This window comes from Brachyhypopomus gauderio, unplaced genomic scaffold (genome assembly GCF_052324685.1).
Source record: "Brachyhypopomus gauderio isolate BG-103 unplaced genomic scaffold, BGAUD_0.2 sc106, whole genome shotgun sequence".
Taxonomy (NCBI): Eukaryota; Metazoa; Chordata; class Actinopteri; order Gymnotiformes; family Hypopomidae; genus Brachyhypopomus; species Brachyhypopomus gauderio.
In genome coordinates, this window is record NW_027506927.1 from 613,091 (window position 1) to 685,179 (window position 72,089).

Consider the following 72,089-nt stretch of genomic DNA (forward strand, 5'->3'; position numbering starts at 1 on the left):
GGACAGGTAGCTGCAGGATCAGCATGACAGCCGTACGTCAACACACACGGCAGGAGAGTAAAGACACTAAAAGAAGAGACAGTCTTCAGTTTTCAGTCCCTGCCACTCAATGTCTTCCTGTGTCTCCCTGAAGATCATGCGAAGACACACTGGCTGATAGGAATTGTCAACAATGGCAATAATGATAATAATAATAAAAAACAGGTTGACTTTAACAGAGCTGACATTAATTCTCTCTGTTCTGTCTGAAGTTGAGCACTTTTAGATCCGTTCCAACTGACACTGGAACGTGTTCGTGGGGGATTAGTGTCAGGAGAACGAGACTGGTGTGCAAAACGTGCTCGGAGAATGTGTTCCATGTTTGCACAAGGTCGAAAATAATGTATAGGATGTTTTCTTAGTGCACTCAGCCAGTGGAACAGGAAAGATTCACTCGGCAAAGGCAGAGTTCCATTGCAATATAAACGCACAGAGATTTCTGAGAGAAGTCTGTTTGCTGCTTATACAAAGTTTATTTGAAAAGAAAAGGTGGAAACTTGTGTCAGAATATTACGTCTTCCTTGTGGGAATGGCTCACGTAAGATTTGCAGGGTTCTGCCTCAACGAAGCACATTAGAAACAGCCTGTCAGCTAATATGTAACTGCGCAGTGATTTCCAAATGCAGTTGATCCTACGTTAGGCATAGCTTGGCCAAACTGAAGCTCTCTCATGGGCGTTTCTTTGCCTCGGAATGCTGCTGCTGACTGTGAAATGAGGAGGGTGAGTTTCGTGATTAAACGAAGTGCGTTTGAGACACTTAATCATTACAGGAAGACCACCATAGAGTACTAGCAAGAGGGAGAGGTGCCCGAGCACTGGGATAGACGTGCAGGGCCTCCACTAAGTCAATCGTGTGTGTGCTCGCGCGTGCAGCTGGGCTCCCTGGAAAAAAAGATCCAACATAAAAGGCTTTATGGGTTTGTTTCAGGTCTGGCGGGAGATTTCGGTGGCGCTGAGGGGAAAATGTAGAACGAAAGGCCTGAACTAGTACACACTGTAGACTCTCTCTCTCTCCCTCTCTCTCTCTCTCTCTCTCTCTCTCTCTCTCTCCTCCCTCTCTCTCTCTCTCTCTCTCTCTCTCTCTCTCTCTGGGGTCTGGCTGCAGCTGTGTTCGACAATGACTTATCACTTCAGCATTTGTGTGACGGTAAGCACTGCAGATTCTGCCTCTCTTCCTTCCAGAGCTCTCCATCAGAGTGTCTCCATCAGAACATCTCCATCAGAGTGTCTCCATCAGAGTGTCTCCATCAGAGTGTCTCCATCAGAACATCTCCATCAGAACATCTCCATCAGAACATCTCCATCAGAGCATCTCCATCAGCATGTCTCCATCAGAACATCTCCATCAGAGCATCTCCATCAGCATGTCTCCATCAGCCCGGTGGGTGCAGTCGCTCCACGTCCAGACACTTTCACCCAGTCCTTCAATCAGTGTGAGAAGCTGCAGCCCACTGCACTGACCCTACTGGTATATGCAGTTACAAATGCATTTGCAGGGATGAGTGCGTGGGGTGTGTGGTGGGGTGTGTGGTGGTGTGTGTGGTGGGGTGTGCAGTGGGGTGAGTGGTGGGGTGTGTGGTGGTGTGTGTGGTGGGGTGTGCAGTGAGGTGTGTGGTGGGGTGTGCAGTGGGGTGTGCGGTGGGGTGTGTGGTGGTGTGTGTGGTGGGGTGTGCAGTGGGGTGTGTGGTGGGGTGTGCGGTGGGGTGTGTGGTGGTGTGTGTGGTGGGGTGTGTGGTCATGTGTGTGGTGGTGTGTGCGGTGGTGTGTGTGGTGGGGTGTGTGGTGGTGTGTGTGGTGGTGTGTGCGGTGGTATGTGTGGTGGGGTGTGCGGTGGGGTGTGTGGTGGTGTGTGTGGTGGGGTGTGCGGTGGTATGCGTGGTGGGGTGTGTGGTGGGGTGTGTGGTTGTGTGTGTGGTGGGGTGTGCAGTGAGGTGTGTGGTGGGGTGTGCAGTGGGGTGTGCGGTGGGGTGTGTGGTGGGGTGTGTGGTGGGGTGTACAGTGGGGTGTGCGGTGGGGTGTGTGGTGGTGTGTGTGGTGGGGTGTGCAGTGGGGTGTGCGGTGGGGTGTGTGGTGGTGTGTGTGGTGGGGTGTACAGTGGGGTGTGCGGTGGGGTGTGTGGTGGTGTGTGTGGTGGGGTGTGCAGTGGGGTGTGTGGTGGTGTGTGTGGTGGGGTGTACAGTGGGGTGTGCGGTGGGGTGTGTGGTGGTGTGTGTGGTGGGGTGTGCAGTGGGGTGTGCGGTGGGGTGTGTGGTGGTGTGTGCAGTGGCTGTGAGGTGCAGGGAGGCCAGCTGGAGGTCATGGCTGGCTTGGCCAGACCCCAGACGGGGGCAAACCAGCTGCTCTTTCTGACCTCACAAACTCCAAAGCTACCAGAGACTTCCTCAGGGTTTCCTATGAAATCATTCAAACACAGAAATGAATTTATGACACAACGGAGCCTATGAGAGAGAGAGAGAGAGAGAGAGAGAGAGAGAGAGAGAGTGTATGTGTGTGTGTGTGTGTGTATGTGTGCGTGTGTGCGTGTGCGTGTGTGTGTGTGTGTGTGTGTGTGTGTGTGTGTGTGTGTGGAGGCAGACGCCTGACAGCATGTTGACCTGTATATGAACAATTGAAAGCAGGCAGGGGCGGCTGATGGAGGGCTAATCGCTTCTTTAAATACATTAACTAAAGCTCTGAAACCCAGCCAGCCGCTGTCTGAGTACAAGAGCTTCATACTGCTGTTCCTGAGGTGTTGGTGGAAGAAGACCGATTACTGCCCAAGCTGCTGATTGGTTAATGATCGGAAGGGATTCAAAGACAATCAAATTGATTGGGCCTCCCCCACAGATGATGTCAAACTGAATTTATTTTGGTGCCATAGCTTCAAAGCTGAGTGGTAATCTTGCCATTTGTAGAGAGGAACTAAATGGATATTTAGGACTGAAAAAACAAAGACATCGTTAATGGTTTAATTTCATGAAACAGACACTGTGTGCTGTAGGACATGGAATATTTGGCAAGAAATCATAAAGCGAGAAATATTAATTCTTATATTTGACCTGTTCCTTTGAAACACAATATGTCGCAATATGTTGAAGAGATTCTATTGGAAATGCAAAAAGTTTTTTTTAATTATTTAAAAATTTATTTTATGTAACTTTGTGTTTGTGCAATTGGAAACTTCCAAATTCTGAGCATACTTCCAGGCAAGTTTTTCCCTATCGGACCGCAGCTGGTTAAGGTGCACGGACATCGTTTAAGTTCATGTTTATTGTAAGGACAGGTTTCCACCCTCGGCAGGGAAGGACAAACGTGTCATTGTTTGTGCAATTTAGGGGAGGATCCTCTCCTCTGGCAAAGCTGTGGGTTTTACATGGTGGTATGAAGCACTTCTCCTGTCATAACAGAGATACAGGGCGAAGCACGGACGAGCCAGTTTGTCTTTCCCCCCGCTGAGCAGGAAACCGCTGGCGAGCGAATTAAGCTGACAGGGGAAGGCGTGCGATGGATGGAGGGTTTGGGGCTCGGGGCGGGCGGAGGCAGGAGATTGACGTTACAGCGCCCGGCCTGACCCCGGCCTGACCCTGGTGGGGTTGAAAGAAAATTACAGCCTTTTCAATTAGGGCTGCTCTACCTGCAGGCATTTTCCATTATCCATCCTCACCTCGCCACACAACAATTACCCAGAATGCCACAGGCCTGCTGTGACCTGCCACGCCAAAACACACTCGTAAGGCCCCTCTTGCTATTTCCGTGTTTGTTTCTCTGCTGGGCGTCACATATGCGCTGATCAGACACGGTGTCTTTGGAGCCCAAGTATTGAATCCAGCGGTCTCAAGGCTGATGCAGAGTGTGCGATAGCGTGACCCACACCAGACAGGAAGGTTGGCCCATCAGGCGGAATGAACATAGCTTTGTTGTTGTGTTTTGATCACAAACAATATTAGTTTCGTTCTCCTGTTGACATTATATATATAAAAAGCCAACCATCCTTTGTAGCAAGAGGCACATAGACTATGCACACGTGGACCGCGCACACGTGGACCGCGCACACGTGGAACGCGCAAACGTGACCCTGAATGTTGACAATGATGCTTTTGACACTGCATTGGAGGAGCAAAGCTTCGTTGTTTCCTGGCTTGCCTGCTGTTTAAGGAATGTCGAAGGAAAGAGACTGAAACTGGACAAGGTTGCAGAATTCTGAAGACTGCCCTACACTGCAGCAGCGTGCTGGTTAACCTAGAAGTTCTGAGCACTCTCCTCTGCATACCAGCCTCCCGATGACAGCAATGAGGACATGAAGGCGTGAACAACGCTGAAAGTCCTGGATGAAATGTTCCTGTCTCTTCGTGGTGGTGAGCACGTAAATGTTGCTAGGACACAGGCATGCTGGGAAGTCGAAGGTTCAGTCTCCGAGCCCCGCAGATCAAACCGAAGCCAAAAGAAACACCGCTGCCCACAGCCTGTTAAGGTTGTCAATCGTCACTGTGTCAACCATGTCAGTGTTGGTAATGTCACCTGCAGCGTACGTGCCCTGTTGTTTTACTGGAGTACCTGAGCGGTTCTGGAATGTCAAGTCAACGGCCGTGATCTTTTTGAACAGGGTTTGTTGTTGAACAGAAAACAATCTGCCCAGGCTGTTTTCTTGTACTCTGAAGTGCTAAAAATCGTTGATCAAACATTGCAACGATCAGGAGGTTTTAAATGCGTTCATTCATGACTGATGGATCAGTTATTTAGTGATGGATCAGTTCATTGGTGATGGATCAGTTCATTAGTGATGGATAAGTTCATCGGTGATGGATCAGTTCATTGGTGATGGATCAGTTCATTAGTGATGGATAAGTTCATCGGTGATGGATCAGTTAATTAGTGATGGATCAGTTCATGAATGCAATGAATGCTCTCCAGTGCTACAACCGAGCATTTTGTTTTTAATGGCATTTAAACAAAGCCCAGTGAAGGCCCAGTGAAGACCCAGTGAAGGCCCAGTGAATACCCAGTGAAGGCCCAGTGAAGACCTAGTGAAGGCAATCCCACTGAGAACAGAAACTGAGCCTAAATAGCAACCTCTTTTCATGTCAGGCTTTATTTATTACGTCCTGCACAGTTTCCGCTCTTTGCATTTTGGGTGACCTCAACTCCATCCGCTCGCCTCTGGCCTGGTTTCACCCTGACCCTCACCTTTACCCCTGACACACACACACACACACACCACCTGCATGTAGCTCACAAATGCAGTCATGCACACAATATGTATATGAACACAGATACATGCAACTGTGTATACACACGGTAATGGTTTCCTTTATATTACAAAACTGCTGAAGTTTCATATCACACACATACACACACACACACACTACAACATGTGGAGGTTGAAATCATGCCCTGTATGATTGTGTAGGGAGAAGAAACAATGAATCTGCGTCACTGCTAATTTAGACTCAAGTGATCATACAAGAACGCTATCAGCAGTGCAGGACAGGTCAGGAGGTCACGGCAAGTTAAACGAGCCACCTGCCAGTCAAGGCAGCATGAGTCTGTGTGTTACATGAACCGTCTCAGAGAAGCCGTTTGCGTGAAAGCACGCGCAGCGTTAGCACGTGTGGACTGGCCGTTGCCATGACGCAGCGAGAAAGCCAGAGCACTGACGACCAGGTGTTTAATGAGGGAAGAATGTCGATGCTGAAATGCAAGATAGTGTCTTCAATGTCCAGGGAATATGGTGCAAAGTTTTTCCGTGACCGGAAACTTTGGCCGAAACTTCAGGGCTTTAAACCAGATGCCCTCTGTTGTCTCTGCAACACATACGCCATACGTCATCTCGAGCTGGGAGGCAAGATGAGGTTCCGCATTCAGAGTGACTCATGACCACTGTGCATGTGTATCATCTTTATTAAATGCCATTAAATATGAAAACACGCGCACACACACTGAACTAAAAAAATGACAAAAATTGGGTGGGGAAAATGGAGAATCTTTAGAAAAATCAAAAATAGAATACGTCAGTGGCTCACCAAAAATACCGTATGTGCATCAGATTTAATGCGAATATGTATTTATATCAATCAGGTTTCATATGCATTTTCTTTTCAAGCAACTAAAGAAACACAACAGCTTTACACATAGATATGGAGAGGACTGTCTGGTCAGAGAGGTGCGCGTGTCTCTGGGTGTGTCTCTGTCCCAGTCCGCAGCATCTCCATGAAGCTTCTCCTCACATGTATCGCCATCGACAAGGCTTTCCTGTAGATCCCAGTGCGACTGGCGGATTCTCAGGCTTCCCGTACCACGTTAAAGTCAGCCCGCCTGTAGGGCGTTAAAGCCAGCCTGCCTGTAGGGAGTTATAGCCAGTCGGCTAGAAGGACGTTAAAACAAGCCCGCCTGTAGGGCGTTAAAGCCAGCCCACCTGGTCTGCCTGTGTTAGCTAATCAACAATTCAGACGGAGAACTGTGTTCATGCCCAGACATAAAAAAAATACTTTACATATAAGATATGACAATAGCTTTTTTTGCCTTATGGAATAACTCACCATGCAAGGGTTTAAAAGGTTTTAAATTAAGCTTGACAATACACCAGCAGGTACAGGCCGGTACAGACTTGGATACTCAGATATGATGATTATGGAAGGTTGTCACACACAGAACAGAAACGAGACATTTTCTACAATCCATAAAAAAAATGACAGACAACAACAGGCATATTAGCTCCACTATACAGAAAATGTAGAAAGTTTACAAAATAGCTGCTTTTACCCAATTTTCCATTTAAGTCCTAAATAAAGCTCTTTTGTTTGCCCACGATTAGAGAGCTTGCTTTAAAAAGTCATATTTCCACATATATAAAACTAAAAGGCTGTACATGTACACCTGGGTTGAATCTGTCTCATGTTTGGCAATTGGGGAAAGCGTTTAGAGAAGAGAAGGCACTCTAAGGCAGTTTAGTGTTTCAGACACATTATCTTTGGCAAAGAGTGATGCTGCAGTGCACATACGGACCACCATCGACAGAGGCACAAGCCGTTATGCTGCAGGAGTGGAAATCATTCAGGCAGAAAAAAACACACACTTACTGTTTCCGCGTTTGGAACACGACGCACTTTGTGTTAGTGTGCAACTGCCTAAGTGATGCAATTTTGTGCGTTGGGCTGTACCCTGCTGATCATAAAATACTGATTTCAATGTCAGGTAGGCAGCTGAAGCATGTCAAGCAGAGTTAACTGACAGCATTTCGTCCAATCGGCTCAGAGGGGGCGTCGGCCTCACCCCAATCGTGTCTTTGGTGCTTCGCTGATCAGAGGCACTAAATTCTTTTGTACCCACTCAGTCCTACGTGGAGTGACGAGCGCTAAGCGCGTTTAGCTCGCCGTCACAGCGTCTGGTGTTAACTGCACGACCCGGTCCCGGCCCGGGGCCTCCGGGGACAGGGCGAGAAGAGGCTCGTTCGGCCCGCCACTGGTGCTCAGGTCCTGGGGCTGTGATGGGAAGGCTTCCCTTTGGGTCTGGATCTGCACTTGGGTCTCTGCCTGCACCTCCACATGCTGCCTCTCCTCTACAGCAAGCTGAGCCAGTCTCCGCTCCTCTGCCTCGATCTCCTCCGTGGTGGGGATGGAGTTCTTCTTTGGCCGCCCTTTGGGTTTGGTGGGGGCCTCATGCCCTCCTTTTAGCACCTAGAGGATCACACACACACACACACACACACACACACACACACAAATGCACATATACACACACATACGCACACACAACCATGCACACAAAAACCTCTCGTTAAATGGGCCAAGGTCAAAGGTGAATGTGGTTATTGCAGCGTTTAGGGGGTGTGTGAGGCACTGAGGGATTGGTCATTATCCTTAGGAGAAACATGCTACACAGCTTTGGTTCCTTGATCAGGCTGACAGTCCTGACACGGACCTTCACTGCCCTTTAAATCATCACTAATGTCTGTCTCTCTCTCACACCCACCCCAAACACACACACACACACACACACACACACACACACACACACACACACACACACACACAACACACACACACACACACACACACACACACACACACACACACACACACACACAGTGCCCTTTGGCTATAGCTTGACATTATGCTGTATTTGGAGCAGTCTGGAGAGAGCAGGTTAAAAACCGTGTAATGGATTTTTAATGACACGGCCCAGGTTCTCTGCTGTTAGGTGGTCCATTTTGTGGTGAAACCAGAGAAACTTAGTGTGTCACAAAATGTGAGGGGAAATAATGATAATAATTTATAGCACCAGAAACTCAAAGACTCAAACTCATGTTTTCAGTCCATGTGAGGAACTGGGGTTCATAATGTTAATGCTAAAGGCGTCAAGTAAGGACAGAGTACTTCACTCTCACCGCACTGTTAGAAACAAACTAGTATTACTCTGCCTTTAGGTTTGAAATTATTTGACATGTCAAAATATAAAATAATTATTCTTCAATAATAAAATGACCCTCACCCTGCAATTAGTTGAGTGAAGAATTATCAAAAAGCTTTTTGCATTATATTACTGTATTATGTGTTATTTATTTATTGCATTGTTATTGCATTATTTCCTTATTGATTAAAGATTTAACAGTTTATCTCAGCAGTTTGAAGATTAATTTGGGCTGACGTGACTTGAAGAAACAGATATTACAGGGGGAAAAGTCACCAATAATTATGACAGGGTTTCACTTTCGCTACATCTTACAATTCCTACATGCTACAATTCCTTTATCACTCTTCTAGTATACTATGCACTTTAATGTTTCACTTTGGACTTACCAGTTTCTTCCATTTCATTCGTCTGTTCTGATACCAGGTCTTGACTTGGAGCTGAGTGAGTCCCAGAGACTGTGCCAAATCCAGTCTGCACACACACACACACACACACACACACACACACACACACACACACACACAGAGAAAGCATGAAATTTGCCCCAAAACACACAGTGCAAACACATATGCCACTACAGCGAATCACAGAGGTCCCCGACAGCAGGGGGGCAGGTATGGCAGTCACTACACGGCTCTCAGACGCGGCCAGTGACACGCTGCTCGGGTAAACGACACCTCTGAGAGACGTGCCCCAGACTGGCCCTGCTTCTCCTTTAGGAATAAAACCACACGAGCTGTCCCAGAGTCACCTGTCGCCCGACACTTAACGGCGGTGGGTGGCCGTCCACGGTCCAGACATCCGTCTAATCTTTGCGGATTCACTGAAACTGACTCGGCCATGAAAAGCGGGGGGAGGGGGTGGGGGGTTTATGGACTCGTCTCCGTTAGCAACGCTCTTCCCAGACTGACTGTGACTGCAGACCTCCCATTGTATCCTGTCTGTTTCAGCAGGAAAAGTTGGTCCCATCTTGCAGCCTCCCGGCCCTGCCGAGGCTCCCTCGGACAATCCAGAGTGCTTTTCCATGACTAATGCGGCAATTGGTTGGATGGTAATGCGATATCCGCAGCAGGGCATATGGATGGGGGCATGGGGAGGGGGGTGTGAAACGCGGCAGGCTATCAAACGGCCGGCTGGAGATCCGTGCCCATGTCTGCCTTCAAAGTGTCTTCTGACTGGCCAGGAGGATTAGCTGCCACAACGCGGCAGCCAATCACAGTCAGGCACAGAAGCGATCTGTCATTTCAAGTGTGGTACAGAGATCTTCTGGGAATGAGTAGATTATCACTCTCTCTCTTTTTTTGTCTGTCTCTCTAAGTTTCTCTGTCTTTCTGTGTCAATCTTTTTGTTCCACTTAAAATGTAAGCTGATACAGTCTAAAATTTCAATTTGTCAGCAAACAAAACTGCATTTACAAGGGTGAAAACCTTTGACTGAACCGCACTGTAATCGCGTGCTGCTGTCTGTCAAGAGCACATGTGTTAGTGCAGGCTGAAGATAACCTACATCTGAGAGCACCCCATAATAACACCCCATAATAACACCCTATTATAACACCCCATAATAACAACCCAGAATAATACTCTTTAATAACGCCCTGTAGTAACAACCCATAATAACACCATATTATAACACTCCTATTATAACATGCTGTAATAACAACCTATAATAACACCTCATAATAACACCCTATTATAACACCCCATAATAAAACCCTATTATAACACCCTGTAGTAACAACCCATAATAACACCCTATTATAACACCCAATAATAATACCCTATTATAACATGCTGTAATAACAACCCATAATAACACCTCATAATAACACCCTATTATAACACCATGTAATAACACCCTGTAATAATACCCCATCATACCCTGTAATAACATGATTTTATATCACCCTGTAATAACACCCTGTAAAAACATGATGTTATAACACCCTGTAATAACACTCTGCTATAACACCCTGTAAAAACACCCCATCATGACACTCTGTAATAACACCCTGTAATAACACACTGCAAAAACACCCTGTAATAACACCCTGTTATAACACCCTGTAATAACACCCTGTTATAACACCCTGTAAAAACAGCCCATATCCATGTACATCATGTGAGGGTGGTCCTGCTTCTCTGACTTATTGCTCAACATTAATGTTCAGAGAGGAAACACATGCACACACACCCACAAACTCACACAGGCACAAACACACACAGATTCATTTACACGCACACATACATAGTCACACAAACACACTCACCCACAGCACTTTATGGCTTTAAGGGATTTTGTTCATGTTATCAAAGTTATTTTTGAGTCTTTACTCTTGAGTCTTGATGATTATAATAATTTCTGCTTCATAAAACAATTATGACAAAACGATATAAATCATTATGATCTGTCGGGGCATGTGGTTAGATTGTCAAACGGCTTACACACGCTCAGCTGTGAGGCTGACGAATTCTGCAGTATAAAACAAATAACCACACTGTCTTGAAAAAAATGGTAACAAGAAACAGATGAAGAATGAGTATGAGAATGAGAGAGAGAGTGAGAGAGAGAGAAAGAAAGAGAAAGATAGAATAAAGTAGATAGAAGGAGGAAGAGAAAGAGGAAGGAACATGAAGGAGGGTGAGGGAGAGGAAGAGTGTGAGAGGAAGATTGTGAGAGTAATAGTGTGTGGAAGGGTGAGGAAGAGGAATAGTGTGAGGGAGGGTATGAGGGAAGGTGAGGGGAAGGAAGAGTGTGAGGGAGGGTGTAAGAGAAGGTGAAGGAGAGGAAAAGTGTGAGGGGAGGATATGAGAGGAAGGTGAGGGGAAGGAAGAGTGTGAGGGAGGGTGTAATAGAAGGTGAAGGAGAGGAAAAGTGTGAGGGGGAGGATATGAGAGGAAGAGTGTGTAGGAGGGTGAGGGAAGAGTGTGAGGGGAAGGGTGTGTGGGGTAATGGTGGCAGGCGGACCTCAGTCAGACCTGCGGCAGTGTGGTGATCCCCTCATTCCTTGGCCCTGTCAGTGGAGTGGGAATTCCCCTAGTTTGGGTTTCTCATTCAGCTGGGACTTTAATTAGCTCTAAGTAGTAGTAAAACCCAACAGCAGATGTAAACCTATATCTGATGTGTCCATTTGTGTGTCTATGTGTGTGTGTGTGTGTGTGTGTGTGTGTGATGGTGGGTGGGCCAAGCCCCTCCCATCATCCCCTCTCACCTGCCACATTTCTCTTTGAGGCGTTTGCCTGATCTCAGATCAGTATTGACAGTATTTTTCTCAGGTACGAATGAGCACATTTCTGCCTTGGCTGAGCAGAATTCAGCACTTTACTATCTGATTCAGACACATTGGTAGGTGGGACAGTGGAGGGATTATTGGGACCTCTATCTACAGGTTCGACCATAAAACACAAACCCCAAATTAAAACGTAAAACCCGTTAAGATGGAGAAGGGGCAATGGAAGACATATAGATTACCTCATCTCATTGTACAAACCACTAAAGTGTTTTATATACACCTGCGTGTGTATTAAATGATTGGCATGAAATCAGTGTAATACATTTGTGTTTGCTGTTGTTGGCGTAGGTCCCTGTTCTTCTGAATGGGAATAGTGTTTCTCTTAGAGGGTTTTCACTGCTATTCAATTGGAGGGTTTAAATATTGCTCTTGTCTAGAGTACAGCGTTAAAGTACGTAATCCTTTGGCTCACGCTACTTAACCTTGCGCGAGACGTTCCCAAAAACATTAATCAAAGTGTCAGAATGATAATCAGTGCCATTGAGTGGCCAACATCTGCTCAGTGTTCTGTCTTTTGCTCTGAGTATGGAAATCCATTACCTTTACATGATATAGAAAATTCTGGTTCCTGCATGCTTTAAACTCTTGCTCTGTAAGCCCACATGACTGATGACTGTTCAGATATGCATGATTTATCAACACTAAAAACTTTCCAATACTTTGCCAAAACGTTTGTCGTAATGGACTTGAACCAGCAGGCCTTGCGCGGTCGTATATACGGCAGTTACCTGTTCCACAGATACAGTCATCAGGTTGTTATCAGTCTGGGGCTCACAGCTACTATTGACCTTTTATGGTTTCCTGCTGTTTTATTGTAAACCTGGAACCCATTAATGCCTTATAACTGCCTTCCCATGCATACATACATTGTAAATAAATTCATTAATTGTTACCTTAAATTAGAAAGTCAAATTGGTGCAGTAACGAAGTCTAGCTTCCTTCACCTAAGAAAACTGGCAAAGGTAAAATCTTTTCTTTCTAGGAAGCACTTTGAGACAGTGATACATGCTTTTGTTAAGTCTCAGCTAGACTACTGTAACTCACTCTACCTTGGAGTCAGTCAGTCCTGTCTTACACGTCTCCAGCTAGTTCAAAACGCTGCTGCACGTCTCTTGACTGGGACGCACAAAAGAGAGCACATTACTCCTGTCTTGGCTTCACTCCACTGGCCACCTGTGTATTTTAGAATTCATTTTAAGGTTCTTTTATTTGTTTTCAAATCCTTAAATGGCCTGGCTACACATTATCTCACGGAAATGCTCTGTCCATATTCTCCTGTCCGGGATCTCAGGTCATCTAACCAGATGCTCCTCCAGACAAAGAAAGCTAAGCGGAAGCTCAGAGGGGACAGAGCATTTTCCATTGTTGCTCCAACACTATGGAACTCACTGCCATTACATGTCCAGGGGTACTCAAATAGAAATGATGACGGCCCACATTTTATTTTTTCAATCACTGAAGGGGCCGGTTACGGGGGGGGCTGGGGTGGCGAACGTAAACTGTAAACGGGGGGTGGGTGGCGAACGCATTTGGGCGTCTACTACCTGTTTGTTGTTGCTATAAAGGCAATCCCCGGCATCGTCTTGAGATCGCGGTGCGCGATTTCAAAATAAGAGCGGATAGCCCGATTGAAAAAAAAGATTCATAAAAACAATTTTCAAAACATCTCGCGGGCCAGAAATAGATAGCCCGCGGGCCGCATGTGGCCCGCAGGCCGCTATTTGAGTATGGGGGTGTTAGACAGTCGCCAACATTGTCTATTTTTAAATCTAATCTTAAAACACTTTTTTATTCCCTGGCTTTTAACCAAGCATGAGACATTGATTTGCTTGTTTTACTGTGTTGGTTGTTTTTGTATTGTACTTAGTTTGTACCCAGGATCTTAATTATCTTAATTGTCTTCTGTCTTTTTATTATGTCTTTGCATATTTTACCTATCTAGTGTACAGCACTTTGTATCTGTTGCAGTTCTTGTAAAGTGCTTTATAAATGGTATGGTATGGTATGGTACACAATTTCTAAGACATAAAAGTGAAGAGAAAGTTGCCGAAGGAGGTATCTGTCATTACCCTGTCCAGGTTGTGCCTGAGTGGAGATGTGGGGTGTGTTCGCGGGTGCTGACCTGTCTGGGATGGACAGAGAGGTGATGTGGGGGGATGTGGGTGTATTCGCGGGTGCTGACCTGTCTGAGGTGGACAGAGTGGTGATGTGGGGGGATGTGGGTGTATTCGCGGGTGCTGACCTGTCTGAGGTGGACAGAGTGGTGATATGGGGGGATGTGGGTGTGTTCGCGGGTGCTGACCTGTCTGAGGTGGACAGAGTGGTGATGTGGGGAGATATGGGGTGTGTTCTTGGGTGCTGACCTGTCTGCGGTGGACAGAGAGGTGATGTGGTGAGATGTGGGTGTATTCGCGGGTGCTGACCTATCTGGGGTGGACAGAGAGGTGATGTGGGGAGATATGGGTGTATTCGCGGGTGCTGACCTGTCTGGGGTGGACAGAGAGGTGATGTGGGGTGTGTTCATGGGTGCTGACCTGTCTGGGGTGGACAGAGAGGTGATGTGGGGTGTGTTCATGGGTGCTGACCTGTCTGGGGTGGACAGAGAGGTGATGTGGGGTGTGTTCATGGGTGCTGACCTATCTGGGGTGGACAGAGAGGTGATGTGGGGTGTGTTCATGGGTGCTGACCTATCTGGGGTGGACAGAGAGGTGATGTGGGGTGTGTTCATGGGTGCTGACCTATCTGGGGTGGACAGAGAGGTGATGTGGGGTGTGTTCATGGGTGCTGACCTATCTGGGGTGGACAGAGAGGTGATGTGGGGTGTGTTCATGGGTGCTGACCTATCTGGGGTGGACAGAGAGGTGATGTGTGGTGTGTTCATGGGTGCTGACCTGTCTGGGGTGGACAGAGAGGTGATGTGGGGTGTGTTCATGGGTGCTGACCTATCTGGGGTGGACAGAGAGGTGATGTGGGGTGTGTTCATGGGTGCTGACCTATCTGGGGTGGACAGAGAGGTGATGTGGGGTGTGTTCATGGGTGCTGACCTATCTGGGGTGGACAGAGAGGTGATGTGGGGTGTGTTCATGGGTGCTGACCTATCTGGGGTGGACAGAGAGGTGATGTGGGGTGTGTTCATGGGTGCTGACCTGTCTGGGGTGGACAGAGAGGTGATGTGGGGTGTGTTCATGGGTGCTGACCTATCTGGGGTGGACAGAGAGGTGATGTGGGGTGTGTTCATGGGTGCTGACCTATCTGGGGTGGACAGAGAGGTGATGTGGGGTGTGTTCATGGGTGCTGACCTATCTGGGGTGGACAGAGAGGTGATGTGGGGTGTGTTCATGGGTGCTGACCTATCTGGGGTGGACAGAGAGGTGATGTGGGGTGTGTTCATGGGTGCTGACCTGTCTGGGGTGGACAGAGAGGTGATGTGGGGTGTGTTCATGGGTGCTGACCTATCTGGGGTGGACAGAGAGGTGATGTGGGGTGTGTTCATGGGTGCTGACCTATCTGGGGTGGACAGAGAGGTGATGTGGGGTGTGTTCATGGGTGCTGACCTATCTGGGGTGGACAGAGAGGTGATGTGGGGTGTGTTCATGGGTGCTGACCTATCTGGGGTGGACAGAGAGGTGATGTGGGGTGTGTTCATGGGTGCTGACCTATCTGGGGTGGACAGAGAGGTGATGTGGGGTGTGTTCATGGGTGCTGACCTATCTGGGGTGGACAGAGAGGTGATGTGGGGTGTGTTCATGGGTGCTGACCTATCTGGGGTGGACAGAGAGGTGATGTGGGGTGTGTTCATGGGTGCTGACCTATCTGGGGTGGACAGAGAGGTGATGTGGGGTGTGTTCATGGGTGCTGACCTATCTGGGGTGGACAGAGAGGTGATGTGGGGTGTGTTCATGGGTGCTGACCTATCTGGGGTGGACAGAGAGGTGATGTGGGGTGTGTTCATGGGTGCTGACCTATCTGGGGTGGACAGAGAGGTGATGTGGGGTGTGTTCATGGGTGCTGACCTATCTGGGGTGGACAGAGAGGTGATGTGGGGTGTGTTCATGGGTGCTGACCTATCTGGGGTGTGTTCATGGGTGCTGACCTATCTGGGGTGGACAGAGTGGTGATGTGGGGTGTGTTCATGGGTGCTGACCTATCTGGGGTGGACAGAGAGGTGATGTGGGGTGTGTTCATGGGTGCTGACCTATCTGGGGTGGACAGAGAGGTGATGTGGGGTGTGTTCATGGGTGCTGACCTATCTGGGGTGGACAGAGAGGTGATGTGGGGTGTGTTCATGGGTGCTGACCTATCTGGGGTGGACAGAGAGGTGATGTGGGGTGTGTTCATGGGTGCTGACCTATCTGGGGTGGACAGAGAGGTGATGTGGGGTGTGTTCATGGGTGCTGACCTATCTGGGGTGGACAGAGAGGTGATGTGGGGTGTGTTCATGGGTGCTGACCTATCTGGGGTGGACAGAGAGGTGATGTGGGGTGTGTTCATGGGTGCTGACCTATCTGGGGTGGACAGAGAGGTGATGTGGGGTGTGTTCATGGGTGCTGACCTATCTGGGGTGTGTTCATGGGTGCTGACCTATCTGGGGTGGACAGAGTGGTGATGTGGGGTGTGTTCATGGGTGCTGACCTATCTGGGGTGGACAGAGAGGTGATGTGGGGTGTGTTCATGGGTGCTGACCTATCTGGGGTGGACAGAGAGGTGATGTGGGGTGTGTTCATGGGTGCTGACCTATCTGGGGTGGACAGAGAGGTGATGTGGGGTGTGTTCATGGGTGCTGACCTATCTGGGGTGGACAGAGTGGTGATGTGGGGTGTGTTCATGGGTGCTGACCTATCTGGGGTGGACAGAGTGGTGATGTGGGGTGTGTTCATGGGTGCTGACCTATCTGGGGTGGACAGAGAGGTGATGTGGGGTGTGTTCATGGGTGCTGACCTGTCTGGGGTGGACAGAGTGGTGATGTGGGGTGTGTTCATGGGTGCTGACCTATCTGGGGTGGACAGAGAGGTGATGTGGGGTGTGTTCATGGGTGCTGACCTATCTGGGGTGGACAGAGAGGTGATGTGGGGTGTGTTCATGGGTGCTGACCTATCTGGGGTGGACAGAGAGGTGATGTGGGGTGTGTTCATGGGTGCTGACCTATCTGGGGTGGACAGAGAGGTGATGTGGGGTGTGTTCATGGGTGCTGACCTATCTGGGGTGGACAGAGTGGTGATGTGGGGTGTGTTCATGGGTGCTGACCTATCTGGGGTGGACAGAGAGGTGATGTGAGGTGTGTTCATGGGTGCTGACCTATCTGGGGTGGACAGAGAGGTGATGTGGGGTGTGTTCATGGGTGCTGACCTATCTGGGGTGGACAGGTACTTCTGCTTTTGGAACTTCTTCTCCAGACCCATGAGTTGTAGCTCGGTGAAGATGGTGCGGCTGCGGCGAGGCTTCTTTGGGCGGGGCCCGCTAAGCTCCGCCTCCGACTCGCTGCTGATGCTGACGGGGGTCTCGCTGGGCGGCGGCTCACTGGATCCGGGCCGCTGGGGTGACAGCAGGGGCAGGTGGGTGACTCGACCAGGGGGTGGGACCTCGGTGAGCTGGGACAGGCTGCCCGGAGGCTGGTGGGTGATGACGGACAGGAGGGGATACGTCCTGAGTGATGAGGGGCCTGGAGAGACAGGGAAACGGGGGCAGTAGGGAAGACAGGGGCAGACAGGGCAGAAGAGGAGGCAGGGAAGGAAGGTAACAAACAAATAGCAACAATCAAAACACATTCTCAATTGTCATAATAGGTACCAGGGAGTTTAGAAGTATGGCTCTCCACGAGTCTCTCAGTCTGTGCACAGAACTTAAGACTAAAAAAGGGTAACACCCAACTCAAAAAGGGTTTTGAGGGTAACACCCAACTGACACTGCAACTCTGTCCAGCAGTGCACATTATCTATGTTCAGGACACTGACCCTAAATTGCACCATGAGACCTATTGTGCTGCTTTCATTGTGGGGCTGTATATAGTTGTTGCATGGCCAATTTAAGCAGCCATTATGTCCAAATGAAATAAATCCACCCTAATGGCTGGTCCCCCGTCACTTTAATGGTGGAGAGGAAAGCTAAGAGGTCTGACCCCCCTGATGTAGGTGACTGAACCATAGCGCTGTGATGATGACGTAACAGGTGTTTTACACACCACCTCTGAACCCTTGTAAGGTAATGACTCTATTGCAATAGATCGCAGTCACAGTGCACTCTGGGTAATAAATTCATGAGGGGACTCTGTGTTTTTGTCCCTAGGAGTGATCCCAAACCTTAATCTCCTTCTCTCTCTATCTCTCTCTCTCTCTCTCTCTCTCTCTCTCTCTCTCTCTCTCAGACAGAAATAAGACGCCAGAGTCCATAAAATGCTGACTTGGGTTGAACTAATCTGAGAGTAATAACAGCTTTACAGAAGGTCATGTCAGAAACACAATTATCCTTGTGTTACTGACTCGTTAGAGCAGAAGAGACAAAGAATGAAAGACGTGAGAGACAGAACACTGTATTTATGTTACGTGACCCAGACCAACCCACCCAATGCCCAGACCAACCCACCCAACACCCAGACCAACCGACCCAACACCCACACCAACAACCCCCACTGCCCAGACCAACCCACCCAACACCCAGACCAACCGACCCAACACCCAGACCAATATCCCCCACTGCCCAGACCAACCCACCCAACACCCAGACCAACCGACCCAACACCCAGACCAATATCCCCCACTGCCCAGACCAACCCACCCAACACCCAGACCAACCGACCCAACACCCAGACCAATATCCCCCACTGCCCAGACCAACCCACCCAACACCCAGACCAACCGACCCAACACCCAGACCAATATCCCCCACTGCCCAGACCAACCGACCCAACACCCAGACCAACCGACCCAACACCCAGACCAACCGACCCAACTCCCAGTGTATCCCTCAGTGTTTCACAGTTCACATTTCAAAATAAGCCTTGAATGGTGCCTGTTTGTGATTGTAGTGCCATTGTAGAATGTACCATGTTGAAGAAGCTGTACAGGGCCAAGCTGACAGATGGAAAGATACTGGCAACTGTCCGCCTCACACCCTGCACACTGCTGTGATGTATATACTCGTGCACGTACGCGCATGCACATGTGCGAGTACACGTATGCGCATGCACGTGCACATGAACGTGTGCACGTACACAAGCATGAACATAGTGTGGATGACTTCATCTCAGAAGGGATGAGCTCATCATTGAACACTCTGTGTTTCTGCTTGTTCAGACATGAAACCTCTTCACCTTTTTTCTTTCTCCTCTTCTCTCACCATATCTCTCTGTCTCACACACACACACACACACACACACACACACACACACACACACACACACACACACACACACACACACACACACACACACACACACATTTTAATATCTCTTTCATTAATCAAGCAATCGTTTTAAGTGTAATAATTCTAAAATTCTAAAAAAATTCTCATCTATTGGGCCATTAGATATCTATACTGACCACTGTCATACAATGGTCCTCATCCTAGTTGTCAGCGCTGTCATTACAGAATGCATTCTTAATGATTCTTAAGGCTCCATTTACATGTGAACACTTTATGAGAACAGTCTTCCATCTGATTGCATGAGTGCTGTGTTCTTCTTGGTGCTGGAGTAGGAACCCTCCGCACACGGGGCACCATACACCGTCACTCACGCAAATTCTGATATCCAGCTAGAACTGGGACAGCGATAATAACTTTTATGCTTCATTAGCCTGCAGGAGGCCAATGCATCTAAGGACGATACAAATTCCAACACGAACCTCGATGAGTTGTGAAATTAGCCAGGGGAAATTGGTAGTTACTATTCTTCACTGCGACATGCCCTGGATTTTGAATTGCTTCACACTGCGGAGTGCAGACCCATTGCCTGTCAGTCATCTATTGTGGTCTGACTGTCAGAGTTTACACAGCCCTTCTGAGAAAGGCGAAACCTGTGTTTTTTCAACTGAACCCGGTAGCAAACTTTAAGCTTATGATTGCTCTCTGCCAGTCCCGTGCTTTTTTGCTACGGCTCCTCGAGGGATCGGATGCCACGAAGATGAGTTCACTTGGCACTCGACGTGCGTTTGAGCTCTCGGTAACACGGTATGCAGTGTTTTGGTTCGAATGAGTGCTGACAGCTCGAGTGGAAGATCAGCACATGCTTGGGATATTTTCTCTCCTCTCAGTAGCTATCAAACTAACATAATGGATGAACCTGACGGAGCATTCAGGGGCCCAAAGGAATGCGTTTGTCTTTGGCATGAAGTCTGGTGGTGAGCCAAACATTTAGTCATTTCAGCTGTGCAAGAACCGATTTCTGATAAAGCGGTTTAAACCAATCTGATAAGAGTTATTTTAGTCTTAACACCGATGTCTGCTATCGGGCTCTTCGTCTAAATGTCCCTGATGCGTTCTGTCTATCGATGACAGTATCTCTCCTGGTAGAAAGGTAACCACGGAGGTGCAATAAGATCAGGTAGAATGTCGTGTGGAATAGCTGTCAGTATCGCATTGCTTCTAAGTGTTATAGAAGTGTTAAGACTTGAAATACAAGCCTGTGAATTTTCCTTCAGCGCTCAGAAATGCCCGTAGGCATAAACCCCAGATACCCAGATGGATCACCTGCTGGTCTCAGCCCTGAAGAGAAAGAGGCGAAAGAGCAGGAAAATCACCGCCACGCCTTTTTAAGGTAGCATCACGATGTCTGTCATCCAAGAACATTAACACTGCCTGCGTGTGTGTGTGTGTGTGTGTGTGTGTGTGTGTGTGTGTGTGTGTGTGTGTGTGTGTGTGTGTGTGTGTGTGTGTGTGTGTGTTTGTGTGTGTGCGCATGCGCACACGCAGTCATGGGGACTGTGTTTGTTTCCTTTTTAAATGACGTCTTCTTTCTTATCTGCTTGGAGAACATTAGTAATACACAAACTCTCTTTGCTGTTACTTTTGAAGTGTTCAACAGGTCCTCCCTGGTGTGTGTGAAAGAGGCCCGGACATTCAGCTGTTTGTCACCACCCTGTCATGGGAGCTTACACTGGCACTGATCTCCATCTCCCTGGCCTCCTTGCAGAAATGCTGCCGATAAGCTTTGTGGCTCGCCGTTCGCTGAGAGATTGGACTCCAAATGAAGCAGCGTGCCCTGCGTTACACTCGCCCCGACTCCAGAGCCGCGTCCCCCCTCTTAGCTCCTCACCCACTGTGGGAGCGCTGTCTGTGGAGACCCAGCAGACCGCGGCTAGGCACTTTTTGGCTTCTTCTCTGTCAGTAATGCGCTCTTATATAAACAAGATAAGCAAGGTAAACAAGTTCAACAAAAAATAAACAAGATAAATGCATGCAATCTTAAATAAACAAGTCTATTCAGTCAGACTAAAGATGACTTAGTTCTCCAGATGTGAGTTCTCAGTTGATGGTGTGAAAGTGATTAGCGTGATTACATGATGATTAAGAAACAGATATGCAGATATTCTTATATCCAAACTGTAAAATAATAGTTTTGCTGTATCCCATTTAACTGAAACTATTTAAATCAGCATTGTCGTGGGACATTTGAGAACACGTGTTATAAGTAAGGGTTATCATTTGCACTATGGATGCTTGAGTTTGAAGACATTACGTGAATTACTCTAAACAAGATCTGAGTAAGACAATACAAGAATTAAACTATATTAGCAATCTGAGCTGCTGGACTCTCCGGAACACAACACTGAGCATACACTAACCCTTAATCTTCCATTTGCCCCAGCGTTTTTTGTCTTCTCCCTATTAGCAATTTACCGAGACACAAACACACGCAAACATACACGGCTTTTCTGTATATGTCACAGCGGCCCCTTCTGGTAATAAGTGGTCGTAGCAGTGGCAGGCTGCTACCAGATGCCTGCGCTCAGTTCTGTGTGGAGCCCGGAAGGCAATGGGCTCACGGTGAGTGCCAACCACTGTGCCAGCCAGAGTCTATATTCAGAATTACAAGCCACTGGAGTACTGGCATATAGAATGTCTCACACCAACCCTGCTTAAAAACAGAAGGTGGGCGCAGGGGTCCGAGATTTGGAATGGACACCCAATCCTTCTGCCCCGAGCTGCCAAAAACCACAGACCACCTTTCCAGCTCATAGGTAGCCCTGTACACTAGAAAAGAGAGGAAGTGTAGTAATATGGTGCTCCTGTGTGTGTGTGTGTGTGTGTGTATGTGTGTGTGTGTGTGTGTGTGTGTGTGTGTGTGCGTGCGTGTGTGTGCGTGGGTGCGTGCGTGGGTGGGTGCGTGCGTGTGTGTGTGTGTGTGTCAGTAGGCGTGAATTGTGAGATTGTTTTTTATTATTTTGCCTCGTCCGACTTTTGAAGCGTATTGGCTCTGATTTCGCTATTTTCTCTGCACACATAAGGAACAGAGTTGTACAATATGCCGGCTCTAAATAAGTTAGTGGTAATTCACAACAACTGGTAATTTTTTGTAAATTAAAATTTACAAAAAATATCTTATCTCGTGGGTATTTTTCATGAGGGCAAAATTACGAACGTTAGTTACCATATTTAATTACGAGTGGTGTAACAGTATGTGCAATTTAACAACTGATGCAAAAGGACACGAAAGATTTGCTGTTTATAAACTTGAAAGTATTGAAAATATTACAGAAGTTGATAACGAAAAAATAACCAGTACGTCTACTCCATAGTCTGACCATTTCGCACGGCGAAGTGTGTATTCCATATCACTTCATGAAAACTGGTATAACTGCATTTTCTCTGAACTGCTTGTCCCCAATGGTCATAATTACGCAAGGTCTTATCTGCACTAATACTGTGGCCTTATTTCGCCCTGTGGCCATGTTCACGTGCGACTAGAGTTAGTAGACCCTGCAAAAATCGACGGACGCGAGCGCAGCTGGTGAAAGATCTCACAAATGCGTTTCATGCATCTCTTATAAACGGACTGCATATGTGCTGCTCCCTTACCCACTGTGCTAAATGACGAATCTTCCTCTTCCTGAATAAATCCGCACTGATCGTGCTTCACTGCTCGTGGCCTAAAAACAAGCTACGCGTGAACGTTTGTGGTGAATTGTTCATTCAAGATTGCAGTCAGAACTGAAGAGCACATATCCGAGACTATAGGTTGCTGTGTGTCTCACGCACTTATTTCAAGAATGAAACAACGGCGCGACAAAAACTCTCCAAAGGTTCGAGCCTTAGGGCAAGAGAGTGAAGTCGTTTTAGAAACACAAAGGTTAATCACTGTGGACTAATTTTCGCGGTGTATGAAAGAAGGAAAATTATTTTAGGTAGAACCTCTATGGAACCGAGACAGTAACGTCTTTTGTGTTTTTGTTTTGTGTTTTGTGTATTGTTGTCTTGTCTATTTGTTTGTTTTTAGACGCAAGACTGCGATCAGTCAGTATTTTGATGCGCAACTTTTTTTAAGTCCAAATGGGCCTACCCGAGTAAAGAGTGTTTGGCGTATTGCTCAGACGATGACAGAAGTAACATCTGAATATCCGTCAGGGAAAACAATAATGCATTAAAGCATAAACACCGACAACCTAATGCGCAAAAAATAAAGACTTTTAAAAATATCGCAAAAAATAAACCAAGAGTTATACCACACCTTTCGCCCAGTGTTTTCAAAGTGTCGACGTCGTTACGCGGGGCCTACTAATCCTACTTAGGTGAAGTTCAAGAATAACGTTGTGCAATATCGTACTGGCCCAATGGACAATAATCAATTGCCCACACTCTTTTGATTAGATAATTGTTCATATTTCAGTGCATGAAATAATGTAAAATACTGAAGACCTTCTACTGTAAATTAAAATCCTGCCCATGCAGAAATCTGATTATCTATAAACCATCCATTTGGCGGTTCGTACACGCAGGGTTTGTACTGCTCAGTACTGTGTTGATAATTACTTTTACTCATGAATCGTTTAAATCGCCTGTGTATTCGTGTGTTCTGAACGCTCCTTACTAATGTGATTTTTATGCATGAATTCGTGTTTATGTGAGCAAAGCGCTTGTTTGAGTGAACCATTATGAGCTCCGTATAAGGACGAACATGTCTGTTTTGAAGCTGTCAGAACCTCGCAGACCAGCGGGCCCTAAGTCCACCGGCCCTCAGTATACTACCGTTTAACCCAAGAACTTACAGTATGTTTACAATGAGTCTTCAATAGTCGACGGAGAATGTGGACTTAACGCGAGACGTCTTCCCTGTTATCCTTTTAAAAGTGTTTGGCTCTCTAGGCGCAAAGAAAGACCTACAAACAAATTCACAGGCTGTACAACCCCGAACAGGTGCGCCTCATCTTTAAAGAATAATTCAGTGACATTTTGTGACCAGTACAAAAATAGACTCTTTTAAAATAGTGTTCAAACCGATATGAAACATCACTAAACCTTTATTGAACGTTAATGACATCGATGCATTGATTATTTTGTAGTGTGCGTTGTAAAGGGCTGTTTTCGTTTAATCATGATAATCAAATGTAGGCTACTAAGTTATTGGGATCACTTACCGGAGCACGAGTGCCTCGGTTTCGGCCTCACAAGCAGAGAAGGACACACCGAGTAAAGCGAAAGTTTCTCGAAGTAATCACAAGTTTCCTTGGAAAGAATTTCATCAATCATGAAGGTCTTGTACCGCCGTCTGGCTGCTTTGAGCTGCCCGGGGTTGGCAGGTCTTAACTCGGCTTGACAGTGCATTGTGTCCCGCCCTGTTTGTCCTTGGCGGAGTTATTTCGCTGGATCAAAATTCAGAAATTGGCAGTGTACAAAACAGTGTCAACTTCGTGAGATGTTGTTGCCTTAGACGAGCATTGTGCACGGGTTTGGTGTCGTCTAGTCGAGTCCCGGTGTGTAGCGTGCTGCTCGCCTTGATGTCTGTGCTGTACTGATAGAGCGCCTGTGTGCTGCAGCCGCGCTCACTCGCTCACACTCCCGATCTCATTAACTGAGTGTGTGCTGTGCTCAGAGTGGCCGCTATATAACCCAGCCCTCCTCACTCTTCCAAAAGTGGGCACACTTCTCTCTCCCTCTCTCTCTTTCTCCCTCTCTCTCCCTCCCTCTACCCCTCTCTCTCTCTCTCTCTCGATCCGATCGATTTCCTCTTGATGATTCAATTAAATATGGCATGTATAATCCAATAAACCACCAGTACAATAATGAAATTATTCACAGTTCTAAAAAAATTCATTAATTAAAAACATGGATGGACAAATAGGTATTCTTTTTCATCTTCGTGTTTTATCATTTTAGTTGTAGTAAAACAATTTTCCCCACGAATACGTCGAGACAAAATATTGACAAATATAATTCCAACTTTTATTAAAACTAGAAATTCAGAAACTTTTATTCAAATATGCAAACAAGGAAGAATCCACATTCTATTAACCATATAGCGGCTTGGTCATCGAATGCTGCACTTTTGTGGTTTTGAGTTTGTTAAGCATGAATAGATTTACCGAGCATGTTATTTAAGCAAATCAATTTAAATGAAGGCAGTGTGTAGCCTACACAATTATTAAAAACACAGTAAAATAAATAAACAGGAGTTTGGGGGTTAATATTTTGATTGTCTGTTACAATAAGCAATTTTCCTGGAGAACGTTGTGTTCATAAAAACAAAACGCCACTTCCGGGGAGTTTTTTTTACTGTAATTTATTGCACATTTATTGTCATTGTCGTTGTTGCTGTCGTCACTGTTGTGATGTTTTCTTTTTGCTTGTTTTCAATATGTTAACAATAGCTTAGAATTATCTCAGAAAATAAGTAACATAATGCCATCTACTATTATTTATTATTACTAATATTGTTATTGCTATTTCTAAAGAGGCCTAGCTAAAAACTGTGGAAGTATGCGTTGGCAGATCTCTGCTGAATATGAAGTGTATTTTGGAACACGTATACGTTAAGATGGGAGCTTTTGCTTGTGCCACAAAATCTGGAGTCATTTACAAAGTGTAGGCGCGTTTAATCATTTATTTCAAGCAATCAAATTCAGTAATTCGTTGAAATCAAGGACTGTTTGGCGCATGCAACAATGTAGGCTACTTGAATACAATATATTCAACAGAGTTAAATTTCGTTAGGTAAATCGTTACAAGGTTCAATATATGCATAAATTGCAGACATTCAATGACTGTGACCTCACTGAAACTCTAACAAAGTTATACTGTGCTTGTGACAGATTCGTCGCCCGCAAGATAGTGCGTCTTTAGTGTGGGCTACACTACTAACAAAACCTATTATACAAAATACAAAAGTATAATAAGTATTATAATAATGTGAAAATGACTTATCTCTGTGCACAGAGTAGGCAAAATTAAAATGTGTGGGCGTAGGCTCAAAAACTCGCTTGACAAAAGATGATTTAAAAGAACATTGACAGACTGGAAAGAAGCCCGGCATTATTTATAACCTTGCGGGTTACTTACCCAGATATTCTTGTGATATTCTATTATCAAAATTGTAAATGTTAAATAGGCTATATCTGTTTTAATGTAAATATAGTAAATGTTCAATAGAAAACCGAACTACTCAAAACCTGCCGACATGCAGCCTATAAGTTAATAACATGTATTGGACGGAACAGACATTTTAATTAAAATGGCTGAAAACGTGTTTGTTTCCTGGGGGGATATTTGTTTACAGCAATGCATACGGGAATTCGTTCAGATTAACGAGGTGACCTAGTGGAAATTTAGACGTGAAGAAATTAAAACGAGGGTGTTTGATATGTATGTATGATATGTATGTATTACAGTTTATTGTCCTAGACTTTTAATTTAAATTCACATTTTAACCCATCTGTGCAGTCAGAACACACACACACACTAGTGATTACTAGGGGCTGTGGATCACACGTGCCCAGAGCGGTGGGCAGCCCTAGCCCGGCGCCCGGGGAGCAGTTGGGGTTAGGTGCCTTGCTCAAGGGCACCTCAGTCATGGCCTGTCTGGGAATCGAACCCACGACCCTCCGGTCACAAGTCCAGTTCCCTAACCGCCAGGCCATGACTGCCCTCGTATTTGACTGCCCTCGTATTTCCCTAACCGCCAGGCCATGACTGCCCTGAATCCCTTGCAGACGTTTAGGGACCCGTTTGTCCCCCTCGAAATTAGTCCAGACTGTAACGACTAACCTGGCGGCGCACACACGTCGGTGTGCCAGGGTTTCAGTCACCGGATAATAGCAATCAGGTCGCGGGGTTCATAGGTGCCATATCGACCCTCCCAGTCCCCACCAATGTCTCTAATTACCGCCCCTATGTGCCCAGCGCCCCGACGCAGTTGTTCCCATCAACCGCCTGTGATCAAACACTCGCACCCCACAGCGCCTCAACTTTCCAGCGCAGATCTTCATATTTCCTGCGCATAATCCTTCACACTTTGAACACAGCTCTGGTAATCTCGGCTCCTCTGCATGTTATTTTTACTCTCCATGGGAAAATTATAATCATTTCGAGAACGGCTTGCAGCTCTGTAAACGAGAACCCGACACTAACCTCTCGGAGTTCAATGTTCAAAGAGGAGATTCATCTGATAGAAGAAGCGTCACGTTCCGCACGCGCAGTTGTGGGACCCGCGCGAGCCCGAATGAAACGTACGGGGTGCTACGAGTCCTCACGTGCGGAGCAACGACGCAGCCCAAACACACGAACGCATCAAATACGAGGTTTCCGAGTTGATCGCTGTAACACTGCTGTTTCAGTCATGCGCATTTCAGACGAGAAAAGCGTTTCATATTAATTATAGAGTAAAACATGAGAGAGAATACGAATAGTGCAGTAATACAAATTCATTTAAAATCACATACGCCTATTAAATGCGGAGGACAAATTTCGATTGGGGTGTACAAATCACAATTGACAAAATATGGCACATTTCATTTCATTTCAGACTTACACTCATCTGAATCCAACCGAGTGTAAAAGCAATGCTAGACGAAGCGTTCCTACATCGTTATGCCACAGGCCCACGACAGACAGAAGCCAGGCCAATTTACAGCCATGCACTAAACTCGTTTACATATGGCACGGTGCTCTTTGTAAACTCCTAAAAGATGTCCCGCCCAAACAACACTCATATCCGTCTCTTCACGAACCGGGACACTTACCCAAGTGGCATGTATGCGCAGGCGGTCCAAAGTGGACGTGAAAATAATAAACACGTTTTGACACAATCGAATATATTATGCGACAAATACTTTAAATACTGCGTTAAAACCCACGTTGGCTCCATCACCTGCAGGCACCAGCGGTATTTCAGTTCTGAACATTATTATTAATGTTTTACGTGTTTTAACTAAGTGCACTGAGATAAATGTATTCTACACGAAGCAAACACACAAATAATAAAAAAGGACACGTACCACTTTGTAAATGCTGCGGTTTATTTTGCCATATTTCTCTTGTCAGGAGAGAGAAACAGAGTTTGTGTTTCCTATTTGAAAACCTAAAACAGAAACTTTGAAAGGCAAAGAGCACCGCAACTATGAATTTCAATACCAAAAAAATCTCATGAAAACCCACAGAATTAAAAACAAAATTTTCTTTTTCTAGCAAATAGTTTAGGAATTAAGCATAAAATCCTTATTTTCCCCAGAACACAAGTAATCGCTTAAAAAAAATTCCCTGCTCGTCGAATACACGAATGCCCTTGTTCAAAACATTCACCACACAAAAATACATATTGCTGATGGCAAAGAAGTTACAAAGTCAGTGACTAACTTATCACTGCACGCCCCCAGAAAGTGGACCATTGTATTATATGATAAAGACAGACAGATCTGGCCCATCAAAGCACAATTACTGGGTCCAAAAGAAATGAATTCTTATAGGCCATATCATTCAGTTAAAATGCCTATTCCATAGAAAAATAATATAAAATACAACTAAATACAGACATATGGGAATCTACAGTCAGATTCCAGCAAGTATTAAACTCAGTGACTTTTACTGTTTTTTTTTATTATTACTTTTGAGAACGTGGACAAGATTCTTTTTACTCACATCTTAATGCATCTTCTTGTACATTCTTAATAAAATTATTATGCAATATGTCCACCCATAGCTGCTTTATAACATAAAGGGAGGTGCAACACCCATAACAGGTCATTTTAACAGGTTAAAAAGTTCTCATTTAGAAAACATTTTAAAAACACAGCTGACTTTTGTCCTTTAAAAGAAACTATTACAGAAGTTAGCTGTGGAGACGTTCAACCACCTCCACATCTGGCTTTTTTAACAGAGCTCTTTGTTTTTGTGTTTGGTTCTAAACCTTTATTCTGGTTCAGTGTCGTTTCCATCGTCCGTCTCTGCCTTCTCTAGAGTCCCTGCGTCTGTCTGGGGTGTAATCTCTATCTCGGCCCGTGCTTCGATCGTCATGGTAATAGAACTCGCCTCGCTGGCTGTCGCGGCGATGACGGTCGTCGCCATCGTGACGGTGGTCTCGGCCGCGACGGCTGCCATCTTGCTGGTGGGTGTGGCGTTGGCCTCTATGGGCGGAGTTCTCCAGCTGCCATGGGCTACAGACCCCGCCCCTGAACTGCTGCTGTTGCAGGCTTAGGGCGAAGGCTCCATTCAGCTGCTGAAGCTGCTGCATCTGAACCTGCCACATGTTGTTCATCTGTGGAGTTAAAGGTCAGAACACACATGTTCATCTGTGGAGTCAAAGGTCAGCACACACATGTAGTCCCAAACACGCGTGTTGTTCATCTGGGGGGCAAAAGCAAGAACACGCGTGTTCTGGTCCACAACATGCATGTTCTGGTCTTTCCCCCTTCGATGTTGTTAATCTGTGGGGGACAAGCCAGAATACACATGTTCATCTGTGGGGGTAAAGGTCACACATGTGAACACTGGTCAGCCCTGAGCCCGCGTTACATCAGTCTCCTGGCTTAAGAGTCTGGACAGCCTCAGGCTTTCGTCCATGACAGAATGAATCTAAAGAAATATTCTGCCATTATCCAGCCTAACCCCATCTACCACACAGCATACAGGCAATCAGCACAATTTCCTACATTTTCTTTCCTGGAAATCCATTGAAAAGCTCAGATGTTATGGGGAAAATTAATTAATTAAAAAAATACATAATCTACATCTAAATGCTTTCCCTGATTCTTCAAAGCTATTTGAAAGTTACGTTTGTGAAACTGTAGGTTTTTTTTTTTTTTGCTTTTTTAGAGACTGGCCAATGTTTTCCAGAGGTGCGACTCTGTGGTAACGTGCTGCATCTAGCCTACTGCCTTTCAGCTGAAGCAGCGCTTTGCCTGATCATGTGTGCAAGCCACAAGACCTTGGGGCTGTTCTGGCATTTCAAAGATGGAGAAAGCTATACAAACATCTGTCCTATCCTAAGACATTTGTTGATGACAGTGCTGACTAAATCTAGGCCTACCTGTGGAGTTTAACAACTTCTGTTCCATTATAAAATGTTAAAGTGTTCCAAGTTAATGCCTTTTTGTCCAATTTATTATTGTCCAAATGAATCTGTGTTGTAAAGAATTCATTTTTATACATTTTAATAATTAACTGTAATTAATCACTAATAAAGAAATTATGGACTAAATGGACTTTTGATCAAAGTGCATATGGGGAAAGAAAAGTCATGGAACTAATCAGTAAAAGCTAATAAAATAAAAATAAATGAACTGCTCATGCTGTTTATGAAATGTGTGCCGAAATGAATGAAATGTGCCATATTTTGTCAATTGTGATTTTTACACCCCAATCGAAATTTGTCCTCCGCTTTTAACCCATCTGTGCAGTCAGAACACACACACACACTAGTGATTACTAGGGGGCTGTGGATCACACGTGCCCAGAGCGGTGGGCAGCCCTAGCCCGGCGCCCGGGGAGCAGTTGGGGTTAGGTGCCTTGCTCAAGGGCACCTCAGTCATGGCCTGTCTGGGAATCGAACCCACGACCCTCCGGTCACAAGACCAGTTCCCTAACCGCCAGGCCATGACTGCCCCATCTAACCTTATCTGCCCCATCTAACCTTATCTGCCCCATCTAACCTTATCTAAACCTTTCTGCTTGCCAACTACCTCATGACATCTAAGGTTGTGATGCCATGTGTGAACTAGGCTAGGAATAACAGGCGCTTAGCAGCGACATACACTCACCAGTGCTTGCCTCTGCAGACTGTCCGGCGAGGAGAAAGGCCTCTGGAATTGTTGAGGTGGGGAATAAGATGGAGAGCCCATCTGCTCTGGGGTCCTGTCATGCCTGCAAATTAAGAAAGGACATGGGCACCTTTTATAAAGAAGCAGAGCACAAACAAAAAACCCCTGTAAAATAGGATGGCAGCTAAGGATACCTGCCACCGCGGTGAGTAGGCGTGTTCGCTGGACTTGAATTCTGGGAGTTTGCAGGACTTTTGCCCTCTTGGTTAATATGACTGCTTCCTGTGAGAGACCCACAAACACCGTTAGTGTGTCTACTGGACCCAAATCAACAGCATGAAGAACCACGGGGAGGACGGGCCCACCTGCTCTGAACTGGAGGTTCAGCTGCCTTCCAAAAAGCCGGATTCCGTTAAGCAGGTTCATGCTGTACGGGACAGAGACTTCATGTCTAAAGTTCACAAAGGCAAACTGTTTTGATTTTCCGTCATTGTCCTTGGGCATTTTGACTTTGATCAGAGGCCCAGCCTGCAGCAAAGGAAGAAAAAGCCAAACAACTTTAGCTACTCTCGCCATCACTTCAAACGTTATTCAGCTGAAACCAAACCATCATTTACATTAACCTAGGTTACATTACCATTCACGGACAACCACGCTAGCTAGCTAGAATTACGGTTTCGTCTTTACAAACCAATTACATAACTGGTTAATTAACACTTTCAATCCGAGTTATTTAGTTCGCTGGGTGATTGTGTGATTAGTTAACTAGCGACGTCTCGTACACCAAACCACACTAGTTGGTTCAGTGGCGAGTTAGCCAAGCTAGCTAAGCTGCTAGTTAGCACCAACAACTTGCCTGTAAAAATAACTCAAACAGAAGCTCTTCGGTTACTTGAGGATCCAAGTTGCCAACGAACAGAGTCCGATCTGCTTCGTCGGCTATTCCCATCCTGGCGAGGTTACGGGCCGAAAACACCAGCTGAATTGTACACTACGCGCGCTACAGCTTTAGCAATGTTTATATCTGCAGATTAATGTCGGAAAGACGACGCCGTATGTCGACAGCAACTGTCGAGCAAAGCTGTTGCTTTGCGACAATTACAAAAATAATTCTCTGCATGGCCTCGAGAAGGCGCTGTTGCACAACCACATATTTGATCGTGTACGCACCACGGCGTTTGCCTCAGGCTGGGGGAGTGGAGGCTGCCACGTTTGTGTGCGTTTGCTTTCTACCAGCGTGTGGTGAAGTACAGCGGACCAGAACTGGCAGGCAGGGCGTGCCGTGTCGATTTTTGGGTTGCGACACAGCACATCCAAGTCTGCAGGTGGCCCCTACAAATGATGTGATAATAAGACATCGCCCAGTACATGCGTGGATCACAGCGCCGACACGGGCGCCTTCAGCAGCGCCTCAGGCGTGCCAGAGCCCAGGATGCACAAGATGCAGCGCAGACCAGCCAGTCTAAGCACATCAACTGCTGCTCTGGACATTTGTAGTAATAGAGCTAACTGAAAAGTATTATTATTGTTGTTTATTTTTTAAGCCGTCTAATGTTTCATAGGCGATGCTGTAGTATTGACACAGGTTCAGTATCTCAGAGAATCGTGACATTTAATATGGTCTCACTGCCAGTGCTGAAAAGAGTCTAGTGAAGAATTGATCTATTTTCATCCTATTTTCATCTTTTTCACATAAGTCAGACAGACGTGAATGTTGGTGAAAAGCTCTGGCACTCTGGGATCTCAGGACGCCTGCCGTCTCAGCCCCGGATCCGGGGAGTTAGTCATGCGCGCTCAGTCATAAACACCACTGATGTATTGAGGCCACTTCCATCGTTCTGGATCCGAGCAGCACAGGGCTAGTTCCAGCTGGCTGCCCAACACGCCGCGCTAGTCCCGCAAGGCATAAACGGACGCCTGCGCAGCCCCCGCCGTCGAAACGGACGCACGAGTATTTTGTCAACCCACAGCGGTGATTTCATTCTCGCGGGGTCCTTGTTCGGCTGCCGGCGGTTTATGACACCGCTGGACACCTTTGCTTTGCACCAGGAAGCTGGAACTCTGCAGAACAAATGACCTCAACATGGAACAAGAAAGTGGCCATGGAAAATGTGAAGAAAACAAGCGATATTTAAAATGCATTTTTGCATATTTATGTGCAGTAAGTTAGCATGATTTAATACTGAGCCCCTTTGCAGTTTCACAGTATTCAGCTCTCAAAAATTCACTCCTTGCATTAAAATACGACCTTGTAAATGATGTGTTCAAGTTTCTCGTTTACCTCCAGGATGGGCTGTAAGCACTTATTCTGGAGGTGATGTGACAAATGGGACGAAATGTAATGTTACATTTCTTCTCAGTCGATTTGGTTCATTTCTCAGATCAGAATTGAAATTCTCAAAACTGTTCATTCAATCTCCACATCTCCTTGTCACTTGTGCACATCATAATTGCATTATATTTAACATTTAGCAAATGCTTTTGTAAATTTTGCAAATGGACATGGACAATTGTCTGTTGTTTTTTACATTATCAGTTGCTTATGTCATGTTTATCAAAATGTGTTGTATGGATTGTCTGTTGAATTGTCTTACCCTCCAAAACATTTAGTCTTTAAGTCATCGCCTAGGTCATTATATGCAAAAGTGCTGAACATCTCATAATCTCTAAGGCATCATTTTACAGTTATTTATTTAGTTGGGTTTTTTTGTTACATTTTTGTAATTTATCCTACTTTGATTAAATTGTTTGCAGGTGAAGATTCAGTTAAGAAAGGGAATTGGTGAAGGCTTAGATCAAACAATGGTCTCAACCATAGGTCAGAGGTGTGTCTCATGAACCTTTACTGTAATTGGCAAACATTTATAGATGCTAAACACTACAGTATCACAAAGTCTCATAATGGAAAGACAAGGCCATGTACAGGGTGAACAGCCAAGAAAAGGATTAAAGCTGTGGTGTAGAGAAGTAAGACTGTGGTGTAGAGGGGTAAGACTGTGTGGTGTAGAGGGGTAAGACTGTGTGGTGTAGAGGGGTAAGACTGTGGTGTAGAGGGGTAAGACTGTGTGGTGTAGAGGGGTAAGACTGTGTGGTGTAGAGGGGTAAGACTGTGTGGTGTAGAGGAGTAAGACTGTGTGGTGTAGAGGAGTAAGACTGTGTGGTGTAGAGGGGTAAGACTGTGGTGTAGAGGGGTAAGGCTGTGTGGTGTAGAGGGGTAAGACTGTGTGGTGTAGAGGGGTAAGACTGTGTGGTGTAGAGGGGTAAGACTGTGGTGTAGAGGGGTAAGGCTGTGTGGTGTAGAGGGGTAAGACTGTGTGGTGTAGAGGGGTAAGACTGTGTGGTGTAGAGGGGTAAGACTGTGTGGTGTAGAGGGGTAAGACTGTGGTGTAGAGGGGTAAGGCTGTGTGGTGTAGAAGGGTAAGACTGTGTGGTGTAGAGGGGTAAGGCTGTGTGGTGTAGAGGGGTAAGGCTGTGTGGTGTAGAGGGGTAAGACTGTGTGGTGTAGAGGTGTAAGGCTGTGTGGTGTAGAGGGGTAAGACTGTGGTGTAGAGGGGTAAGACTGTGTGGTGTAGAGGGGTAAGACTGTATGTAAGTCTTACCCCTTGACTTACATGTACAGTAAGTACAGTACTTGACTTACATGTACAGTAAGCCTTACAGGGGTAAGGCTGTGTGGTGTAGAGGGGTAAGACTGTGTGGTGTAGAGGACTGTATGTACAGTCTTACCCCTTGATCTAAGCCTTCACCAATTCCCTTTCTTACTGTAACTGAATGTTCACCTGCAAACAATTTAATCAAAGTAGGATAAATTACAAAAATGTAACAAAAAAGAGGGGCAAGACTGTGTGGTGTAAGGCTGAGGGGACAAAAGAGTGAAATAAGGGCAACAATTGTGGACCATGTTTTACATGTAAGTCATGGTCTTGCAATGGCTGAAGCTGGTCGCTGGGTGCAGCTGAATATTGGAAGAACAACTGTGTCTTCAATTGTTCAAAACATTTCATAGAGAAAACGTGTATGTACTGTAATTCAAAAATGTGCTTTCTGCTGTAATGCTGCATATTGACATGAATTCTGACATGTTATTCAATTTTTTGTTTTGCATTTTTGCATTCTTATACCATATCAAGACTAGCTCATAGGGGTAGCAGAGGTTCCATTTTCACACAACAAGAGGAGGCTGTATGTGCTCAGGTTGTTTTGAATGTGTACATTTAGTTTTTTATTTTGCAGTTTTTCCAGTCAGTTGTCTGTATTTTCTGAATTTCAATCAGATTTGTTTTTGTCGACAAATTGCAGTGCGAACAATACAGTCAAACAATATTGCTATACAAATTTGATTCCAGTCCAATTTCTTGCTATCAGTCTCCCACATACATGTGTCATGTGTAACTTTGTGTTCCATGTAAGTTTGTGTGTGACATGTATTTGATATACAGAATGTGCAGCTTTTGCAGGTATTTCATTGAGTTGTGCTGTTTGTACTAACTGTTTTGAGAAATGCACTTGTGATGCCAATGTAAACCATGATGTGAGAAATGTATCAAATTGACTGAGAAAAACTGTAAAATCTGATTAGAAAATTGTTTTTCTAGCCCGTATCAGGCTGTCATTGTCAAACCACGCCCCCCCCCCACCAAATCCAACCACCCCCGTTGTAAAAAAAAAAAAAGAAAGCTCAGGTGCGCTGACCCCACTGCTTCCTATTGGGATCGGTTTCCTGAGGGGGAATCAGGAGTCGCAACTTTGATCGTTATTTCGTTGTTACACGTGTCAGCAGAAGATGGCAGTGTTGATCCTCAGTAGTTCTGGCGGATCTATAAACTGGACTCGAAGCTGTAAGAAAGCCCACAGTGCACTCTGCGTTTCATCTAGTGCCTTCTACTGAAGCACACTGAAGAAGCTCCAGAGGGGACGCGGGGGACAAGTGCGTACATATCTCGCGCTTCCTGGGTTTGCTCCTAGTCCCTATATGAAATATTAAAATCACATTCCGTCGGACGGGGCAGCGGAGTCGTGGCGTGCTTAATGGTTGGTAGGGCGGGGCGGGGCCTCGCAGGGCGGGCGGGGCCTGAGGCGGGGGAGTCGGTGTTTGTATTTGCATTCGCTCTTGCTAGTCACGACTCAGATGGAAGCTGCCATTAAACGCAAAGCTAATTATACACAGAATGACCTCATCACACACCCTTTTATCTGGCCGAAATGAAAGCGTTGGGCTGGTATGGATGCAAATAACATAATAAAAACTTTAGTGACTTAATTAACCTCACTGTATCGGATTGACGCGCCATGGCCTATCTTGATAACGGTATCTTCTTTTAATTTGTGTTTTTGATTTACTATGTAACATTTTCTTACTTCTTTATGCACATTTTATGCACAGTGACATCTTAACTGAAGGTAAAAAAATCACCTTGACCATAATGGCATTCGTGTTGCCACAGGTTTTTCCATGTATTGTGGGCTTCAACGTAGTCAAGGTTTCAAATAATTAAGCTATTGAGTGCAACGCCCACATCAGCCTAGTTGAACTAATTGAGTGACACGTCTGTGTTCCAAGAATAGCCAATCCAGATGGAGTTTAATCATTAAAACACTTAAGCATAGAGAACACCAGATTTAAACGCGAGCACTTGCAGTGGGACCGAAATATCAAACATTAGGACGATTAGCACCGGAGACTCGGCTCTTATACCCTGTCTCGCATGAAGGCGTGTTTGGCGAGTCAGCAACATTTTGATTGAAGAGCGGCTGCTGACGCAAGGCGCGGTTAAACGACTGCTCCGAGCAGGACGGTAGGCTGTGTGTCCGAGTTGAACTCTACCATCCGCCGCGGCGTGTCTTGGCAGAGAGCCACCCTGCCGGTGCTACGGAGCTGAGCCGAGCTGAACGTGGCTTAACGGGCCGGAGTAAGCTGTCTTTGTAGTAACCTCCGGGAATCTCTGAGGGGTTCATCGAATGCTTTTCTATGTGCCACCGGGAACAGAGGGCTCAGTCATGTTTATTGCAATGAGCTTGCTGATCTCTCGGAGTCTTTGTGAATGAATGAGTGGAATTATTTATGATTCTGCGGAACGCATCACTACGCATACAAGTGTATATGCATCATAAGAGCATATAAATAGAACAACTGTACATGTAATATAAACTGCATATGTGAGACACTGTGACACGGTTTCACAGGCCAGTAAGATAAAGAGGCCCCTAGCTTTGTGCAGGGAGGTTACAATTGCTAGTGAGTTAAGCAAAACTCTACCCAATTAGGCAAGTCTTATACATTTAGACAGCAGGGTGAAACATTCAAAACAGTTTTTCTTTTGTTTAGGTGAGGCTAAATTTGGGCGTGCTGTTCGACGTGGTACAGTTTGCGTTTTCAATGAATGAATTTCAACATCAGAATGTCATGTGTGGTGGAATCCAGTTAGATGTGATTTTGGATGAAGCGAGTATAATGTGCATTTGCTATAGGATTGTTTAAATTAAGCCATTTACATTTTTCCTATAGGGGCAAAGCCTGTGTGGTGTGATGCCCTAGTTTCCCACACTTATATTGATGACAGTAGTGTTCTCAGTTGCTGGACCACACGGTACCACGTTCTACAGGGAAGGTCATAAGGACGTAAAGCACTCTGTGGGGAGCTCAGCATTAACTTTTAGCTTCAGAAAACATCTGCAGGCTGCTCAGAGGCGCCAAATGTTTCGTGTGAGATGTGGGGAAATTCACAAATTACCACTTGGGTGTTTGTGTTGGAAATCCAGTTTTCAAATGCCCCTCTCATAGTGTATCTGTGTTTGTTTGGAGGTGTGGAGCTGGAGTTCTGTGATAGCGGACGTCGCGGCTGGATGTAAACCGCTGTGCCACACCACTCGAAACCTCCTAGGAGAAAACGTGGATGGGTTTGGAGAAACTGTAACCTCCTTTTATTTACAACAGAAAGGTGGCCTTCACCCATAGGAAATCGATCTTTATCTGCGGGACCCATCTGTCGATGCATCTTTGAGGGAAACTGACCAATGTTTCCCTCAAAGGGAAACTGAGGGAAACTGCGTGTGTGGCAGGGCTGCTAATGAATCACACCGCTTCTCACATGACTGGACCTGCTGAAGATGTCTTGTTAATGTCTAAAGAGTTGACGCATGTCTTTAAGATAGAGGGTTAACCTTTCCAAACTAACAGATTACGAATTGATCTGTATGCTGTTTTTACAGCTGACATTGTTGCAAGGCAGCACTGCAGATAACCAGGTTTCAATCCCACGTGAATAAGCCAGGAGTACCAGCAGCAGGAGACAGTTTGAGGGTGTGAGCGCAGAACCAGGACAGGAGCCAAACTCGTACAGAACGCCATCGTTCTAGGGGTAACCCTACATACTGCGGTTTTGATGAGTTGTAAAAGTTTCCACCAATGAGCACTGTAGTCTGGGTGTACTGTCCACACAGCTTGGGTGAGAGTTCTCTGTTGATTCATGCCCTTGTTAGCTGTACAGTATGATGAAATCACATTCTGACTGGAAGTCCAATTATAACTAGACTGAGTACAGGGTGACCCTACAGCCAACAGTTGCATCATATCTGCACTACACATACACACATGCATACACACTTATGGTGTGGTCTGGTGGCCATTAGCACCTCAGTTCATGTCACTTCCTTTCCCCCCACCACACACTTCACCCCTATATAAACACACACACACACACACACACACACACACACATCACTGCTCAATCTCAGGAGGAGTTGGATGACTACAGTAAAGTTAAACCATTGCATGCACAGTGTGACAGTTGTTTTATTATGAACCTGAGAGCCAATGCAGTATTTCACACAGGGACCTACACACATCATCCCTGCAGCAAAAAGGCAAAAACCACAGCAGCACGTCTCCACCTCAGTCCCTCCCCCTCTCCTCCCACTCCTGGCTGGCCTGGAGTGAGTGAACTCTCCCCGGAAGAGTCCTGGGCACCATGCCTTGCTTTGTTGGGCAAGGACGACAGCGTTAGCTGCAGGCATGCGGGAGTAATTAATGGACAGGCGGCGAGATCAGTACGTTTCTAATCTCCGACCTCCAGCAGGCCTGGCACGGTGGCGCACACTCGCCATGTTTGAAGCTGCAGATCAATCAGTCCAGACAGAAGCTGGCTGCCGTTGGAAAGGCTGTCGTCGTGCAAATCTTTCAGGCAGCCGAAGCATCACCAAAACGAGGGAGAAAATGAGAACTCTCAATGGTGCTAGGGCTTGTCTGAGGCGGCCAGGAAGACGTTGGGTCTTGCGCTGCATATCGATTCTCCAAAGCCCTGATCAGCAAGCTCAGAGCTGCGTGCTGGTGGAGAAAATTAGACACCGTTTGACTGGCCGAGCAATTTGTTCCATCGGTGAATTTAATCTCATGGAATTAACATGAACCCAACCCAAATCATCTGTAGCCATTAAACTTGATTTGTTCCCCTAAAGCACTTTGGCCCTCGCTCCACTGACCTTTCCTTATAACATTAAGGAAGAGACACCTGGGAATCCGAATCGATCGTCGGGGGCAGGGGTGTCCTGCCTTATGTCCTTGCCTGGGTCCTGAGCTTAAGACATTCCGCGACACTGCCTCTTCAACACTCGCCTGTCAGGGTCAGCAAGGTGACCGATATTTCACTTACACTCCTGCGCAATCTGGACGGAAACCGGCACGGATCACATCCGAGGAGCTGCCGGTTTCAGCAGGACAGCAGTTTTATAACACCTCATTTACATACAGTGCTTGCTTGCAACCTAATGCGATTCGATGTGCAGTGTAGGAAAAACGTGTCATACATGTGAGGCCTGTATGAAAATAGCGCCGCTGAGTAATGTCCTTAGTCGTCAACGTCTGTGACACAAGACGGGAGAGCCGTCTTGACGATCCGCGGCCTTGGGCAAGATGCTCGGAGCTGAAGAATCCGTGAGGCTGTCGACACAAACATGCACAAGACTCCGTCATCTTGCTTGGTACTTGCCTGAGGAGGAGATTTGGAGCAGTCCTGCATTTCCCGAGGACAGGACCGGTACATGGTTTCGGTTCCTCTCCACATAATCACTGCCCTCTCCAAGAGGATTCTGCTTTGGATTGTATTGCTTTTTTCCTGTCGTCCTCTGAGCATAGGACAGGCAGAGGGAAGCTAGACAGGATCATTGAAGGACTGCTGTTCAGTCCCCAGGAACCTGAACGTGAAATCTGAAGCCCAAACTCCGATGTGTGCTGGGTTTTGTCTTCTGATCTGTGTCTTTCTGCCAAGATAAACAAATTGATTTTACTGGATGTTTAGTAAAATTCATTAAAATGTTTCATCGGTGGGAGTCAGGAGAGAACACTATTGTAATGAAATTCACTGTTTAATATAATGTGTGTAATGAATATTAATTTGGTGCACACGTGTTACAGTGATCTTTGTATTCATATTTCTTTGCTGCTGATCCATGTTATATGTAATAAGGCAGTCACTGCCTTGGCTGCATAGAAGCCATCACATTGGTCTCCTGGTAAACTTCTTAAGTACATGGCTGATTCATTCTGAGAATTGGCCCTGTCTCCAGAAACCTCCAGCCACCTAATGTTATGTCTGTTTACATCTCTTCGTCGTGGCGAAACGCTTTTGTTGGCTGTCCTTTTGGTAGGGCTTCCCTATGAGCCACCAGATGATAGCGGTGGTTTTTTTATTTTTTTGTTTCATGTATGTAGCCTCAGCCATTACAGTCAGATTACCCCTAGAGTTTCCTTGTTTTTCAACGCCCTCGAGACATTTAATTTTCCGGTGTGTCAAGCCCAGACTGGCCCAGATGCAGACTCTGAACCTCTCCACTGTGACTGCTCTAATGTAGTAAAGACCAGGAAGACTCACACTGTTTTGTCATATTAATTACATTACAAAATGAGATTTTATCACCAGGTTCATATTGCCAGGTTTGAACAAAGTCATTTTTGGTGGACAGTTATGAAGTGAAGCACTCATCTTTCATATGAGGGAATGTGTCAATGATCCTGTGTTGACATTTGTATCGGTTACTTCAGATCGCTATTTCAAAATCAGTACTTTAGAATGTCAGAATCATTATTGGTAGCAAAATCTGTTGGTGCATCATGTGTGTCAGATTCTTACTAATATTAGTACTGGAGTCACAGAAACTGCTGGAACAGTTGGATTGGTCTCTACTTCCAGTTCTGCAGTAAATTCAGGAAATAGCAATCTAATTCTGGAAAAGACCAAGGGAGCGTTACGATTGGCTCAGATCAAGACATCACACCCAATAGCACGTAAAGAAAGCAATACCTAGCTCGCCTCTTTCTTACCACTGCAGTCATACCACAGGCCATAATAATGCAGCACAATGTAGCTGTTGGAAATACCTTCATGCTCTAGCAAAGAAAAGGGCTTATTCCTCTATACTGATGATCTGTGCAAAGTCTAAGTTAAACAGATCTTGAAACAGCTCCTCAGGATAAATATTCTGTGGTGTAACTGAACTCACTGGCCTCATGAATATTAACATCCCAAATGCAAATTAGTCGATTTGGCGTCTTTACCAGTGTGAGTGGCAGCAGAGGAGACTGGTGCAGAGGATGAATATGAAAACTGTTTCTCTGGCACAACTCCAGCAGGCCCTTCCGCACAACCAGAGATGAGACATCGCAATGCAGCTGCTTCTTCTGATTGGCTTGCCCACTTTGACATGTGCACATCTCCATCAGGTGAAAACTGTGTGTGTGTGTGTGTGTGTGTGTGTGTGTGTGTGTGTGTGTGTGTGTGTGTGTGTGTGTCAAAGTGTGTATGAATCAAATCGAATATGCATTAGTACTTGTGTGTAACTACAAGATTCCAAGGTGAGTAATTGCAGTGCACTGTAGATGTAGAGATGGTCAACAGTGCAGTGAAACCCAGAAGGTTTCCAGAGAATCATGGGATTTCAGACAAGAGGTCCTTCATTAGCTGAGCAAGCAAAGTGCTTCCTATCCAGCTAGAACAGAACCCCTGTCCACACCATCTTGTTCCTCTGGAAACCTTATTTACTTCACTACCATTTTGTGTATGCTGCTTCCTATATTTATATAAATTTATATGTATAATATGTGTGTGTGCGTGCAAAGCAATTTCAAGGTGAGTAACTAATGCACTGTAGTTTTCAGAGAAACAGGAAGTTTTCGACAGAGGTCCTTCATCAGCTGTACAAACAACATGGAAAGTGCTATATATATATATATATATATATATATATATATATATATATATATATATATATATATATATATATATATAGCCTGAAAATGCATCCAAATATGAGGTTCATGCTCTGAGGTTCATGCTCTGCTCATGGCCGTCATATTACACCAGTCCTTCAGCCGCTTACTGATGGGATGTCCACACATATTTGGGTGACGCCCCATTGGTGTGGTGTGAAATATTGCTTTCTATATTCGGAGGCGTACAACCGTGGACGTGGGCGGGAAAAGCGTTGCCTGTGGCGAGGAACAAAGCATGCACGCCGCCCATTACGGCGTGAAGGAGGACTCCTCAGCCCCCGGCGTGATGCTGTGGTCTCTGGACCCTGCGTGTGCCGGGAAGCTTATCGCCGCCTCAAAGTGAAGCTCTCTTTAGGAGTAGAGCTCTCCTGTGGGTGTGTTGCCTTCATGCCTGAATTGTTGTGTGTTAAACTCCACTGTGTGCTAGACGTTCAAATGTGGTGATAGCCCCACCCTCTACCGGCTCATCCTCAGCTCTGCGCAGGGCCTGTGGCTCTCTGGTTTATGCTCCCTGTCCACACCTTCTCGTCAAGGTCTGGCCCATAAAATATTAAACTGGGTCATGACAGAGGGCGTGGCCTGAGGGCGTCAGCCACATCGGAGGGCGGGGACTGCAGCCGTGCTTCCGCACTGGGGGTTGGGCTCTGTCATAGCGAACACAGGGGGACATTGTGGGGGCATAGAAAGCGAGAACTATAACAAAAAAAAAAAAAAGAGGGTGAGGTTCATTTGCATATTCAGAAGTGAGTGGCAGGCGGGTAGCTCGGAGAACGTCCCAAGGTTATGTCATAGCTTGCTTCTTATCTGATGTGGGAAAGTAAATAAATTATGCACATCAATCCACATGATTGCAGTGGGGAGGGGAGCCATTGAGTGTAATTATGGGGCCATGTATGGATGGCAGGACTCGGAAGCGGGGAGAGAGAGCCATAAATCATTTGCACTGCACTGCAGGGTACAGGATACGAGCCTGATGTCGTCACACCAACTGTCTGCACACACAGGGACTCGTACCTGTAAAGTGAAAATGGCAAATTTTACCCAGAATGCAGTTGTAAGGTATGGAAGTGAAGGGTTGGTTAGGGTGTATGTGGTTAACCAGATGCCTGACCAAGGTTATGGTGCGCACTGGGTAGGGGGAGTTGTGATTGAAGGGGCTTTTCATATGAACTGAGGTAGTGTTCGTGTATGTGGACAGGGAAGTGTATCATAATAGACGCTCCTTCCTCAGTTAATTGAGAAGAGAGAATGTATGGGCAATAAATCCTTGCCCTTTGTGCCAACACACATTGTTTAAATGTCGGTTTTGTGTGTGTGTGTGTGTGTGTGTGTGCGCGCGCGTGTGCGCATTTGAGTTCCACATTTAGAATGCTTTGCTAATTTCCTCAGGTTTGATTAGAGTTGATTTTTGTATCATGCCCAGAGGTGGTGGTGTTTGTTATCTTCTGTTTTATCACTTGGATAAATGTTAATCACGCATTTTCCTCTGGTTTCAGGAGAATTGAGTTATTCTCATGCACACTGACTCCCTGAGTAGGTACAGAGTGAAGAAACCAGTAGGTATTAAAATTCCACACACTAGTGCTTGTTGACTTAATCACTGGGTGTTATCAGCAGTGTTGGGAATGTTACTTTAAAAAAGTAATTAGTTATAGTTACTCACTACTTGTTCAAAAAAGTAACTGCGTTAGTAACTGAATTAATCTATAATAAAAGTAACTCGTTACCAGGGAAAGTAACTGTTTGCATTACAGTAAAAAAAAAAGTTATATGCCAGTGAATAAGGATTTTTTGAAAAATCAGTTTTCACAGTCAGTTGAAATGAGTAGATCAGAAAGGTGTTTAACTTTTGATATTTATTGCACATCCACAGACCAGTGCAGGATAAAATCCTTTAAAATCCCAAATCTTTGTAAAAAAAAAAAAAAAAAAAAAAAGCAAGGGTAAACAGTTACACTATATAAAGTGCATTTACATTTATCAAATTAAATTCTCTGAACCTGAGACAACTGGTTTGTTCACAACAGACATAAACTTAACAATAAAACCTCTATTCTTAATTAAATAAATCAAATACGCAGTCTGGTAGACATTCAGGAACTTCAAGTATTTTCTTAAATAATGTTTATATCGCCACCTTGAAAATGCTCATTTTTCTTCGGCTTGCTCCTGACTCACTATTTCTGCCTCTTCTCCGTTTGTGTGTGTGTCACTGGTGTGCTTTGGCACACATGTAAAAACACTGGCTCTGATTGGCTACCATAACGCTGCCTTAGCCAATCGCTTACTGACTTGTTAAGTTAAACAGGTGTTACACCGAGAACTGTGACCTATCGGGATCTGTTACTCCTCACTAGCCGGTGCAGGAGTCCGCTCAGATTACTGTTCGTATATCAATATATAGTAACGCACCGCTTTTAATGACCAGTAACGCCAACGGTGTTGTAACGACAGGAAAAGTAATTAATTACATTATCCCGTTACTGACAAAATGATGCCGTTACCTAACGCCATTATTTTTAACTGCGTTATTCGCAACACTGGTTCTCAGATCATTTTGCTTTTCTTAAGAACCAATCAAACAAGAATGATGTGTAATACCATATCTGAGAATGTCCCACCCATTAAAAATTTGGATATTACTGTTGTGGATATTAGAATTATTTTAGCCTTGATCAACAAACACACAAAATCTTAGTGAAGTTTTAGCATTTACCTTCGGCAGCAATTTACCAACATTTACCATCTCCAACAAAGGAACTTCTGACATTAACTTGAAAAGGGCTTCACGTGGGTGTCGTCACCCTTCACTGGTCTTTAGAGACAAAGAAGACTTAAAGATACATATGAGTCCATATACATTTCTGGCCTGCTAAGTGCTGGTGGTTGCTGCTTGCTTTAGGAGCCATCAATCTTGTGTAATCTCTGTTCCAGTGTGGTAAAGGTCAGCAGCCAGGGATACAGCAGCTAGAACGTAGGCCCTTGTAGACACACAAGCAGAGCAAGAACTTCCCCCCAATCCTTAACACAAATGAATTATGAGCATAAAATAAAGCTTGAAACACAGGTAAGGTTCATGTGTGAAGGGAAGTTTAAAAAAAGAGCAATACCACGCTGGTCTTTTTCTTTTCCCATGGCCAAGAACGCTGGGGTGTTTCGAGCCCACAGAGCAGTCCTAGTCCTAGTCCCAGTCCTAGTCCCACAGGTTTTGTCCGCTTTAGACCAGAGCTGTTCAGCAATGTCCTTGATGACCCACGGCTGGTGCCCATTTTTATGCTATCCCAGCGGCTCCTTATGCATGTGAGGTAGATAAATAACCTTCACCTTGGTTACAGTGAGGAAAATAAGTATTTGAACACCATGTGACTTTGCAAGTTCTCCCACTTAGAAATCATGGAGGGGTCTGAAATTTTCATCTTGGGTGCATGTCCACTATAAGAGACATAATCTAAATAAAAATCTGGAAATCACAATATATGATTTTTTTAATAATGTATTTACAGTGGACATGCACCTAGGATGAAAATTTCAGACCCCTCCATTATTTCCAAGTGGGAGAACTTGCAAAGTAAGTCGCAGGGTGTTCAAATACTTATTTTCCTTCTGTGACCTGGTTGAAGAGCACTGACAGCTGGGATGGAATGAAAATGTGGAGTGAGGTGGGTGTGGCAGGATGAGCTGACTGACACATGACTGGAATGGAACTCTCCGTAGCATGCCTAGTTTGGAAATGTATTTTGATTTTTGCTTTGGTCTAATAGCATTGTGCAACTACTCATGGGATTGTTAAATCGATCAGCAAATTGATCTGTCATTAAATGATGTCAAAGTGGATTCCATTCTCACTGGCTGTTCAGCTTTAAGTGTGATTAAAGTTAAGTAATGGTTATGCCAGCAAGAACAACAACCTTGGCTGTGTTTGTGAATTGCAGGACTTTAATATTCCCACCCAGTACCTCAACAGTTGTCTGGATTACCTCAGTGGGCTTCTCATAGCAGATGAGATTAAAAACCATTTACAGTATGCTAATTAATGGGGGATGGGTGGCAGGGTCTTGTAAATATTTGGTAATGGTGTTGAATACAGCTGAAACTGGTTTGGTAGTTATGTCTTAGACAACAGAGGCTGGATGATTTATTTTGCATAATGTCTTCTACGAATTTTATTCTAATCATCTCATCTTTTAAATTCTGTATGTTTTGTTCTCAATTGTCTGTTTTCTTTTACATCAACTAGTTGGAACTAGATTCCAGGTATGAAATATACCACATCAATATACTTAACCTTTGAACTGTAGTCCAGGTATGAAATATACCACATTAATTTACTTGACCTTTAAGTCAGCTGTTACCCTGGAGTTTCCACACAGCTGTTCCCTATTTTCTGCACACTTGTTGAACTTCTTATCCAAGCACTCATTCAAAAGTTGGATCAGGTGCCATAGGTGGTATGTTATATTTAAGTCCTAAAAAAAGAAATAATATAATCGATATCTTAATAAAATGACATTTTCTGCCCACACCCCCAGCCCCATGGGTCTGTAGAGAGCCTGATTTCTGTTTTCTGTTTTGCTTCATTGTTGTTCTGACTCAAACTACATATTAATTCCAAAGAAGAGCACTTGTGTTTCATTTTCACGACCTACTTGCGATTTGAGCTATTCAGCATTGTCCTTGAGGACACCTGATCAATTTGCATTATTCTGGTAATAGTCATTAAACATCATTAAAAAAGAAATGTCTTCTTATTATCTTCAGCAGCAGTAGGAGCAGTAGGGTTAATATGTGTGGGGCTTGAATAAAACAGAGACACAGAGTCGTAGTTTCTCATTAAAAGCCTTAATGTGAGGGAGGATGTGCTCACTCAGTCTCTTTAGTGTGTAGTGCAGGGATAGAGACGAGTACACCCCCATCCATCCTGACCTGCCTATAAATCAGCCTCATCCAATTATGATCAAGCTGGCTGCCCGGATTGGCTGGTCTGCAGTAAGGGGCAGGCGATGATTGGGTGTGTCGCTGTGCTCGAGAGGCTCGACCGGGTTCTGTCCACTCCGCCCCGCCCTCATACCCACCTTCCATGACTTATACAGCTTTCCTATGAAGATAGTGAACTTGTCATTATCTTTTTCTCACCTTTACTTTCCGCCCTATCTGTCTATCTAACAGTCTGTCCGCTTCCTTCTTCATCTGTGTTGAAGAATGTTCTTTAATGGCATTTGTAGTGTGGCAGTCAGTGTAGGTGGCCAGTCTGTAATTTGAGGGGGTGGTGGATGATGGAGGTGTTGGGGGTGGAATTTGTGGACAGACATGAGGTTTTCAGGGGGTCTGGAAGCCGGAGCTGGTGTGATACGTCTGGCAGGGCAAGAGCAGGGCAGGTTACCCACACGCTTGCCGCTCGATCGCCCGCCCGCCGGCATGACATAAACAAACAAAAGGCAGCTGGTGCGTGTAGGTTTATCCCTGAAGCAGAGGAGGGAGGATATTTTTAACCAGCAAATTTGGGTTGCTGTCGGTTTTGTTTGTTTTGTTTTTTTTGTTTTGTTTTGTTTTCTTTCTTTCTCTTCCTCGACCAGGGTGAGAGAGAGAATTTGTAAGCCAACTCCACACTCACCTGTCCTGACACCCCATCAGGGTGTGAGTGACCCTCAGCTTCTCAACACATCTTTCCAGCAACAGCAGGGCTCTAGAGTATAAATGTGTATGGTTTTTATTTTTTCTTTTTGAGTTTTTTCTTCTTCTACCTTTACCTAAACAACATCTCGGTGGAGCCCCATGAAATTCCCTGGAACACCTACCGTGGAACGGCATTGTCAGCCAGGCCGTCTGATTCCAGTCGAGGCACAGAGGCTGTAAAGGATCTAGACCCGTAGCGGATGGTTCCGGAATGCTAAACGATTCCACGGGCGACGAATTACAGAGTGTTTATTTTTAGGGAGCGGGTGCCAGCAATGAGACATGCCAATACCCACTCCACTTACACATCCCCCCCACCCCCCTGGTGGGACACTTCAGGCATGGGAGGTGGAGGAGGAGAGGGAGGACCACAGGATGCTTGCTCCATAGGACAGCATCCGACATTTCAGATTAATCTGCCATGGCGCTTAACATATCTGTCCTTAAGCGATTGCCACTGTTCATTATTGCTGAGGGGCGAGTGCAGCTGGGATGCAGTATTACCCTTCATGCTCAGTAAGGAGGTTGCAAGATTGCACTAATAACGTGGTATGATGCATACAACTTCAGAGCTCCATATCTCTAAACATAGTTGATCGAGTGCATATCACTATTTCCATGACGTGTGTTCTTATAAGGTATCATTAATTGGCAGAAGCTACATGTGGGGTTTATGACCCTTATGGTCAAAGAAAAGTGTTGCCATGGTGATTTATCATGTTGCCCCTCTTATGTCATACACCACACTTTGTTCTCAACCCAAGGACATTTGACTACAAAGGATGCTGGGAGATAGTGAGGCTTTCAGCACAACCTCCATCCTGGCCTGTTCATCTCAGATCTCCCTCTGACTCTCCCCAGCTTCTGTGATACTCCTCCTCTGGTCACCTCCCCCCTCCAGCATTGCTCCTAGAGGGGGCACCCGCGCTTGACCCCGCGGTTAGCATCCACAAATTCCCTTTGGACCTTCCAGCTCTGCTCAGCTGTCACATCGCATCTCCAGCGTGCAGGTGGCGGACAGTGAGGGAGTGAACCCCTTGCATTTCCCATCATCCCTTTCGCTCGCCCACCCATCCTTAGTCCAAGATGGGCATTGTCTAAATGTGTCTCAGCTGACTCACTCAGTCTCACTCGCATATGCTTTTTTCTTTCTCTATCTCCCTCTTTGCTGTCTATCTCATTCTCTCCATCTTAGTCTCTTTTATCCTGTCTCTGGCTGTCCCTCTGACTGTCCCCTTCCTTTTCTTCCTTGTCTCCTTCCCTAAGGACACGTCACTCTGTTCATTTGTTCTTTTTTGTGTCATTCTCTGACTGCTTCTGACTAATTTCTATAAATCTCTCTCTTCCTGAATGGATTTCCAAATCCATGTCGTCTTTATCAATGCGGTACATAGAAAAGTGATCAGGAGTATATAGTGTCATTAACATGCAATCCACCACTAAAACCAATCTCCAGTAATCGGTTTGTATACTGAGAGCCAACCAATCTTGAGATTAAGGACATGGCAAGGACATTCCATGCAGGGAACCATGGATGAGCAAAATTTTGTCAATCAGATCAAATCTCCTTTGCAGGTAAATTTGAGTATGCTGGGAAAAAAAATTCAACTTTACCTGTAGAGGAACAAGGAACATAATAAGAAAGCAGACTGCTGAGCATGTGGGAACGGAGTCTAATGCAGCCAGAAACTAGGGCAGGAGTCAGGGGGACTCTAGCAGTGAAGAACAAAAGTGTGCTGAGCAGTGTCCATGACGAGGTCTGTACGAGCCTGCCTCAGTGCCCCAGTGGGATCCAACAAAACAAACGGACAGACCGAGGGAAAGAACTGGTGTTTGGGAGGCAGCGGGCATGCACGAGATGCTCGAGTCTTAAAAGCTCTTCTGGACACAGTGGTGCACTAGTAGCACGTCTGAAAGCAGCATAGAGCGCACCCAAACTGCCCCGCCCTCTCAACCCAGCAGGAAGCTCATGGGACACCCGATGGACGCCAGTGTTCCAGGACACCCAACTGCCAGACACTGTGTCCTAACAATAACGAGCACAGATAGCTGGAAGCAAGCCAGTGAGGATCAACTGGTAGACTCCAGCAGATTCTGGCATACCTCAAGTCTCAACCATGGGTCCGAACGAGTTGCGGGGCATGGGCAGTTGAACTTTCATGAGGTGGTCCAATAGCAAGGCAATGCTGCAAGGTTCTGGGTCATGCTGATCTGTTCCCCTCATTTCCAGGTGAAGGACATAATGAATTCTATTTTGGGCATCGTCTGTAATCAATGCGGCTTATGTAACAAACCTGTTCGTTTTTCATTTTAGTGAAAGGGGCAAATGAATGTCATTGTTCTAGCAAATCGATTTGCTTCAAAATTTGAAGTACACAAGTCTGACATATTTCACCACCTCCAAGAACATTTTAATGAGATTTTAAATGAGGTTTTCTTCATGTCTAGAAGTAGTCCAGAAATATTCCTGGTCGACTCCGACAGGTCACGGCTCGCATTCATAAAGCATCCCTGTTTGCCAGAGCTTCAGTCACCACAGTCATCATGAATGGGTCTGAGATCAGACTGATGCCCTATGTTGCTTCGTAAAGACTGCGTGAGTAGGGGTAGCAGCCTTGTGGAGGAGGTGGAACTCCTGTCATTGTTCTGTGACCGTGCTGCTGTGTCCACAGCAGGCCTGGTGATGAACGGTTTCATCTGGACACGAGGCAGATCCAAACGCATGCTGTGGACGTGAAGGGAAAACCCGGCTGTGGAAGCCTTCAGGAGGGGGAAAACAACTCCTCCCATCTTTCCAATTAGCCAATTCCAACATGACTTTTATCTAGTTTAGAGATTAGCATACATTTGCATAAACTCAATGATGCTGTAATTTACTAGGACACTTATATGTACTAAGTACTAAGTAGTTTAGGATTCCTAATGGTTAAACTAATGGTTAGAGATTCACCCAGTTGTGTAAATGTCTTTCTCCAGGAACAGGATGTGGTGTTTGACTTAATCATCACAGAGCAGAAGTCTCTACCACCATCGTGACACAGTGAGAGTGAATGTGATGGGACCAGAACAGCATTGCTGTCGCGATTTACATAAGCTTTGTGTTGGCCTGTTTCCCCATGGCCTAACTCACTCAGTAAATATTATTGCACAGATAACATCACATCCGAGGCCCTGCTTGATTTCAGTTGCCAGTACTTTCTGCCCAGGCAAGAAAGATGCTTGTGGCCTTTCACCTGCAAGGGTGGCGCCCCCTACCTATGGGAGTTTGTCTGTGTTGGTGTAAAGCGTTTCCTCCTGACTGATACAGCATGCTCGTCATGTTCGGCTGGTCGGAGACCTAATCGTCTGGGAGGTGAATTGAATCCTTGAAAGGGCAGTCACACATTGATAATCAAGGTGTTCTGGGGACAAAGGAAAGAAAGAAAGGAAAAGGGAGAAAGAAAAGAACGGAAGCTTAAGTGATCCCCTTCTGATTTGATATTGAACTTTGAAAAGACAAACTGAGAGAGAGGGAGAGTGGGGGAAAAAAAAACACAAAAAGTAAACATTGCATGTCAGTCCTTCAATTTCACACAAGAGTGAGTAGCATCATTGCTGTGTATCCCAGTAATAAAGGGAGCAGCAGCATGGGGGTGCATGGAGATGACCTCTGCACAGACGTGCCCCTACGCCTCCGGCCCACTCCGCCCTCTCCACCACCACTCCACCTCCACCACGACCTGCTACAGCTTAACCTCGAGTGCTGAGATCTCGGAGCTGCCAGGGCATCTGTGCTCTTAAGTTGTGTGTGTGTGTGTGTGTGTGTGTGTGTGTTTGTGTGTCAATGTCTATACACCACCCAACACACTGCACGAATTGGCAGCCACCACAGTCCTTGTCCCTGCGCTGTCCCTGCTCACCCTGCACCGCCCGCTTCGACTGCCCTGTCCATCAAAGGTCCTCGCCTGCTCTCCCTTGGGTCCTCCTCTCAGCCACCAGTGTCCAGGAATGACAGCAGGCAGGAGTCAAGGACAGCCATCCCACTGTCAGGACACACTCTCTCTCTTCCTTTTCCTACCTGATCAAAATGGATGGGACGCATATGGTCACCTTACACACGTACTCAGGGCCTCGATCATGCATGCACATGTGCACACACGTGCACACACACACACATCCACACAAACACCATACACACTCATGCACATAAGCAAAAAATATACCTTGCATCAGCAGTCCTGCTTGGCAATGATTTCCATTAGCTGTTTTGATTGTGTTACTAGTTTCAGGCATGATTGATGCGATGGGAAAGGACTGGTGATGTGTCTATCAGAGGCGGGAGGGAGGGGAAATAATCTGCATAGCCGTCCAATTTTAGATGTTACACTTGCCTGAATGAAAAGAGTGAAACAGCTTAAAGTGAAAGTCAAAAGCCGAGTCTCCCAACAACAGCAGGGGGAAAATCACATCACGCTATGGATGGAAACATGTGGGACAGCAACATTTTGTGGCGGGTAACGTTTGGCAGCCTGCCAGGAGATCGCAACGCAGGCCACACCTAGAAGTGGCTGCTTTATAGCGTCAGTGAGGAGTACGACCTCTGTCATTACACTTTCTTTTATGATTCCTTATGCCCTAAAAAAAAATAACTCTCAGTTAGCGATGCCTGATGCTCAAGAAGCAAAACCTCAGTCCAGATCTGCCCAGCAATAGGTCCATTCTCAGACTCATACGTGTAGCAAATCAACACAGGGCGTGTTTAACTATAAAATAAATACAAATTTATTTTATAGTTTTCAATAGTTTAATTTTGTAAAGGATCTGAGGTGTGCTGCTCTTTTGTGTGTGGTTATGTGACTTGTGTGTAATGAGCCCTGTTTTTAGTCATAAAAAATAACTGGTTGTAGTTGTTTTGACCCAGGCTGGGGTAGAGGGACACTGCTCAGGCCTGTAAATAGCAGGAAGAAAAGATAAAGGCGAGGGAGCACACATGGGCAGGGCACAGAAGCACCAAACAAAGAGCCCACGTCTCCATCTGTCAGGCCTGCTGTGGAGCTGCATCTGGCTGGAAGGCACAGAGCCACACGTGTGCCTGGCTGGAAGGCTCAAAGTCCCACGTGTGCCTGGCTGGAAGGCTCAGAGCCACACGTGTGCCTGGCTGGAAGGCTCAGAGTCCCACATGTACCTGGCAACATGAACCTGCAGCTGTTAATAAAAGCCTCATTTTTCACCATGCTTCAGGATGACACGGACACGACTGCTCGTCCATGCGACACACCGGCAAATGTGTAGCCTGTGGGAACCCTGGAGCCAGACACTTGTGTAGAACCACACGCAGGCTGCTGACATGTTTACCTCGAAGCCTCAATAAAAGACCTTGTTCACCGGATCTTGTCACTGAGTGGAACGTTTGATGATTCCAGTCTATACACATGAAGACGCCATGCTAATGTCTTCAGGAAAAGTGCCGCTGCCTCTCTGGATTAAGGGACTTTTTTAACCTTCTCATGGCATCACAGGTTCAGACTGAGGAGGCGTCCCAAACCGCTGTCACAGATCACTTCTTTGGGAGACTTGTTGGTAAAAAATAATTTTGAATTTCTCCCCCTGAAATGCTGAATGAAGGAGATGAAGTGTTAAAAAAGACGAATATGTCAGTGGCACGGCCCAGGGAACCAAAGCCTTCTAAATAATTCAAGGACACACAAACACAGACAGACAGGTTGTCAGTTATCAGATTCATTTTGCTTTTTGCTCCCTCTTCTCATTGCGGAGTCAGGCGCTGCCTCCGGAGTTGGCATGGGTCATGGCAGCAGAGGAAGGTTGATCCCTCGGACACCCAATGACCCCACGAGGGGCTGTATGCTCGAGCAGACCAGTGAAGAATAGCAAAGTTTTTCACATTGAGTCTCTGTCGAGGATCTTACACCATGTGTAGTGTCAGGTTTTGACAAGTGTGTGTGTGTTTGTGAAAGGGGGGGTGGGGGTTCTTCCCACACCGACTCTAGGAGGTGTGTCAACTCTTTTAGACATGCTTCCCTACCACCACCACAAATTGGCAAACACAGAAACACACCTTCTCCCAGAGATCTCATCACCTGGGACCAATGCTGAGTAAACACTAGGTTCCCCCAAGAAGGGTAATCAGTTGGAAAGGATCTGTAAGGTCATGCCTGTAAACTCAAAAGAAGACTGAAATACTGACCTTGATCATGTCATGGATTACAGGAGATCTGAAGCCATGTTGAAGCAGTCTGCTAATATCTTGTATTTGCAGATATACTACATTGGAGCTGAAACTGCTCCCAAAAATGCAAGAGGGAATAGAACAGGAAACCCCATCTCAGATTCCAGAAAGTTCTCTCATCAGAGAGATTAGTTCCCAGCCTAATCTAACACACATATTCAAGTTCGTCAAGACCTTCAGTAGCATTTGAATATTAGGTCCAAGTGTGACAGAGCTAATTTTACGATGGTGCAAGATCACAGGAAGGAAAGTTAATCTACAACCCACGAGAAGAGAACCTTTACTGTAAATATCATAAGAGATAATCCACAACACAAGCATACAGAACCTTTACTGTGGTTAATGTACGAGATAATCCTCACCTGAGGTTTCATGAACGGTGTGAGACACTAGATTTCCACTCCATAATGGATTAGCACCCGAGTCTTTGAGTCAGTCTCGATAGGTGCTCCACAAGCACAATTGAAACAAATGGCTGATTCATTGTGTGGATAAATTCCTCACAGCGCAAGCTTTGCCTCACCCACCACCTACTCTGTAGTCTAAAGGAAAGCAATTAGACAGGAGACGTGTTTCCTCAGGGGAGGGAATCACTGTGACTACTGTCTGTGCCCACGCATCACAGGTGTCTTTGTCAGTAGGTCATTGGCACTTTGTTGATAAACAGGTTTGCAGGGCTACAGTTACTCATCACCTGTCTGTAGTGATCTCCGTGTCATCACCGGATCCCATGTCAACCCTGCCCCCCCCATCCTTCTACCTAGCTCCTCCCCGCTGCCTCTGGGCTTGAGCCAGTAACTCCACCCATTTGCTCTGTGTGGGTGGAGCCCATCACGACTCACTGGGCATGGGGCCAGCACCCGAACACATCACCACTCCTGCAGTGATTCTCTCTCTGTTACTGGCAAACTGTCCTCTACACAACTCCCACTGCTAATCTCTCCACCTCTATCTCTACCTCTCTCTATCACCTCACTCTCTACCTTTTTCCACCTTTCTCTTCATCTTTCTCCTCCTCCATCTCCACCATCTTGTACTTCTATTACTGTCCCATCTTTTTCCTTTTCTGTCTCTACCCCTCTGTCCTGCTGTCTCTCTCCCTCTGCCTTGTAATCTCTCTCCCTCTGTCCTGTGGTCTCTCTCCCTTTGTCCTGCAATCTCCTTTTGTCCTGCAGTCTCCCTCTGTCCTTGTTGTCTCTCCCCCTCTGTACTGCTCTCTCTCTCCCTCTGTCCTGCTGTCTCTCTCCCTCTGTCCTGCTGTCTCTCTCCCTCTGTCCTGCTGTCTCTCCCCCTCTGTACTGCTCTCTCTCTCCCTTTGTCCTGCTCTCTCTCTCCCTCTGTCCTGCAGTCTCTCTCCCTCTGTCCTGCTGTCTCTCCCCCTCAGTCTTTCTGTCTCTCTCCCTCTGTCCTGCTGTCTCTCCCCCTCTGTCTTTTTGTCTCTCTCCCTCTGTCCTGCAGTCTCTGCTTCTGTCATTTCCCCTCCTCCTAGTCTGCCTCTTTCATTCTCCCTCTTTGTACCTATCTTTCCCATTTCTGTCCCCACTCGCTCCCTCTCTCTCTCTCTCTCTCTCTCTCTCCCTCTCTCTCTCTCCCTTTCACAATTGCCATGAGGTGCTAACTGAATATAGCCTTCCTCAGTAATGTGTCACACATCAGAGCCTCAGAGAGCAATACCCATTTCACCTGTGTCTCTTACATATATGAAGAAAAAACATAGATGTAAATAACACTGACAATGTCTATTAATGTTTTTGATTTAAGTGACATGACAGATAGTGCATGTCTAAAATAATAATGAATCATCATGATAATAAATCACTAGAGACGCAGGTAGAGACGTAGCCGTATCTGTCACTGCGCCAGGATGCAGTGAAAATGCGGTTTAAAAACAAGTTTCATGGACTAACATTACCTCACTTGTCATTACATCCACTCACTTGTCAAACATGAAATGATCATGGTGCAAACTTTCTTCAACATCACTATGTAGACCATAACTGTCATACTCCAGGTTTCATATTAGTACTCATTCATGGATACATTTACAGAAAGGAGGCAAATAAATATTAATTGGCATGCTAATCCATACACCAGGTGTTAAATTTGCATTGAGACAGACACTGGCTTCCCATAGAAGTTCAAAGCAGGACCTTCACATCTCCTGTCCTCATACTCAACCCAATGAAAACAAGATGAAAAATGTTTTGATCAATGTGATTCAATGAAAGTCATCTATCTGTCACCTCTGGTTTATGCCACCTGGCCAGTCTCACCATGGGCAGTGCCCAGTTCTGGTGGAAGGGGGGGGCAGTCATCGCCCACTTGGCTCAGTGCCAAAGTGAGAGTCAGCACCAGGCACAGGAGCAGGTGAACTGTTGCCACTCCCACTTGGACGGTGAAGAGGAGAGGTAAGCGCAGGGACTAGAGAAGTGTTTGTAAGTGTCAGGTGTGTGTGTGTGTGTGTGTGTATTTATGCCTGCAGCGTAAGTGCCAGAACAGACTCAGTCTCAAGATATGAAGCAGGTTCCGGAATATTCTCCTGCTTGAGATTCTCCAGAGCTCCAGCAAGGTCAGAGGAGATTAAAGGTAGAACAAGCAGGATGGAGGCTGATTTTAAGAGATCTGCAGAGAGGAGGATATCAGTCTGCTGTAAACAGTCAACATCCTGTCGAGAGTCTGGGTGCTTTGCACTCTGTCATGCAGTCTGTCGTCAGAGAGCTTGAGCCATTTCTCTGGTCCTTCTGTGTGTTATATCTCAGATGCTTATATATATATTCTTCTGTAACAATCTTTCTGTGGCAGTATCTCCTGAACTGAGTGCAGAGGAACATTTTAGCCTTTCTTATTCTCCTCATTCTGCTGTTCTTGACATTGTTGGCCTATTTTAAAACCTGATGACCCACGTTTAAATCTCAGACTTGGCTGAGAGATATCACCAGGGCTCTCAACCAGGGAACTATGAAAGAAAAGTAAAAATGTTAAAGAAAAAGGCTTCTTTTAAGTGTGTTAGGAGAGTTTTGTGCCTAGGGAGAATATACAGTATTTCCTGAAATTATATCCAGAATTCATCACAGAAATAAGGTGCTATTTAATACAATTAAATGTGCATTATGTCCAACCCAGTAAAATGTAGCTTAGACGTTAGCCCATTAAAAATGTCTCTGTGTTTTCTTATTGGTGGAATAACTCATTTCAGATCATATTACATCCTCCATTAATAATTAATAAATACTGCCCCATAGTAGGGGTCTAGGCACAGCACTGCCCAAGACCTCAACATCTGATGAGCTTCAGAAGCTCAGTTTCATCAGAGCATTCATGATCATGGTACACGTGCACTGGGAAATCTACAGACAGCAAGTCTCCCCTCAGATCTTCGTCCCAGTCTACTTTCTTGTGTCCCGCTGCATACCAGTAGAGGCAGGACCCATGCAGGACGCCAAGCCTCTGAACACTTGTGGTGGACAGGGCACCTGCAACTACCTTGAGGCCTCTCAGCACCCTGGGGTGAGGGGTTGTTTTGGGGGTGGGTGTGGGCTTCAACTGGGCTACTTGGTAGATGTGGAGAGTAGCTGGTCTGGAATAGAGATGCTGGGTCCTTGCTTGAGTCTTTTGAATTTCTGTCACTGAGGCTCTGATCGCTCTGCTCAGAGTCCCATGGTTGCCTCCTGGGAAGCCATTTCCCCACCTCAGGAGCTGTGTAGGGGATGATGTTTCCACCAGCGTTTTTGAGTTGACATAGAAAAACATGCATTTTGAATTCCTATTATTGTTGTTGTTGACTTCTACCAATAAAACTAAGCTTACTCTGTATATTATCTATTCTCACCTGCCTGTACATTAGCCACATTTCTGTAATACAAGCTTAATACAATGTTTCACTCAGTGTCCATTATTGTTTAGCCAAAGTGACATTTAAATTTACAGGCCAATATGTCTGTCTGAAACATAAAAACAATATTTAATCTAGTAGCTTGAGGCTGGGCATTTGTTTATTGACACTAAAGACCTCCCTATAGGTTCAAATGTCCTGTTGGGTTTAAAGCATTGTGTTTGTTTGTGTGTTTGTTTTTGTATTCATTTGGGTTTCTTTGTATGTTTGTGTATTCATTTGTATTTCTGCTTGTGTTTGTGTGTTCATCTGTGTGTTTGTTTGTGTGTTTATGTATTCATTTGTTTGTTTGTGTGTTCATGTGTGTGTTTGGTTGTGTTTATGTGTTCATTTGTGTGCTCATATGTTTTGTGTTTGTTTGTCTCTTTGTTTGCTTGGGACAGTATTACTGCTTTTGTCTCCTGTGCTTTTCCTGACTTTATGCCATCCATGCATTTATTTTTTTTATTTTAACTTTTGTTATTATCAGTGATGGCTTAGTTACCTTGAAAAAGTAATCCCATTTCTGATTACTGATTAATCCTTTAAAAAGTAACTTAGTTACATTACTGATTAATTGATTTGAGAAGTAACTACGTAAGATTAAAAGTTACTTTAGTAGTTACATTCATCAGCAAGTACTAAGTAAAGCATTACTGACATCACTGGTTATTTCTGAATTGTGTAAGAAGATTTCAGTATAAATGACCATACAAACCTAAACATAAATGTTTAAATTTGAAACCTAAATGTGTAAATAAGCTCTGCCATGCCATGGTGTAAGGTGTAAGATAATTCACATTCCAGTTTTTATATAGTATTCTAGTATAGTCATCTCTGTAGTATAGTCTCTATAGTATAGTTCAGAATAACCATCTCTGTAATATAGTCTCTGTAGAATAATCATATCTGTAGTAGTCTCTCTAGTATGGTAATCTCTGTAGTACAGTCATCTCAGTAGTATAGTCTCTAGTACAGTCATCTGTAGTATAGACTCTGTAGTACAGTCATCTGTAATACAGTCATCACTGTAGTATAGTCTCTGTAGTACAGTCATCTCAGTAGTATACTCTCTGTAGTACAGTCATCTCTGTAGTATAGTCTCTGTAGTGAAGTCATCTGTAGTATAGTAATCTCTGTAGTACAGTCATTGGTAGAATGGAATCTATTGCAGTTCTCATGCTCTCGTTTTGCACACCTCTTCTACCCACATGCCTGTGAGGGCAATCTGTCATTGAACCATTCTTGACACATATTAACTAGCCCAAGGATATGTCCCTGCTATTGTGATACAATTCTAGAAACGAAGTCGACCACCAGGGTCAGCCTCCTTCTTTCTCTATCTGTGCTTCCCTCTTGATCTTTCTCCCTCTCACACACACACACACACACACACACGCACACACGCTTTTCACTTTTATTGGTCTTTATAACCTTACCATGACCTGCAATTAACATCCCAACACACCTTAGAGAGGAAGAGCCTCAAGGTTTCTCTCTCTCTCTTTCTCTCTCTCTCCTCCAAGCTAGGCTAAATGTTAGTTATTTTTAGCCACTGCCAGGTCAGCAGGTTTGTGGGAGAGACAGGTGGGAGGAGGAGAGACAGGTGGGAAGGAGATAGACAGGTGGGAGGGACTGAAACACTCAGGTTGACATCAGGTGGCCAATGTGTGTTATATACTTCACCTTTAAGGCCAATTTGAGTTTCTGTTTGGCAGAATGGTTTCACAAATCATAAGGGGGTATAAAGGAAAAGAGAACACAAACACACAATCTGGTGTGCTTTGTTCAGTCTGCACCAGTGAAATGAGCACCAACAACTGGCCATGCTTCCAGTGAATGTGAACGCTCATGACAAATGTGATCTGTGCTGCTGCTGTCATCATAGCAACAAGACAGATCTGCATTGAACGCAAACACACAACGTAGGCTACGCGGGCCCTTTACCCCGGCTGAGTATCGTCATATTCTGAACTCATGGAGGACTTGATCATAAGCCGATTAGTTCAAACAGAAGCATTAGAGATAGTTATCGCTCTTTTCATTCATCTGCTGTGTACATTTCAGTGTTATTGTCTTCTGTGGAGTAGGCTTGCAGGCCCATTACACAAGCAGAACACATGCAATCTAGAACACACGCAGTCTAGACATGTGCAATCTAGAACAAATGCGGTCTAGACACACACAATCTAGAACGCATGCAATCTAGAAAACATGCAATCTAGATACAGTCTAGAACAGGTATCACCAAATGGCGGACCGCGGTCCGGATCCGGACCCGAACGCCGTCCTGTCCGGACCCAATCACATTCCTGATTAACTGGATACGGACCCAAATGCCAAAAAAATTTTAACGGGAGACTATATTTTAAACCGGAGAATTTATTTTCAGACGAGTGTTACGTTCACCACCCATTTGAGTGTTAGTTTCGCCCCCCGCTCAACAACTTTCGTTCGCCACCCCCCCCCCCCCCCCCCCCCACCCACCCCCCTCAACAACTTTCGTTCGCCACCGCAGACCCGGACCTAAGGTCTGAGCTATCTGCCAAAAATGGACCGCGGAAAGATTTAATTGATTACCCCTGGTCTAGAACATACTATCTAGACAAACACAATATAGAACACATGCGGTCTAGACACACACAATCAAGAACACATGCAGTCTAGTCACCCGCAATCTAGAACACATGCAAACTAGACACCCACAATCTAGAACACGTGCAATCAAGATCACATGCAATCTAGACACACACAATCTAGAACACACGCAGTCTAGAGTAGATCCACAGACGGCGCTTCACTATGAGTCAACGGCCGAGCTTTGAAGTTGGCGTTTGGAGTGCGGGATGCCTCGGGCGGTTTCCAGCTTCTCTGTAACTGCGTTCCCGTGAGCCGTCCTACTCCCCGTCCCAGGCAAGGTGACATCGGCCCAGCCACCCACACCAACCACGCTGCAGGATCACTCCTGCTCATCGCAGAAGGACGAAGACGCCACAGAGACGCCACAGCGATGTGGAGAAGAGCAAGGAGAGATGAAGGCAGCGGCCAGCGCCCCCCGATCGATCTCCTCTCTCCCTGTTTGTGCACTATTTCTGCACTCAGGTCCAGCAGCTCCGAAATGAACCTTTTCAGCCCATTAAGTTGACAGACACACACTCTTGCAAAACCTGTGAATAAATGTCGTGTTTCAGCAAAGTAGCCAAGTGCTTATGCAGAGATGAGATTTGGTCTTGAAGCATTTTGTTACTCTGTATTGAACCCTCCTCTCTCCAACGGAGAGCACATGCTGAGTGGGCCAGTGGCCTGCGTGGAAGTCTGACCCATGGTGTGGAAGTCTGACCCTGGGTATAGAAGTCTGACCCGGGGTGTGGAAGTCTGACCTGGGGTGTGGAAGTCTGACCCGGGGTGTGGAGGTGGAGGCACAGGCTGCCAGGGTGGAGCTGACCCTCTTAAATCTCCCTGCAATGCTTTTATCCCACGAGTGACTGCAGGCTGCATTACCAGAGCAGGCCAGGGACACACAGTCGCCACAGCCTGTTCCAGCTCTGTAATGTAATGTCCATTTTTAGCCCCCTTTTCCCTTTAGCCATGCGGAAAGCTTTCTGTCTTTTCATCTTTCGAGATAAAACAGCAGAACACACATACAAGCACGCACACACACACTCACGTACACACACTCACGCACGCATGCACACATACACTCACACACGCACGCACACACTTAAATCTTCCCCCTTGGAACTGACTGAGTTAATTAAACGTAGGCAGATGTGGAGCACGAGACCCATCTTCCTGATGCAAGGCTAACGGAAATGTTTCCACCGAGCAGAGGTCACCCTGTCCCTCTGCTCCAGCCAAGAGGCCCCTCCCACCTGCTTCCAGCCAAGACGCCCCTCCCACCCGTCCACTACACTTGCAATGGCTCCGATCAGAAACATGCAGTACACAGCTAGCCCCTACTGCTCTACTGTCTCTACACTGGTATCTCTTGAACACTCCTTTGGACTGTTTTATTAGGGAGACCTGCCTGCATGTTATCTCTTTGGCTACAAATACCTTCCATTATATGTTGCAGTCTCTCTCTCTCTCTCTCTCACTCTCTTCCCAAAGAAGTGTTTAGCGCTCTTCGCGGTAATAGCTAATTACGCTAACAGCACCAGTGGGATCCTATGCTCGGTCTAACACTTTGAGGATTGGCGGAGTCATTAGGTCCAGTGATTCATGACAGCTCTTCTGCTCCGTGCAGTGTTGGGAATTTCCTGCCCATTTCCCTCATTTTAGCCTGGGAGGAATGGGTAAAAGGCCGTCAGGAAAATATTTATTTTGCACCTTTGCTGTTTCTTTGAAGCAGGAAGGCCACAGATGACCATTGTCAGATGAGCAGTGAGATCCCACTATCGCTTTTCTCTGCTTTAACTATAATGTGCCTCAAAACCACAATCAAATGGTGCGTGAACCATTGCCCTGTGCCTGAACCTTCATCCCATGCGTGAACCCTTGCCCCGTGCGTGAACCAGTGGCCCGTGCATGAACCATCAGCCTTGTGTGTGAACCGTTGCTCATCTCGTGAATGCTTGCTGTGCATAGTTGGCATGTGCCAGATCCACGTGAGAACTCCAGATTTAGTTCGATTTTTACAGCTCAACAGTAAAGGGATTAATCGGCAACGTTTATTATTAGCCACAACTATTTTTATTTATTTATTTATTTATTTATTCCTTTTATTAGGAGATCCAAATGACTTTGCCTGAGGGTTTCTCTGGAAAGTTTATTAATTGCTTTATTAAAAACAGTTCTCTGGCAGAAATACAGTAAAGAAAGCTTACATCCAAAGGCTTGTTAGCTCCTGCCATAGCAGATCTAATTAAATCTGACTGACTTCGTCGTTTGGGCGATGGGCTACAGGCTACTCCACCTCCGTCTGCAGGCTGCTGAACCTGTAGTAGAGGGCATAGGGTGGTGGAGGTTGGGGAAGATGTAGTGGAGAAGGGATAGGAGAAGGAAGCCCCACCCGCTCGCACCATCCCAATACATCCCCAAACATATCTCCTCAAGTCAAGCCCTTACAATCTCACTACTGCTGATAACTAGAGATCAAAATCTAACTACATATGTGTAGGTACCATGCCTCCACAAAGGAAGGGGGGTGCTCCCCCTAGGTGCATGGCCCACGTCAGGACGGATGTGGAACTACGTCACCAGATGAATCCCCTTTAAAAGGGGGGATCCCCCTTTGTTCGTTCTCTCTACCTGGCTGCATCAAAGTAGCTACCTAGAGACGAAGAGCGCGCACACCTTCGGGAACAAAGCGGTATTGGTTCTGCACTCGAACCCTGTGCAGCACGCGACGCAAGAAGTAACTAGTTCGCTACTTTTATTTCTTTTGCGGAGTTCGCTAAAACCAATCGCTTCAGCTAGCCGACGATTAAGAACTGTTTGAACATTCGCGCGACGGCCGGACCTCCGCGAGTTCATCTTAACGTCGACAGCGACCACTTCCCCGGGACACCACGCAACGGACCATCGAGGGACCGCCGATTGAACGGCCACCACAGCTTCCCCTGGACGGAGCAACGCGATCCAGCGGAACCTTCTTCACGAAAGCGCACGAAGGAGTCCTCCTCAAGAGGCTACCTGGCCTACTGCGCGGGCCGCGGACTGAACAACTCAAAGTAAGACTGTGCATCTGGGCAGACTTAGAACAATATCTTGTTTTACTGCTTTCTGTGTGCTTAGATCGATGCTTTGTGAACGCTTGTTTGCAGTGGTGTTTATAATCACGTTCATGTTAAACCGTACTCTGTTTAAGGCTTGAAGAGATATTCTGTTCAAAGCTTAAATAGGTATTCTGTTTAAACTTGTTCGATTATTTACACTGATTCTTTTATTTCGTATAACTGTTAAACGTGTGTCCCACTATACGCTCGTTGGGGCTGTATAGTGACCGACGATACCGTGTCTTAGTTGGAGGAAATTTGCGTTGTCTGTGGCTGTAGTGAGAACTCGGTTTAAGTTTCGCGCCATCGAGTTTCCCTTTTGTCTCAAAGATCTCCTCCCCCATACGCACGTACACACGCACGCGCATCCGCGCGCACTCGAAGACACGCACGCGCATCCGCGCGCACTCAAAGACACGCACGCGCATCCGCGCGCACTCGAAGACACGCACGCGCATCCGCGCGCACTCGAATACACATCCACACACACACACCCGCATACCTACACACACACACACACACTAGCCAACCCTCCTGTCCCCTTTGTTTGCTATGCTTTTATTACTATGCTTTGTGATCAATAAATGTTTTTATGTTTAAATACTGTCGTTTGAGTCGTTGCTTCTCTGTTACAACCTGAAGCCAGAACTATTATTTGAACTGTAACCTTCAGATTTATAGTTTGTTAATCAAACAATTTAGGCTACGGGAGTTGACCACAATTAGTGGCGACCTTAGTTAAATGAGTTTATATAAAATTTGGGTAAATTTAACACGGTCTGAACTCCCACCATTTCGTAGGTAATTTTATGAGACTGATTACTAAATAAATTTGGCCAGCACCTACATATGGTAACTCTTGGATCACTCCAAATGACAAGGCATGCAACCTTGGGGTAATTCCCAATGTCAAACTATCATTCTCTCCTCATTTTGCTGTATTGCATTCAGGTTTCTCCTCTACAGCATCAATAGAAACTGGCCATTTATCTCCCTAGGTGCTTGGTCAGTGTGTGATCATCTCAAGGCTGGACTCCTGGACCATGCTCCAGGCAGCCCTTCCCCTCTGTGCTATCACACCCCTGCAGCTCATCCAAAAGGTTCTCCTGAAGTTCTCCCAAGTCTCTCCGCTGTGTTCCCCACACTGGCTCATGTAGCTGCTCGCATCAGAATTGAAACCCTGATGTTCTCCTACTAAGCCAAACCTAGCCGTCTGCACAGTTGAGACACTAGATTCAGACCTCTTCAATGAGTCACTGTGCACTTACATATGTGCACTAACAACAAAAGGAAAGATTTCACCTCAGGTCTTTTTTGCTTTAGCCTGAGAGTATTCCTGACACTAAACTCTCTACGCTGGCATGAAGATGCTTTTAATAGAGACTACAAAGCAGTTCTGTACGTTGCTCTGGACAAGGGCATCTGCCAAGTGTTCTAAAGGTGAGTGTAAGGCAGTGTAAGGGAGGGAGGCTTGAAAGAGAACAAGGGAGAGAGAGTGAGCACTAGAAAGTGCTCACTAGGTCTGCTGTTCATTTGGAATAGAGGAAATCATGGATATCTAGAAAAGATCAAGAGGACAGAACAATGGAAAGAGACTCAGACTTTAAAGGGAAACTAAATATCTTTTGCTTTTTTGAAAACGGTCTGACTGTATATCAGTGAGATCCTGCTGTTTAGGATTAAGTTGCATAATCCCCCCATTCACTGAAATGCCTATTATGAACCAGCAGCAGAAATGTCATGAATTTGAATACAAATTCAATTCCAATCTTGAAAGAAAATAAATTAAAATGAAATAAATGAAAATCTAATTGAAAATCTAAATCTAAATTTAATTAATTTTAATTGGATTAACGAGTTCTTGAATTGTAGAGCACAGATAAAGGTTGTGAAACACTGACCCATGCTGCTGTTCAGGAGCAGGAGTGGGACCCAGCAGTCACATGTATGGCTGAGAATGCTGGACTGAAGTGCCTTCTTCTTGAGGTCAGTCTGCTTGACATTCAAGAGCTGTTTAGATCAGGCAGACTTAACACTTTCATGGAGAAATCAAAGGAATCTTTGTTCCATGGTGAGTGGACTCTCTCTCTCTCTCTCTCTCTCTCTCTGTGTGTGTGTGTGTGTGTGTGTGTGTGTGTGTGTGTGCATGTGTGTGTTATCGACTTTTTTCCCCATCACTGCACATTGTTTTCCATGTCCCATTTTTTCACCCTTTCACCACTTGTGAACTGATTGCACCAAACACGTATGCAATGTGTAGCTGTTTCAGCTCTTACATTTTGTCTGCTGCCATATATAGATCAGTCCTTCAGAGTTTATCCCATTGAGAAAAAACAGCCACACATGAGGATGTGAAACCCACATTTGAAACAAGGCCTCAGTGCATAGAGCAAATGATGGCCAACGTTGTGATGTAGGCAGTTGTCTAGTCCACAACTCTCCTCCGCAAAGCCCACACAGCAGCTCAGAGGAAACTCAGAATTTCACAATCATCTTAAAGTGACACATCTAACACTGTGTTATGGCAACCAAATACCTGCAGTGCAGGAAATAGACTCCAGGACCAAGTTTGATGCAGACGCTATAGCTGACATCCTGGTCCAGACAGGCGGGAAAAGGCACACCATGTGGACAAACAGCATAATGCAGCTGTATTTAGACATGGCTAAATGCTCAAGTAACTGGTCCATGATGTAATGCTGCTGTGATTTTCACATCAGAAGCAATTGCCGTACACCACCAAGCCAAATGTTGTAAGCGGCTGTAATTGGACAGCATATAATACGAACAGTTCTCTTCACCTTTCCCCATAACTCGCTCAAATGCTTGAAACGTTTAGCAGGTTTTGCTGCCCTGTTCGGGTTAATGAAGCGCTGTGTAAGTCACGCTGTTGGATGGTAAGAGTCTCCAGCTTCTCTGGCTGAGATGGGATGTCTTTGCCTCGGGGTATTGCGGCCTGGCTGATGCTAAGTTTCTAAAAGAAATTTGATAGTCTGATGTTTCTCTCTCTCTCTCTCTCTCTTTATCTCTTTTTACAATTTTCATGGGGCAGGATTCTAATTCAGCAATATAATCTGACTGGAAAAAAAAATCTTACATAATTTCTTGTGGGTTTTTTGTATTACCTCAGCCAAACACTGACAGGAACGAAGAACATCTTGTCAGTGTTTTTTGTTTGTTTTTCTAGTTGTTATTCCTTTCCCTGGGAAGATGGGCTGACACATTTATAAAAAGTACGAGGTGAGTGGTGTGTGTGTGTGTGTTTGTTAATATATTTAAACAGCAACACTTACTATATATACTTTCACATACCTTCACGAACAGCAACACTTATACAGTGAGGAAAATAAGTATTTGAACACCATGTGACTTGGCAAGTTCTCCCACTTAGACATCATAGAGGGGTCTGAAATTTTCATCTTAGGTGCATGTTCACTGTGAGAGAAAAAAATCTGGAAATCACAATGTATGATTTTTTAAATCATTTATTTGTGTGTTACTGCTGCAAATAAGTATTTGAACACCTGCCAATCAGCAAAAAGTCTGGCCCTCAAAGACCTGTTAGTCCGCCTCTAAAGAGTCCACCTCCACTCCACTTATTATTCTAAATTAGAAGCATCTGTTTGAGGTCATTAGCTGCATAAAGACACCTGTCCAACCCACACAATCAGTAAGACTCCAACTACTAACATGGCTAAGACCAAAGAGCTGTCCAAAGACACCAGAGACAAAATTGTAGACCTCCACAAGGCTGGAAAGGGCTACGGGGTAATTGCCAAGCAGCTTGCAACTGTTGCAATTATTAGAAAATGGAAGAAGCTAAACATGACTGTCAATCTCCCTCGTATTGGGGCTCCATGCAAGATCTCACCTCGTGGGCGTAGCAGTAATCCTAAAGAAAGAAGAGGAATCAGCCCAGAACTACACAGGAGGAACTGATCAATGACCTGAAGAGAGCTAGCACCACTGTTTCCAAGGTTACTGTGGGTAATACACAAAGACGTCATAGTTTAAAGTCATGCATGGCACGAAAGGTTCCCCAGCTTAAATCAGCACATGTCCAGGCCCATCTTAAGTATGCCTATCACCATTTTGATGATCCAGAGGAGTCCTGGGAGAAAGTTCTGTGCTCAGATGACCAAAGATTCTAGTAGCCATGTTTTGAAAAAGAATTATGAGAACCATCCCAAAAACACCGTCCCTACTGTGAAGCATGGGGGTGGAAGCATCATGCTTTGAGGGTGTGTTTCTCCTCATGGGACAGAGTGACTGCACTGTATTAAGGAGAGGATAATCGGGGCCACGTATTGCAAGATTTTGGGGAACAACCTCCTTCCCTCAGTTAGACCATTGAAGATGGGTTGTGGCTTGGTTTTTCAACATGACTGACCCAAAGCACACATCCAGGATAACCAAGGAGTGGCTCCGTAAGAAGCTTATCAAGATTCTGGAGTGGCCTGGCCAGTCCCCAGACCTAAACCCTATAGAAAATCTTTGCATGGAGCTCAAACTCTGTTTCTCAGTGACAACCCAGAAATCTGGAAATCTGGACAAGATCTGTGTGGAGGAATTGGCCAAAATCACTGCTGCAGTGTGTGCAAATCTGGTGAGAAACTACAGTAAATGTTTGACCTCTGTAATTGCAAACAAAGGCTATTGTACCCAATATTAACACTGATTTTCACAGGTGTTCAAATATTTATTTGCAGCAGTAACACAAATGATAAAAAATTATACATTGCAGATTTTTTTTAGATTATGACTCTCACAGTGGACATGCACCTAAGATTAAAATTTCCCCACACCATGATTTTTAAGCAGAAGAACTTGCAAAGTCGCAGGGTGTTCAAATACTTATTTTCCTCACTGCACACTAAAAAATGGAGGTACGATAGGAGTACTTCCTTGTACTCAGAGGTACACTGTTCATAAATGTACTCCCAAAGGTACAGTACTGTACTTGATAGGGTCAGATGTGTGTCTCCGATTTTTTGAAAAGGTACATAGTCTCTATTAACAGCAGAAAGTACAGTTTGTACCATTTAACCAGTGTTGTATAAAAGTATTCGAGACCCATACTTGAGTAAAAGTACAAGTACTCTATCAAAAAATTGACTTGAGTAGAAGTTGAAGTGTTCTTTAAAAACTTTACTTAAGTAGAAGTACAGAAGTAATCAGCATTTTTTGTACTTAAGTATTGCAAGTAGTTTAGTCTAAAATTTATTACTCATGTACTGAAAGTAAAAAGTACAAGTATTGTGTTTTGAATTAATTAAAGAAAGCCATCAAAGTTTGATTATCAATTGTTTTTATATATCACTTACAAATCAAAGATGTCAAAGATCACAAATACAAGTGTTCTGTATGTACTTAAAAAACTCAGGTTAACACCTCGTCAGTGTTGCCAGGTCCTACAAAAATATCCTGCCCAAAGTCAGTCAATCCGCCCCTCAGAAGCCTAAACTAGCCCAAAGGCCAAAGTTGTTGAGCGGGGGGGTTGGCGAGTGTAAGTTTTTGAGCGGGGGGAGGGGGGTTAAATGCAGTGTTAAAATGGAGACAAATTAGATATTATATCGCCATCGATTCTTAGTGTTGACTTGCGGTGGCCCAACTCAAAAGTAGCCCAAAAAACCGCACCCCGCGACCCCAGAATTTTTACCCGCGGGAGGAGTTTCAAACAAGCCCAATTTGGCGTGAAAACCACAAACCTGGCAACACTGCACTTCGTACACAAAAAACAGATAACCTACAGTTGTGATCAAATTTATTCAACCCCCAATGCTGCGAAGGGTTTTATGGAATTCAGTGCACATTTGTAATTGTGTTCATAATGAAATCTTACAAGGACTTGTTAAAGAACTAAATGCAACTAAGATAGCATCAATTTTTTTTGTCATAAAGTATTAAATGGCCTTTTTGTGATTTCTTCATTGACACAATTATTCAACCCCTTTACGACTACCACTCCTAAGAACAGAGGTTCATTCCAGTGTTTTCCATCAGGTATTGAAAACATCTGTGGATGTCAACGAGCAGCAATCAAGCATGATAAGCACCAATTAGGCAGATTTAAAAGGACTGTGATACTCAGCTCCTTCTAGACATCTACTGGTGTGTTTCCAAGCATGGTGAAGGCAAGAGAATGGTCCCAGAAGACAAGAGAAGAGGTTATTGCTCTTCACAAGAATGGCAATGGATATAAAAAGATTGCGAAGTTGTTAAATATTCCAAGAGACACTATCGGAAGTATCATTCGCAAGTTCAAGTTAAAGGGCACAGTGGAAACGTTACCTGGTCGTGGCAGAAAGAAGATCCTGACCGCGACTGCTGTGCGCTACCTGAAGCGTAATGTGGAGAAAAATCCCCGCGTGACTGCTAAGGAACTGAAAAAAGACCTGTCAGATGTGGGCACTGAAGTTTCAGCTCAGACAATAAGGCGCGCACTGCATAACGAAGACCTCCATGCCAGAACGCCCAGACGCACCCCCTTGCTGACTCCAAAGAACAAGAAAAGTCGACTGCAGTATGCCAAAAGTCATGTGGACAAGCCACAAAGGTTTTGGAACAGGTTTTGGAAACTAAATTAGAACTGTTTGGGACAATGGACCAGCGCTATGTTTGGAGAAGGAAGAACCAGGCTTATGAACAAAAGAACACCTTGCCTACTGTGAAGCATGGCGGGGGGTCAATTATGCTTTGGGGCTGTTTTGCTTCTAATGGTACAGGAAAGCTTCAACGTGTGCAGGGTACCATGAATTCCCTTCAGTACCGGGAGATCTTGGAGGAAAATGTGATGGAGTCAGTCACAAACCTGCGGCTTGGGAGACGTTGGACCTTCCAACAGGACAATGATCCGAAGCACACATCCAAGTCCACTAGAGCATGGTTGAACATGAAAGGCTGGAACATTCTAGAGTGGCCATCGCAATCACCAGACTTAAATCCAATTGAGAACCTCTGGTGGGACCTAAAGAAGGCAGTTGCAGTGCGCAAGCCTAAGAATGTGACTGAACTGGAGGCTTTTGGCCATGAAGAATGGGCTAAGATACCCATAGTTCGCTGCAAGACACTTGTGTCAAGCTATGCTTCACGCTTGAAAGCTGTCATAACTGGAAAAGGATGTTGTACTAAGTACTAAAAAATAATGTCACTAGGGGGTTGAATAAAACTGATAATGATGTGAGCACAGTAAAGACATTTGTGGTTATTCCATCATAAATATTATGATATGTTTGTCTAATTTATAAGTGCCTCTTTGATATAATTGTAAATAAGATGACTGAAATGATCAAAATCAATGTCAAACTGGCCAAAACACTTTATTTCAGTGGGGGTTGAATAAATTTGATCACAACTGTATGTCCCGCTACGTCGTAGGTTTGACGCAGAAGTACAAATTCGCCTTCATTTAGCTGAGAAAAACGATGTGTATTTTGGACGTAAAATCCGTCTGTCGGATTCTAAGGGTGAGCCTACTGCCCTGCGTTTACCCTCAATAAATGCCCTTACCCTATAAAAACACTACACTATAAAAATGGACACATGATTAGTCAGCACGTCGCCTTTATTGTCAGCTAATGTTAAGTGAATTCTGCAGCACGCCATGAACATAATTAGGTTAGTTAGCTAAGATATCTAACCTAACTAGTGCTTACTGCACTCTTCTGCTGTTACCAAACACGGTACCATCTCTTTTAATGAGATAGGCTAAAAAGCGAATTATTTGGAATAATTTCGAATATATGTGTACTTGTATAAATATGTAAATTGAGCTGAAGGTGCTGGAAAATACTGAAAATGGACCTTCAAAGTGCCGTACAAGTGCATGAATTCCACCTTGTAACTTCACATGCACAAAAATCGAGAGGTGCACGACCTCACGACGCAACCGCACGCATGGCCAACGCGTCATTTTTGCTGCGTGGACCCTTGGCATTCAAGTGAACCTAGATTACGAAGCTCAAGTGTTCAGCGAAGGCAACAGCGGAATAAAACGAGACGCAACCGGAGCATGCGCAGTTTTCTCATAAGACAGCCTGATCGCTTGACCCGGTGACAGCGCCAGCTAACATGTTTATAATTGTAACGAGTAACTATACAGCACGTAAAAAATGTATCGGAGTAAAAGTATTAAACTGATGGAAAATATGTAGTGAAGTAAAAGTGGAAGTAGGAGAAAAAAATAATACTCCAGTAAAGTACAGATACAGCATTTTAGTACTTAAGTACAGTAGCGAAGTAGTTCTACTTCGTTACTATACAACTCTGCATTTAACCATCAACATCAAGGTACACTCAGGATGGTCTGCTTCACTGGTATGAAGATATTGCAGTATAAAATATTACACAAGCTTGATACATTTAGAGGATGATTTCATGCTCATTCAACATAAATGTAGGCTATGGTTTTTTAAAATAACAATGTCTTTCTCTCACACACGCAC

The 72,089-nt window shown here is 45.3% G+C and overlaps 2 protein-coding genes and 1 long non-coding RNA gene across 3 annotated transcripts; 1 reads left to right on the top strand and 2 right to left on the bottom strand.

Annotated features, from left to right (window-relative positions):
• Positions 1–5,901: 5,901 nt before the first annotated feature.
• barx2 (BARX homeobox 2) lies at positions 5,902–24,730 on the bottom strand. Its single transcript, XM_076993231.1, has 4 exons — positions 24,287–24,730; positions 17,067–17,379; positions 8,815–8,899; positions 5,902–7,692 (listed from the first exon to the last, which is right to left on the bottom strand). Exons 1-4 carry the CDS (start codon positions 24,471–24,473, stop codon positions 7,381–7,383), a joined length of 897 nt encoding a protein of 298 aa, XP_076849346.1. The 5' UTR covers positions 24,474–24,730; the 3' UTR covers positions 5,902–7,380.
• Positions 19,880–21,107, top strand: LOC143497334 (uncharacterized). Its single transcript, XR_013125844.1, has 3 exons — positions 19,880–20,053; positions 20,354–20,469; positions 20,727–21,107. It is a non-coding gene; the product is annotated as an uncharacterized LOC143497334 (long non-coding RNA).
• A 3,931-nt stretch (positions 24,731–28,661) lies between the features above and the next one.
• On the bottom strand, positions 28,662–31,960 carry rbm7 (RNA binding motif protein 7). The gene is made up of 5 exons (XM_076993230.1): positions 31,752–31,960; positions 31,261–31,423; positions 31,090–31,177; positions 30,896–30,998; positions 28,662–29,394 (listed from the first exon to the last, which is right to left on the bottom strand). The coding sequence occupies exons 1-5, from the start codon at positions 31,842–31,844 to the stop codon at positions 29,059–29,061; spliced, it is 783 nt and encodes a 260-aa protein (XP_076849345.1). The 5' UTR covers positions 31,845–31,960; the 3' UTR covers positions 28,662–29,058.
• Between the last annotated feature and the right edge of the window lie 40,129 nt (positions 31,961–72,089).

Coding starts and splice junctions, on each gene's coding strand:
- rbm7 (XM_076993230.1), bottom strand. CDS start 31,844: ATGGGAATAGCCGACGAAGCAGATCGGACTCTGTTCGTTGGCAACTTG. Junction 30,999..31,089: donor CCTACTCACCGCGGTGGCAG/GTATCCTTAGCT, acceptor CTTAATTTGCAG/GCATGACAGGACCCCAGAGC. Junction 29,395..30,895: donor GTCTGCAGAGGCAAGCACTG/GTGAGTGTATGT, acceptor TTAACTCCACAG/ATGAACAACATGTGGCAGGT.
- barx2 (XM_076993231.1), bottom strand. CDS start 24,473: ATGCACTGTCAAGCCGAGTTAAGACCTGCCAACCCCGGGCAGCTCAAA. Junction 17,380..24,286: donor ACCGAGGCACTCGTGCTCCG/GTAAGTGATCCC, acceptor CTGTCTCTCCAG/GCCCCTCATCACTCAGGACG. Junction 8,900..17,066: donor TACCTGTCCACCCCAGATAG/GTCAGCACCCAT, acceptor GTGTGTGTGCAG/ACTGGATTTGGCACAGTCTC.